This window comes from Lupinus angustifolius, unplaced genomic scaffold, assembly GCF_001865875.1.
Source record: "Lupinus angustifolius cultivar Tanjil unplaced genomic scaffold, LupAngTanjil_v1.0 Scaffold_74_35, whole genome shotgun sequence".
In the NCBI taxonomy this organism is placed as follows: domain Eukaryota; kingdom Viridiplantae; phylum Streptophyta; class Magnoliopsida; order Fabales; family Fabaceae; genus Lupinus; species Lupinus angustifolius.
Genome location: NW_017723571.1, coordinates 18,270 through 85,777, shown reverse-complemented (window position 1 = coordinate 85,777; position 67,508 = coordinate 18,270). Strand labels below are relative to the sequence as shown.

Genomic DNA, 67,508 nt, shown 5'->3' with positions numbered 1-67,508 from the left:
TGTCTTTGTTTAGTGTCTGTGGGCGATGATTAATATTTTCGCCCTTTCTTTTTGGATTTTGTATATGTTAGTGGCGATGTAGTTTCCGCCTTTGTTGATTTAGTTTGTAAGAACTAAAGATGACTTAACCGTGTATATGCATTGTGTTATTCAGGAAATTGTGAATCAGGTTAAGTTATCATTTGATAACGATAAGTTGATTTTCCGCATTTGAGTTACTTAAAGTGATGTCCCGGAAAAGGAAGGTTTTAAAAAGGAAACAATTTTATACAATCTCACCATCTCTTTATTCAAAAAAAAATTACTCATTTTTCCGCAATGTTGTTGAGAAGTATTTTTCCGGGCATTACACACGTTAAAGCACGCTTCATTAAGGTGAGAGAGAACACGTCGTGACATATTGGTGTCCGAATATGACACCCGGATCGGTACAATCATTATAGTATTTGAATTGTAACAGTGTAATAATATGTTTTCATAAAATTTGAATTGTAAAAAAAGACTTGTAACCATAAAATTGAAACAAAGAAAATTTATAAATTTTAATATATACGTTTGTGATTTTATATTTTCCTTTATTAGTTCTGAAAGTATCAACTATATTTTTAGCTAATAAATGATTTGATATTTTGCAACTAAAATAGAATAGCAATCTTAGAAAAATGACTAACTCAAATATTAGTACAATTTCAATCAAAGTTATTTTCTATTCCTTAATTTTAGATCATGTTCATTATAAATATAAATTTATTATCATTTATTGTTTAATTATATAATAGGTAGGGTATTCTGTCCAAGTCCCTGTCGCTTGGGCAAGAAACTCTCGCCCAGGCAAGGACTGGGTGAGGGGAAGTGTTGGTTCTGGAACTCCCTCGCTCGGGCGCCAAATCCTCGCTCGGGCGAGCAAGGATCTCGCTTAGGCGAAAAAAGCCCAGGAATTTGATGAAATTCTGGAAATACCTCGCTTGGGCGAGCAAAAATTTCGCTTCGGCGAAAAGAAAAAAAAATTAATAAAAAAAATTCTGAGTTATAAATTTATTGTTGATTTCTAAATTAATATGATAATGATGTGTTGCTCAATACATTATAAGGTCTCATACCCTTCATTTTCATACAAACAATATAAAGTATAACGATGTGTTTCAGATGCCCAGTTTTAAAATGGTATTGTTGATCGAATTTTCGCTTGAAGCGAAAGGTCCTCGCTTGGGCGAGAAATAGGAATTGTGTTTGACTATTTGGAAATCAACCACCAAAAATAGAATAATAATCTTAGGAAAATGACTACTTCAAATACTAATACAATTTCAATCAAAGCTATTTCTGATTCCTTAATTTTAGACACAACTCATTATAGATATAAATATATAATATCATTGACCCTTATTAAAAAACAACATTTTTTGCTTAAAATAAAGTCATATTTTTTATTTGATTTAATTATGATAATGAAATTGATTCTTCTACATTCATTATATTAAAAACAATCATATGATATATAAAGTTGTATGTATTGTAACACATATTTGATTTATATTTGTTTTAATTATTTTTTATTCCTTAATTTAAGTAATGCTTATTATGTATATATTTTTTAGAATTTAGATTTGATTATAATATTGACATGTTGCTATTGCAATATTAAATAGTAACAATAGGGAACATATCTTAAAAAACAATATTAACAATGGACAACATAAGTTTTTATTGTATATATAAGTCAACTAAATCATTATTGATTTAAATTATTACTGTTTCAATTTAAAGATTTTTTTTATTGTTTAAATTTTTACATAAGACTCTTCGCTGATTATATGTTCAATTAATTGTTGCATATGTAATAACAATTTTTATTTACTTTTCTATTTGGGTACACAACTAGGAATTTTTTTTTTTATTTTCCATTTAATGCTACTTTCCATTGCATTCATTATTTTCATTTTCACCATTGAGAATTTACACAATCTTTTAAGAAGTTTTTAAAGTAATACATATATTATTTATTAATACTAAGGAAGTCATTTAATATTTCCTCATACTCTTCAATGATTAGCCTTGCAGTATACATGTGGTCATGTAAAGAATATCTCTCAATGTTTCAATTGTACGAGCATTTTAGTTACTCATATCTATAGTTTGCTTCTTGCCTTTTAAAAGTTTTGTTGTCTAAAGAGCTTTTATAATTTTTTCATTATTTTTCACTATTTTGCTTCTGATTTGTTATGTTCGCTTTTAATTATCTAATATTATCATCAAATTCTTATGTTTTCTAAATGTTTAGGCCCTTTAATTCTGTTTTTAATCAAATTCTTATGTTTTCTCTCTCTACAATATATGTTAACATCATGCTTTCAAATATCTTCATCACTCTCATATGAAGTATAGGGTAACATGTATGTTCTTAACTATACGACAAAAAATTATTGTCCCATACAAATAATGTACGGGTAACTTATTAGTTTTAAAAGTATAAAAAAATGAACTTTTGTTCTGTTACAAAATACTCATTTATTATTCTTAAACTTTGTATGATACACAATTTAGTATTTTCATCTATTACTCATTTATTAATTTAGTATTGCCACTTGTTATATTCACCATGTTTATGAATTTTGGATTACAAACTTAAGGTGTATACTGTTATGGCTTGCAATGGAGAATTTGAAAATTACACACATGATTGAAGGTAAATTGAAATTATGATTAGTTAACGAGAAGCTTAAATAGATAAATTAAAATGTCAATCAAGTTATAGACCGGTAATTAAATATATGGGTCGGATTGTAGGATTAGGATACTTGTTTTATCTATATCTCTCTTTTCATGTGGTCATATATTGTTGAGAAGAGAGCTAGATAAAACATTTTTATTAACAAAACCATACAAAATCTAAGAAACTCTATTAACATATATAATAATGTTAAATTTATATTGTTACTAGGAAGTCCAATGTCCCAATAATAATGGGACTCCTAGTTAGAGTTTGACGGTCACAATCCACTCCAACAAATTTAAACTTTAGTTGTAAAGTATTACTTATGGAATTTCATATTATGTATATATTGAATAGAGTATGGTCTAAATGTGCCTAATACTCTTTATTATGTCAATTGCCATATTAATCACTCTTGGAAGAGGAAGAACAACATGACTAGTGTTGAATGAATTATAACTCTTGAAAGCAGAGTCATAAATGAGAAAGTATGAAGAGAATATAAACATTGGATCCATACTGGCAAGTTTAACTGGAATGTCACCGAATCAAACCACATAATGGTATGGCCAGCTATATGAACTTTGCAACCATATCAGCCAAATATTAAAATGGGTATGATAAAAGTATCAGTTAACATGGTCAACTGGAGAGGGACATCATTTTTTCAAAGAAAAAAGGGAGTGAAGTATTATATCATCAAACCAGAATCAATGAACGTAATATATCCTAACAACAAGTAATATATCAGTCCAACCCTCATATCACTAGAATAATTATATTCTCTAACCACTAAAATCTGACATATATCTTATTTTTTAATTTTTAGAAATATTTTTGTAGAAAATTGTTAAATATGACATATGACATATGTCATATCAATCGTTAAAGGAGATAATTTATCTTATAATGTATGTGATACTTTATTATCTTCAAATAAAATAAATGGAAGCACTTTATTACATGCTAAGTTATATCCACTAAAAAATGCTTTAATACAATTAGTCAATACTTGTCTGGCACACAATTGTGGCATACGACTATAACAAAGAAAAGGAAATGGGAAATGCCAAATTTTGCAACATTTGATTTTACCATAAAGTTAAATTGAAATAAATACTAGGAAACTTACACTTGAGAACCTTTACATTCAAGGCCATTTGGTGAACTCAAACACTTTCAATACGATTTCAATTCCAGTGGGAATCTGCCAGACAAATAGTGCTACATTTAATGCATTCAATGCAATGTGAAGATTTCTTGCTGTCTCATTCCCTCTCTGCATTGGAGGCACAAGGGCTGCTGCTAGTGCCCATAAGACTGTAATAGCTGAATACCAAAAAAAATACACATTAATAATCATTTTCTATACACCAATTATATAATCTACTATGCTACATTTTTATACGAAGTTGTTGTTCACCCTGTTCAAACTTCTCATAGCAACAAACATTGACAAACTCTTCAAAATGAACATTCTTTTTTATGTTCACCCTCTTTATTTTTTGTTCCATCAAATGCAAAACTAATCTTTACCTGATCCTGCAAACAAATGTGGACCAGGAAACAATTTTCCTGTCCTAAGCCATGTGTTCAATCCTCCACCAATTGCTTCAAGCACCCCAAATCCAAGAAGTATGGATCCAGCATTGAAGTGCCTATCCCTATAAGAACCTTTGACAAGCTCTTTTCTCTCCTGGAAATGAGTATCCAATAGATTAGTTATTCATCAGAATCAAGAAATTGTTTGAATTCTATATTCTGTCAGTGTATCATCTACCATTCATATTTAATCATCATTGACTCTTCAAAAAAGTAATTCAAATGAATGGTGGATATTGAATAATGTAGTGATTGTGTATAACTCTTTTCAAAATACAACAAAATTTATTCACATTCTTTTACCTAAATAACTAAAGCTTTTTGAGAAAGCTGATCAATGATGGATTGGATAAGTTGTTCATGATCTAATAATATAAAGCAATGTCCATTTCATAATTTGGCAAAATCTTCCATTACATCATACTCTCACAGTTTTCCTAGATGGTTTAAAGGGCTGCTTTCCATTTCTTTGCAAATGCATATAATTTAGCACAACTTACAAGGGAACCATATGCTTATGCAAATACACTTGTCTTTACTTATTAAAATATAGGACTATACATAGAGTTAGAGATATATATTGTCTCCAAATACCATATATGTCAATTTCATTCCTCATATTTTCACTCCTACCAAGCATGCCATAATGCACAAAGATTACTAACCTCACTAAGTTGCTTTATTTTGAGTTGAACTGGTGATGGTGGTGCTTCCACTGGTGTCCCATCTGGTGTGACCGCGGTAGGCTTGACTTGTTTCTTGAGCTCATTAATCTCATTCTGTGTAGTCCTTACCCGCCGCCATTGCCATCCCAAATACCCTGTCCATAAGGTATAGAAGAACAAACCACCCAACACAATGGGATGTATAAGAGCAAATGTTCTTCCTTCCAGTATCCCAAACTCTCCACCAACAGCAAGTGCATCCTATGCCAATAACAATTTTATGACAAAGAAACAATACTCATCTTATCACCATTGGTATTAGAATTTTTCGGCTTAATTGTAAAGTTTGCATCACTAACTAAATATCTACATGTGAACCAACTCATACACTACATGATACCATATTAGAATAGTTTATCTTAACTCTAACTCAAAATTAACTAGAAGAATTTCTCAAAGTCATGGTTTTAAATTGAGGTTGAGGTCGCAATTATACTACATTTATCATAAGTGAAGACAATTGTGTGGAAATAAGATTGGTGTGGTGGCAAATATAGCAGCATGTGTGTGAGACTACCAAAATACAATCATAGACCCCAAATGAAATAACTATGACATCAATATAAGTAGTACATTGTTCACAAATGTTAAGACTTAAAAAAGAATGGGAGGTAGATATGCTTGCCTTGGTATCTAATAAGAATGGTAATGTGATTGCTGTGAGGGAAATACAAGTGGGTTTGAGAGCATTTATATTTTGATCCAAGAACTTTTGTGGGTTGAGAGAGTCATGTTTTGAGATATTCAGCTTTGCAGAGATGAAAGTGTGTGGAACAAGTGTAGACGTTGAAGGGCGTGGGGTGTTAGGAAGAATAGGAAGCTTTAGGAAACTGAGTGTGGCAGCCATACTCTGCATAAAAGTTGAGTATAGTGAAGGGAGAAGAAAATGAGTGGTGAAATAGTGCTTGAGGTTGAAAATCCTTGCAACATTAAGGAGGGAAAAGATAAGGTAGTTGTGGTTGAGATGTTATAGACTTATAAACTCCTTAAACTGAACTTTTTTTAATTAAAAGCCAAAATGAAATATATTTTTTTACCTCTCTTCACCCTATGAGTAAATAAGTAATCCAAAAATATGTTGTTGTTTCTCCCAACAAGTATTACTATTAGGAATGAAACTTTTGATCTTTAGGTCATTCTAGAATCTAATAGAGCCTATAGATAAGCCAAAATGATATTTGTCAACTAATACACTCTCTTTCCCATTTGATGGCTTACACAAAAGAATTAGACAGAGAGAGATTAAGAGGGTGAAGGAAATATCATAATAACCGATAAAAAGCCACTGGTACATAATGAAGCCACAACAATCAACCCACTCTTACAACATAGGTAGAGAAATTTCATAGTACCTAATAAATTAGAATCAGGTTCAATTTCTCATATGGGTCCAAATAATTTAAACATGAATTAATTGTGTCCCTTAAGTTAAAATTATACTGAAATTTGTCTCTCACGTACGGTTAAGTCAATTTGGTTGCTGGTATTGGTATATAGTGGGTATCCATCAACCCGAGCGAGATTTCTGATGTTTCATTTTCAGTATCAGTTTGGTATTTATTTGGCAACTATTATGTTCAGCAACCAATTAGACTAATTGAACCAAGTTATACATAATAACTAGATCAACATATACATAATGAAAAAGCATGCAATGCTTCATCTCATCTTCATTACATATTTTTGGTGGACAGCTACTAAAATTAGATGTTGGAATCAATCTCATAAATCTTGATATTGTGCTTAGACTTGCTCATGCAATGATTGGTTGATGGCAAAAGACTGGGATAAGTGGAGGAGTAGACTTATTGCAAGGACAGGTTTTAAAGCAAAAGTATTAGATATAAGTCATATTTTAAATTGATTTTGCGGTTAGGTTACCATAATCATAATTGCGAAAAATGCAGCTGATGTGGCCGCAGTGGTGCTTACAACCTACAAATACGCTTTAATGGAATGTAATCTGGAAGGACAAATCTTCTTTGTTCCCGTATGATCCTTACTTGAAAAATCAGGCTTATGATCCTTACCTAAGAAATCAGGCAAGATTCTAGGCTGATATATTGATAAGTAGGCATTTAATTTTGCCTTGGATGATATACAATTTTTTTATATAAAATTATGTAATTTGTTTAGAGTTTAATTACAATTCAAGGTCAAAGTAAAGTTTTTATACTTTCAACTAATCAACTAATCATATATTATTTAAAACCCAAAAAAAAAACTAATCATACATTAGCTCATATTGGATAATTGGCCCAAGAAAAAGAGTATGATCTCATTGTGGAGATGAGAAAAGGAGCTTGGTATTAAGTAGGTAGGAGACAGAGTTGTGACCCTATTGTCTTTGATTCTTCATTTGCTTTATCTTTTGAATAATGATGTAATAATGTAATAAGAGATCACTTTAAATGTGCCAAACTTCATGCATTTGATTGGAATTTGTTGCTTTTGGAACACTTCAATTAGATATATTGCTGATTTATTTAAGTTTGCTTAGTATTTTTTGCATTACAAGTGCCAATGTATCTTGCCTTCGGTCACCTTCTAAAAATCTTCCTAAAATCTCATATGTGATAAGGTTGTTACTAGTTTTGGTACTTAACGAATTCGTTACAGAACAATTGTAAATAATAAACTCAAAAAGTAAAATAAATAAATAAATAAAATGTACCCAAAAAAGTTCAAAAAAGAAATCATTGTTTTATTAGAAAAAGCTAATACAAGCTCAACAACAAATACCGTCTTATTTCACATAAAATAAAAAAAATTCCCACAAACTCCTCAATGTTATGCAGTGCAGTTCATCATTTGTGTCTTAGTCCACACCAATCTTTTTCCTGTGCATCTTAATTAAGTCATAGACATCATTTTCATCAGAAAGGAACTTGGCCACGCTTTCAACATTCTTCAAGCATCTCTCTGCCCATTCAATGATTTTTGGGCAGTCCAGGTTGAACTTGCCTATTTTCTCATACATATAAAACCACTTATAAAAAGGGATCAAAGCAATATCAACAAACCCAAACTTTTCACCTCCAAAATATGGCTTATCCCCAAGCAAATCAGCCAAATGCTTCAAATTCTCTATTAACTCCTTCTTTTCTGCCTCATGCTCACCGTCCTTCCCTAGCCACATCGTCCTTGCAACTGTATGCACCTGCAATATAACCGCATCAGACCACATTAGATCAGACTAGATTCAAATTTTTCTTATAAATTATAAAATAATTCACACTACTATCTTGCATCACAAAATATACTAATTGGGAAGGTTGTGAGTAAAATAAATCACAAGTATGACAAAGTTATGTATGTGGACAATGTGAACATATATATACCTTGTCATCAACAAACTTCGCCCAGAATCTGGCTTGAGCTCTTTCATAAGGATCAGTGGGTAAGAGTGGATTGTTCTTCCAAACCTCATCAATGTACTCAACAATAATAAGGGACTCACAAATGGGTTTTCCATTGTGAATAAGAACTGGGATTTTCTTGTAAATGGGGTTCATTTCCAGAAGCAATGCACTCTTATTGTTCACCAGATCCTGTTCCTTGTATTCATACTCGATCCCTTTTTCTGCCAATGCAATCCTCACTCTTATGCCGAATGTACTCAGAATGTAATCCAACAACACCACCTCATTATCTGCCATTGTTAATGACCTGAAAGTGAAAGAGTAAATTTCTCAAGCAAAAACTATAGAGATTATGCAGAATGAGAATGAGATGGAATACCTTTATATTTATAGGTAATACATATCGTTCAAATATTCTCATGGAATAAAAAATATACTAAGCAAATATTAGAAAATAATATATAATAATCATGGACCCTTAAATAAAAAATACACATAAATAATAAAAGATGCATTATTTATATAAAAACAGTTAAGTTGATCATTCATATTTATTAACTCAACGTTTAATATTAAAAATTATCATATTTTAATGTGCATCAATTTGAATGACTATCCATTGAGCATTGGTTAAAAAAGTTTGCTGTTAATAAATGATTTTTTATCATCTATATGTGTTTTTAAGGTTATGAGAAACAAATTAGGAACATCATTAATATATTTGTTTTTACTAAATTTAGTATTTTTTTAATTTGTTACTTATCTTTTATAATTTAATAATTATAATTATTTATTTTTATCTCACTAGATATATCTCTATGACTAAGACTAAACATTTATACTTTCGTCATATTAACTACACTAGGTAGGGTGAGTAGGATTCGACAATATTTAATCATGATTGGACTCAAGTAAGGTCGGGGTTCATCGAGTTAAGGTTCAAAAATTAGACATCGACAATATTTATAGTCAGACAACGGACAAACATGATATGTCCCAACCTATCTCATAGTCACTCATTCGTCATATTTGTATGTGTTTATTAAGCTGTTTATAAAGTAATGACATCTGTTTGACTCAAAATATCATTGATTTTTTAAATTATCATATATATAAATGATTTAAAATATATATTTATCATTTAATATGTTAAATTACATATCCATAATTAAAGTAATATTTTATCTAAAAGATGTATGCATAATTGAGTTTAGAGTCGGATTCAGATTTAAAAGTTGTCTTCGGTTGATATTTGATGTTGGACTGACCTTTAAGTCTAAGACCGATTTAGGTGAAAAAATAATCCTATATAGGATAAGTTAAAAGACAAGTTTTACTCAATATATATTCACTCATACTAAATCATATTCATTGAGTCGATCTTTTTTATTTTTCTCTAACAAACTAGTAGATTTATAAAATAAAAATAGTCATTAATTTTTTAAGAAGAGATAAATAGAATTAAAAAAGTTCTAAAAAAATAATATTCATGAATAAGATTATCATAAAATATAACTAATTACCCAAAACATTTAATATTATCACACAAAAATAAGGAAATGACACACTTTCTGGTCTATATTATAATTTATAAAGTATAGATGGCAAAACATGTAATGGCCATGGGTACGCTTGTATAGCCCGCATTTATTTACGAAAGGACATATAAGTGTTATCCGTTTCGCACTGCATGTTTTGCCTGCCAAGCCCGCAGATATTTTCATTGGGCAATGTGCGCTACCCATAAATATAACTTAAGAAAAAAGTAAGAAAAGTTTAAATAAGTTACAATGTAATGTGATTTTTAATCCCTAAAAAATTATAATTTAATGTGATTTGTTCAATTTTAAATAAAATATTAAAGTTTTTGTTAATTTTTTATCTTCAACTACTTTATTTAATTTAATTTATTATATAATTTTTTTATTTTTGTAATTATTCAACATGACTTCAGCAAGCCTATGAGCCCATTTTAAAATGGGCATGTTATTGAATTTTGCCTATTAAATTTTGTCTATTCTAAATTATTACATACATTTGCATACACATGCAAAACAGGTTCATTTTGCTATCTCTTTTTATAAGGAAGCAATAAATATTTGTTTCTCTCGATTATAATAACATTAATCATTTTTTATAATTTTCCAATAGTATTGAAACAATTTCTTATTCAACAAATGTTGAATACTAACTTAAATTGTTTGCTTTTTATTAAATCAAATAAAATAATTATATTTTAACTGATTGCTTTAATATATGTAATTATTTAAATTTCTTTATAAAATATATTCAGTATATTTAAATAAATAACTAATTTCTTCATAATTTTTTTAAAATTTGATATAAAATGGGATAAATATCATACTCTCAAATAGTAATTGTTTATTTTAAACCGGGAGAGTATAAGATACCGTTGGCTAATTATATAGATACAATTGTTTTTGCACCAAAGTTTAAATGCAATTAATTTGAATTTAATAAAATTTAGCAATATTTATTATAATATTACATTCATTCATATTTATCTTGTAAAAAAATTATTACTTAAAAAAAATGCAATTCTCAATAATTATTAAATTTTCTAATACTTAGATGAACCATACAATGATAAATAGAGGTAAACATGAGAAATATTAATTAATGTACAATTGAACTCCTAAATGTAATAAATAAATAAGAAGCAAAAAAATTTCAAACAAATAGGAACACACTTAATATATATGAATAAATATGAGAACAAGTACCCAAATAATATTGGTTAAGGTTTCAAAAACTTTATCATGAAATAAACAAGTTTCATTTATTTAGTGGTATAAAAACTTATTGTATCCCTATTAGGTAAAAAAAGAGTCACAATTAAAACATTCACTGTAATGAAAAACTAAGTTTAAAATCAAATATGAACGATCTTCTTTCAATTTTATCATTAGAGAATAACCGTTCTTATGCTTATTTCGCAACAATGAACAAAATAGACATTGTTCTTATAGTTGAGATATCATTAAAAATGAAGAAAAAAATGTTATGAGAGAATAAATCAATATTAAATAAAATAAAGCAAAAGTGGAGAAGAATATAAATATGAGGTAGGTTTGTAGGGTTCATTTAGAACAGAAATAGAGTTGCACAATTGAAGATGATTTTGACTTAAGTTGCTTAAAATCCTTAAATTGTTGCAATGTGTAAATATATATAAAATAATTAGTGTGACCTATTTAAGAACGAAAAATGAATTACACTATTGTGAATGCTCTTATTGAGAGAAGTAAGTATACACCCTAAATGTGATTACTTCATTCATAGGATGAAAATACATTCTCCATTATAGCAAAAAAAAACAAAGTTTGATAAACAAATTATTGAACCCCTCATATTCTTTTTAATGTAAACTTCTTAGATTTTTTTCTATTTATTTTTAGTTTCCAAATATCAAAGAAAGTTTAGTATTATTATTTCAATTATACACTTACAAAATTATTCAATTCATTGTCAACAAAGAGAAATCAATTACTCCCTTCATCATTGAAAATGTAACAAATGTTATAAAGTTATGATAATGAGCAAAATGCTTGAAAGTTATTAATTATTGTATGTGATTGAGGAATCAGTAAAAGAGATATTAAATTATTGACTTGATAATTGATCCACGTGTTAGACAAAGCATTAAAAACATGTTGCTTATTTCTTTTGAATTTCTAAAGTTTTACTATTTTCATGATACAGCATGAGTATTTTATAAATTATTAATTTGATTTTTTTAATTCATATTTAAATTAATTATAAGATTTGAATCATAAAAAATATAAGTTTCTTAATTTTTTCCCAAAATAAAACTTCAATACATATATTTCTTAACACTATTTTGTTATTCTTTTGATTATTATCTATTTACACTATTTATATTTATGAATTGTACTTGAGATTAGAGATAACAGAAATATCCGACTCATGAGTACCCGTCAAAATATCCATAATAGATACCCACAAAAATAGTTTATAGGTAAAAACATGGATCATGATATTTGTCACATGAATACTCACACATATATTTTAATTAAATATTTTAACATTATATCTTGTCCATTTTATTAATATTTCAAATTAAATTTTAATGATTGAATTATAACCATAAAATTATCATTTACATATCATAATTAATAATTATTATTCAAATAATAATTATTTTTATATATTTATTATTATAAAATATATAAACATATAATTAATATTAAAAATTCAGAGATAAGTAGTACGGATATGAGTAAGAGTACACCTTTGGCACAATGTGATGACAATTTCACCATTAAATACAAAAGTAAAAGTCAATGCAAAAGTAGAAGTCAATAAAAAAAGTAAAAGTCAATGCAAATGCTTGGCCCTATTTAGTACTTTGAGAGAATTCTTTTCTATTTTTATTAATCATTACAAATTATTTTTCTAACTGAATGTAGTTGAGAGGTTATTTGTTAATGTTTTAAACTCAAGGGAAACATTAAAATAAACAATTTAACAAATTTGTTAATCATTTTTCTTAGTATAAACTTTTTATTTTCTCTCCCACTTAACTCAGTGATACTCCTTTTGTTTTATAAAGATACTATGGATAAGATATTGGTTTAATGGTGTAGGACACCACTAGATTCGAAGACGACCAAAATTTAAAAGTTTAATTTCTATGGCGATATTTGTTGGGAGGAGTAATAACACACCTCAAAAGAGAGCAATTCCTTAAACAAAAAGGTGAGGATACTCTTGATAGTACCAAAAAATGTATTATACTATAAAACACAAAAAATAAAAAGAAATAAGAGCATAATATTTATGTCTCTTTCATCATTACACAGTCACTCACCCACCATAATATACAATTTCTCGTTTTTTATTCATTATCCTAACTTTAATTTAGAATAATATTTGTTATAATTTTTTACTATGACCACTAAGGAAATAGTTGTTTTCTCCTGTACAATTATTGTAAGACTTTAGTAGAGAAAGTAATAATTAAAATTGTCTTAAACTTTGGAAACCAAAAACAAATAAAAAACTTTTCTAAGAAATGAACCCTTAAAAATAAACGAAAGGGTTGCGTAATATAATGTATTTATCAAACAAAATAAATGAGACTTGTATTATCCACGATAATGTATTTATCAAACAAAATAAATGAGACTTGTACTGTCCACGATAAAGTTTCTACTATATGAAACCTTAATCAGTACAATTAAGTTACTGCTATCATAATCATCCATTCATTGTACAAGCAACATCGCTAAATTACATCAGGTTCAAATTAATTGCATTTAATTTTTGGTGAAAAAATATTACATTTATATAAAGATCTAAAGGAAATATTACATTTATATAAAGATCCAAAGGAATTTAATACTCCCCAATTTAGATGTAATTCTAAAAAACTTATGACGACATTAATTATTTATATGATATACACCATTTTCTTTATTTTGTGTGTGAAAATATTGAAAATTTGGGTAATTAAGGATATTTTACGATATTATTATTTTTCTCAAAATTATTACTCTTAGTTCATGAATATGAAGTATTTTTCGTGGAAAATTTATATGTTAATATTTATCTCTGTTTTTTTATAAAACTAAGACCATATTAATGACTATTTTTTTATTATTCTGACATAGTAAATAAGAGAAAAATGAATAATTATAGTTATTATATTATAATCAAATAAAATATTGAACTAACAAATATTTTTAAATTTAAATAAATAAATAAGTATATTAATTATATTTCTCAAAATATACACAATAAAAAGTATTTATTAACTATAATTGTGTTAATGAATGTTTCAAGCAGTGAAATGAAAACCTTACTTATAGACTACTGAACCAGTTCCTATATAATATAATACATGTATTATACGTTCATCCAATTATATTGGCCATACTCACTCATTATTTAAATCGTATTGGTTATACCAGTTAGTTTTCATTTAAATTATAATAATTTTTTTATAAAAATAATTCAACCTTTACCAAAATATTATTATAGAAGATAAGACACAATCAATATCTTTAATTATACTTCTAAAACATGATCAATCACCAAGTCACACATTTTGTTTTAACAAATTGTGTAAACAAAAATATTTCATCACATTCTTTAATTTTGAACATTAATGTTGTATAATATATATATATATATATATATATATATATATATTTAAATTTACTGATATACATTTTAATTAGTGAAGCACCGATTAAATTACTGTATCACTATATCAGTACTCGGACTAATTTGATAATCGGTATAATATTAATAACACGAGAATGATAAATGAGTATGTACATAAAAAAATTTGAAAATAATTTTTGTTTAGAACTAGTAAGTTACCTGTGCATTCGCATGATACAATATTTTTTGTACATAGTTAAGAACAAATATGTTACCCATGTATTTTCATGATTAAAAAACACATGTTATCAGTGTATTCACATAGTTAAAAACATATATGTTACTCATACATTCATATGATCCAAAATTATTTAAACACGTAAGGAAAATAAATAACAATGATATTGTGAAACTTCTTATTGAAATGTTACAATGAAAACACCAACAAAACAATGAACTCCATATCCACTCTTTCCAAACAAAATTTAAAACAATAATAGATATGATTATTATGGAACCTTATAACTCAATAAAAACTCAATACGACTTCAGTGAGAGAATGAAAATTGAGATGCTAAAATATATGAAAACTCAAGCAACTTTTAGGATAGTTGAATAAGTGATTTTTGATTGCATCAAATAACTTAATAAGTGCATTTTTATAGATTATGGTGTAAATACCTAATTTTAGTTATATGTGTTTAGTAAAATTATACTTATTCTTTAAAAATTGTTCTATATGAGGTATGATTTTAAACCACTTTTAATCCATATGTTTGATATATATTTGTAATAAACTATTAAATTAATATGAAATGATTCAATACATCTCTATTAATGTAACCATATATGGTGGTAAACAACTTTGGTGGATTTTTTGCTAAAATGATTGATTATCAATTGTCCAAATATTGATAAACATGGTACATCACATTATCAATTGTCCAAGATCTTCTGACCGCAAAATAATAATAAATCATACTTCCAATTAAATAAGTAGACATAATCAGGAATTACATAAGGATTATATGTTGTTAAAGTTCAAGATTAAATTACAATATGCTAAAGTTCAATAGTAAAAATCCAAAAAAAAATGGTACTCAAGTTAAGTCAAAATTTTGTCTCCATATTAGTATTCATAAAGTCAAATTCAGAACCAAAAACCATCTAATAGTAGCACAACAGACATAGAGGTAGAAAATAATTGGAGAAATATAAGTTTAAAATACAAAATGATTACTAATCTTTTTGAACACTGGATAGTCCCCTAATTATTATTATCTTATTTTTGCAACTATTCTGCTCTTCTTGCAAAAGGTATACGAGAAGCTTTGTGAGTTATAATAAACTTGTTACACAACAATAACTCAAAAATAACAAACTCAACCAATTAATGATAAATATGAATATTGTGTGTTTAGTCCAAATTTTTGATAAAAAATATGTATTCAAATCAAATTTGATATTAATTAAGACACTATTAAGGATAATATGGATGATCTAGACAAATGATTTATAATATTTATAGTGCTTGAATGCTCTGAAAATCTCCTTATATTTATTCAGCTCTTCAAAAAATAAATCAATATGAAATGAACTAATAATTGTACAATAATAATCAATATGAGGTCAAAAGAGCAAATAACAAACATCAATGAAATTAATGAGAACAAGTTTACAAAATAATGGAATCAATTAGAACATATCTACAAAATAAATAAATCAATGAAAAAATAAAAATAAAAAAACAAAAATCAATGAAAAAAAAGAAGAAATCTACAAAATAAACAAAAAAAATCAATAAAAATACAATTTAAAGAACAAATCTACAAAATAATAATAGATGTACCAAATAAATAAATCAATAAAAAATAAACAAAATTAACAAGACCTGTAAACTAATTATATTTAAAAGCATGAATCTGGCTTAGAATCCATATTCCTTACATAAATTTTAAAAAAAATTACAAATTCATTTACGTGTAATCAGATCTAATAAACTTATAAAATAGTCTTCAAAAAAATAGCTACTACTTCCAAAGAATTTTAAAGGGTGCAAATTGTAAAACATGGAATCCTAAACAAGGAGGAAAATATACATTCATTGAGGTAGTGATACCATTCTGGCCATCACAGACTAGGAAACAACCATAGAAATAGAAGCACAAAAATAATAAAAAATATACACTCTAGATCTTTATGAAATATGCAATACAAGCAATGAAAAAAATAAAAGCTAAAAAGATACAAAGAATGAAACAATGCTGAATGGATAGTGATTCAAATTGATGCTCATTAAAAAATGGAAATAAGGGCCGGTGACTATTAATTATGTGAAGAATTTAATATAAAAAACATGTACACCACACTACTGTATATATTATTTTCTAATATTTGCTTAGTATATTATTTTTTATTCCATGAGAGTATTTGAATGATATCTATTACCTATAAATAAAGGTATTCCATCTCATTCTGCATAATATATCACAACATAATCTCTATAGTTTTTGCTTTAAGAAATTTACTCTTTCACTTTCAGGTCATTAACAATGGCAGATAATGAGGTGATGTTGTTGGATTTCATTCTGAGTACATTCGGCATAAGAGTGAGGATTGCATTGGCAGAAAAAGGGACCGAGTATGAATACAAGGAACAGGATCTAGTGAACAACAAGAGTGCATTGCTTCTGGAAATGAACCCCATTTACAAGAAAATCCCAGTTCTTATTCACAATGGAAAACCCATTTGTGAGTCCCTCATTATTGTTGAGTATATTGATGAGGTTTGGAAGGACAAAGCTCCACTCTTATCCACTGATCCTTATCAAAGAGCTCAAGCAAGATTCTGGGCGAAGTTTGTTGATGAAAAGGTATATATGTGTTTAGATTTTTGTGTCCACACTTCACATACATAATTTTGTTATACTGGTGTTTTATTTTACTTACAACCTTTCCAGTTTCACATTAATGTTTTTATTAGCATGTAGCAGACCCTATGATAAATGCTTTCTTGTTGTTTTTGTTGTTAATGTTTTTATGGGTAAAAAGAAATTGAGTACTAGATACCTTAATGTTAAAAAGCTAATTTTTTTTATCGCAGAAAAGAATCTATTTACATTAATGTTTACACTTTACAGCAATAAATACCTTAAATTAATGTGCAGGTGCATGGAGTTGCATTCAGGATATGGACCGGGAAGAAAGGTGAGCATGAGGCAGAAAAGAAAGAGTTAGTAGAGAATTTGAAGCATTTGGAGAATTTTCTTGGGGACAGGTCATATTTTGGGGGTGAAAATTTTGGGTTTGTTGATATTGCTATGATCCCTTTTTATAAGTGGCTTTCTACTTATGAAAAAATAGGGAACTTCAAGTTTGACTGCCCAAAAATCATTGAATGGGGAGAGAGATGCATGCAGAATGTTGAAAGCGTATCCAAATTCGTTTCTGATGAAAAAGATGTCTATGAGTTAGTTAAGGCTTACAGGACAAAATTTGACTTGGACTTAGACATAAAATCCAACTTAATGATGAAATAAGATGCAGTAGTATTGTGTGAAAAAACTTCTCGTGTTTTGTGAAATAAGATGTTTCATCATCTACCATTCATATTCAACCATCATTAATAAATATTATACTCTTTACGGTAAATCTATGTAATTGTAAATCATGGTGAAAAATTGGCTGAAATCCTAAACCATGTAATAATTTTTTCATCCAGGCCTTAGTTATGGTGTGGTCCCTTTATTTATTAAGGGGATCAAGAAATCTTAAAGCCAGAAAAATTTCTTTTAAATTTTAAAGCACAAACATAAATTTTATGTTCTCATAGACACAAGCAAACATGCACCACTCATATGAAGAAACAACAATCCAATTGAACAACCAAACAGTCCAAAGCTCAACTTTGTAACACAAGTTTGTTATTCTTGTCACAAATAGGTAAGCAACTCCTCTTTAATACTAGACTCTCCGGTACTGAAATATGATAATGATATATTTTTATATGTTTTTTATTTATTTAATTAAGAAATTCTAGACCCTTAAATTTTTATGCATACCATATATTATCATCTAGTTTCAGTACTAGACTCTCCTAAAGAAGTCCAGCCCCAAATTAAGTGTCATTTTAGTCCAATTCATGGCTCTTCCTATAGTCAACAACAAACTTATAAACCTCTTTCTCATCAGCAACAGATTTAGAAACACTCTCCCTCTGTTTGCACCTCTTAGCCCACACAATTAACTTAGGACACTCTTCATCCACTTTGAAGTTGCCTAATTCCTCATAAGTATAAAACCAACTATAGAAAGGAATCAGAGCAATGTCAACAAAACCAAATGTGTTACCCCCAAAATAAGGCTTGTCTCCAAGAACCTCCTCCAATTTCTTTAACCCCTCTATTAACTCCTTCTTTGCCACTTCAATCTCTTCTCTCTTCCCTGCCCATATTCTTCCCCCAACATCACCAACCTGCTTTTTCATGACATGAAAATGAATTGATATTAATATGTTACCTTTGGACAAAGAATACTATAAGAGAAACCCAACATATCTTAGTCATGTACTAAGCAAAACTATAAAAGTAACCTTCTTCATAGATGATATGATCAAAGATGATCCTACCAAGAACAAGATATTCTAAACTAAATTTATTTCTAACAAGATAAAAACTCTCTAAAGTTGAGATTTTTCTAATTGATTCCCCTTGATGAATGAACAATACACTAATAAAGGGAATAAACAAATCCTAAGATGATTACTATATAAGAACATTCTAGAAATATTCAAATAAAAAATGTTTAATAACTAACTATCCAATAATGGGTCTCATATGAAACATCATAGCAAACATTATTCATCTTGATATATCCTAAGATTGATCCAAAACCTTGACATGATGACTCAAAGAATCCTCCTACTTATATACTATTTGTTTGACTCATTCATAACCATTAAATTTACAGCATAAAAAATACACAATGGTCCAAATTAGACTTAAGAAGTAGCTATGAAGGAGAAATAGGATGTTAAAGTCATTGAATATGGGACCTACCTTTTTGTTGACAAAATCAGCCCAAAATCTGGTTTGAGATCTCTCATAAGGGTCAGAGGGTAGCAAAGGAACCTTATCCTTCCAAACTTCATTAATATACTCAACAATAATGAGGGACTCACATATAGGTTTCCCTTTATGAATCAGAACTGGGATCTTCTTGTGAATAGGGTTCATTTGCAGAAGCAGATTGCTCTTGTTCGTGAGATCTTCTTCCTTGTACTCATACTTGATCTCTTTTTCAGCAAGTGCTATCCTAACTCTCATACCAAACATACTAAGCCATTCATCCAACAGAATCAACTCTTCTCCCATTCTTGTCTCAAAGAGTGAACTTTAACTAATGAACAAGACTTTCTCAGAATAATATGAAGAAAAAGATATCTGAATATATTTCTCAACTTTTTTATACAGATAAGCTTACTCATCCATGTGCAAACAAGACAAACCGACTTATCAATGTTAGTATAGAAAAATAATATTTTAATAAAAATATGTCGGCAATTATATGTAGGTTATGTATTATAATTTGGGTAGTTACCAATTATAGGAGCGAAGGTTATGTATATTATTAGGAAGCAGGTATAAAGGAGTTGTTCATTCAGTATTTTCACACATGTGTTAGTGTTTGGGTAGAAAAGAAATTCTATGAGTAGTGTTTTGGGACAAGAGTTATTCTCTTGTATTTATGTGTTTTCTACTATTGATCAATCAAAATTTGTATTTACAATTCTAAATTTTTATCACAAAACTCGAACTTTGATAGAGGATAACAAATATTTATATGTGACTGAGACCAGAGGTAGCAAACTTTTCCCTATATACACTTAAATACTTCCAAGTTTGTACATGTATTTGTAAGACGTGACAAGAAATTTTACATCCATAAGTATGGTATTTGTTCAAGAATAAGAAGTTTTTATTTAATGTAAAACATCATTTATTTTCAGGGAGGGAACAAATAGTAGTTCTACCTTTGTCGTGTTTTTGATAGGACACAAATTACTTACTAGTTAGTAGTTACTACTACCTTTATCGTGTTTTTTATGTGTATGGGTACAAAGTCCCACACCGCTCTGTTCAACAATAAGTAATAGGTTTATATAATAGTAGCAAAGACATGGGTTTGTCCCTTCGGGGACATCCGATAAAATTGGAACGATACAGAGAAGATTAGCATGGCCCCTGCGCAAGGATGACACGCACAAATCGAGAAATGGTCCAAATTTTTTTTTGACATTTTTTCCTTTCTTTCTTGAATCTGTACCCTCAACAACGCTCCTTTAACTGCTGTAATCGTTCAAATCTTCTCTTCCCTTTCACAATTTAATTACTTCTTCGTGTGTTCCATCAAGATGGAGCGATTGGGTTTCAACCTTTTCTTTTTAGGTTTTGATCATTATTGTTGATTATTCGTGGTCCAGTTCACAAGCTTGTTCAGTTTCTCCTTTTGTTGTTTTCTGGGTTGCTTTGTTTTTGCATCCTTTTCAGAATTGCAGCACTGCTATGAATGTTAACTTGAGTTTGATACCCTTGAATGAATGTGAAACTGCTTGTAATATTTGTAATAGGCTTTTGCCATTTATTTTATGAGCATATGTGACCTGATTTTTCTTTTAGTTTTCAGGCTCCTTTTTGTGATTTGGCATGTGCATTTGTGTGTTTTGTGCTGAATTTGTAGTTGCATTAGTTAACTCTGTCTTACCTAGTGTTGTATTATGTTGCAAGTGTTCCGTTTGTTTGGTTCTTTTAGTAGGGTTCTAAGTTCCCTTTTTAGATCAATCTTGCTTTCTCTATAAGTGTTGCTCTTGTTGTTCAGTTGTGCTAAATGTTTATTTGTGGTTCAATTCATGTCAATCAGTTAGTGAGTTACACCCAAGTGGATGAAAAGAAACTAGTAAATATTTCTTACAATAGGGGAAGGGATGGAAGGGTTCCAATTCCTCTCCAAAGGGATATGAAATTCAGTAGTATCTAACACTTCATGTTGGGAGACACAGTGATTTTTGTATTTTTATGTTATTCAAAATAATTATTTAGGATTAAGTTTTTAATATGTTGTTAATATTTTATTAGTTGTCTCTACATAGATATGTTTCTACACTTTTTTTGTTCTCGCTCATAAATCGCCATGCAATCAAATTTTTATTGTTGATGCTGCAGTGTTATATAATAAGATGTCAGAACAACCTGATATCTTGTTCCTGGAAGAATGGCTAAAGAGTAGAGATGTGGTGATCCTAACAAACTCAGCCCTATAAACTCTTATTCCTTGTCTGCCAAACCCATCATTCAGGCATGGCCTGAGCTCTAGGACTCCCTTCAACATCCTTGTTCCATCAACATCATCTGCAATATCTTTAAACTCTCATTAATTCTCAAACATCTCTTCATGTTGCGAACTTCCGAGCAAGACTTGTCCTTCGCATTCATATTTACTGGTTTTTGGTTTAACTAAATGGGCTTGCTTTGACTTACTGGTCTAGACCCTTCATATAGAAGTGCAGTTGCTTGGTTCACTTGCTGAGTCTATAGGGCAGAGCTTTTGCTGTAATTTATAGTTATAAATCTGCCCAATCAACTTGGTCTTCTCCCTGATTATAGGCACAAACTATGCTCTCTGAGTAGTCAAGAATCCGAACACAGCAACCCAGTACCAATAACGACCAAGAACTTTGGTGGTCAATGCGGCTACTCCATACTCGTCCCAAGGCATCAGATCAACTAGCACAATCAACTGATTGAGGTACTTCAGAGCTTTATATGGGTTTGCACTAAAGTAGATGATATATGTAGTTGAGCAACTTTCTTGCCCCAGTGCAGACAAGACTGTTATCATTACTTTTCAATTTTAGGAAATCATATTTGGGACAAATTATCACCTTCGTGCTTTAATTAGATTATCATAAGAAAGATTAGAAGCAAGTAGCTATGTAGTGCCTGCAGAACTGAGATTTACTGCTCCATCTATGATTCTGTATATAATTTACAGGTGTGGAGAAAAGACTTGTAGTTAATTCCAGGTTGCTTTGTTTTTGTATCCATTGCAGAAGTGCAGCACTGCTTTGCTATTTTATGTAGTTTTTACAGCTAAGTTTACTTGTTCTCCAACGTTAACTTGAGTTTGACAACTTTCAATGAGTGCTTGAAATACATGTTTTGAGATTGCAAAATATGGCATTGTTCATGATGTATTTAACATTTGGAAACAAAGCCTAGAACCTGTGATTTCTGAATTTCGAGTATTTTATCCCCAGAAAATCAACATTTTCTTGTTGGGTTTCATTTCTCTCGCTAATGCTTGATTCTGGTCTAACACTGACGTTGGCTCCAAGTAAGGCAGTGATAAATCTCAAGGGACATTTTCTTGCATGTCATACATTTGTTCATGAAAGTATCCCATTATTATAATTTTTCCAGTAAATCATACAACATAGTGGAGAAATTAACATAGATATAAACCATAGGATTTGAGTGGGTTGAATGAAATGACAAAATGATTCATGTGCATAAAAAAGGTACCACTCATGCTTAAAAGAAATTAATGAAATGCTTCATATAAAATTTGCAATATTATATAATGTTGAATGTTGGGCGTTATAATGTCAACATGAGGATAAAAATCGATGTAACAAAATCATACACAGACAAGAGATGATTAGAAATTAATGTATTTGAGAGAAAGTTAGAGTAACTCATTGTAGAAAAAGGCGATAGAATTGCGCGTTAAGTGATTTGGGTATACGTAGAGGAGACCGAGGTTAGTCCAATTCCTATAGAAAAAGAGAGACCAAGAAAAACCATATGTGAAAAAGACTTGGAGATAAAAATTTTATTGATAAACATGATTTATAATATAATGTTTTATCGTCCTTCAATATGTGTAATCATCTTTACCTATAGATAAAGTCTTAGTTGTTTTTGTATTATAATTTTTCCCACCCCAAATGGGGTGTATTTTTTTACATTACTCACATGTTATGAAATTCTCCACATTATAAATATAATGGGTTAATTGATTTTTTTAACTGTGTGTTATATATTTATGGAACGACAAGCGCACCGTATCGTCCAAGTAATAAAATCCGATAAAGTACTGGGATATCGTCCTCAGGGAGCAGAGTGGATTTACGTTAATTCCTACAAGAATTAGTTGAGCAATATTTACAATGATGTTTTTATAAGATTTGTGTTTAGTTGTGAAAAACATAAATTGAACGAAAAATAAATAAAATAAATTGGGATCGATCGTTCTTTCCCAATGACATCCATGGATTCAATTCCAAGTGAATTACTGATTCAGATGTATATGTCATTCAAATCATTCACATCAATCCATTGAGTGTGAAATCCGTAGATAATTGCTCAAATGCCAATTCCTTGAACATTTAACCAATTAACTAGCATTACGTTCCATGTAAAAGTAATTTATGCATCATTCTTCATTCCTAGAGTAATGATGTATGAAGGAAGATACAGATTCGGTATCAAGTTTAATTTCTCAATTAAACTTGAACCCAAGAACAAGAAATTAGTAGCAAATTAAATTCATGCATTAATAATGGGATGAACTTCCAAAAATCAAATATCAATTACAATAGAATCGAATCCAGGAGTACAAAAGTTAGAAGATTACATTTCGAATCCCTCAGTAAGAACTAATCACTCCTTCTCGCTATTACAACACTTGAATCATGAAATTATATAAGGAAATACATGAAGTAGAATCGTTTCCACGATTTCTATCATAATCTCCTCTTTTTCCTCTATTTTTGTGTTCCAATGCCTTTCAGAAGTGTTTCGATGCCCCTTTTTTTCTTTCCAGAACTGCCTATATCAGGCACTAACTGCTACTCTCTCACTCAAGTTAGAGATTCTCACTTGAGTGAGAGAAGATGACCTTTCCACGCCTGAATACCTCGTCTGGGCGAGAGAATATGACTTTCCACACCTGAACACCTCGCTTGGGCGAGGTGCCCTGGCTTGGGCGATGTGTCCTCGCTTGGGCGAGAGAGAAACAGAGAGTATCAGCTTTTTGGTCTTGAAATAGCGCCTGAGCGCCAGTCCCTCGCTTGGGCGAGGGGTACCAGTGTTTTCTGATGATTTTCCTCTAGATTATGGCTTGAGCGACCATTACCTCACTTGTGCGAGGCTTGTGCTGTTCAGAAACTTATTCTTCTCTTTTTTCTTCCTTTATTCATCATTTCTTAACATGCAAACAACAACACATAATTAAATTCCTAAAGAATACAATATTGCTAGATTATCGGAAATTATATACAATTACATCATAAATCCACACAAAGTGCCCCAAAATCATATACATTTTATTAACATTTTGTTACTTAACACCGTGATTAATATATAATTTGGATGATCCTCAAAACTTTTAAATATTAGCATTTGTAGTTATTATGGACTTAAATTTAAAACATTGATCCTAGCTAATCAAATGTGACATCCAATGCTCAACTATTCTTCCCAAACAAAGATTTTTTGTATTTTTTTTCAGTAGATTGTTCATTTGTATTTCTTTTAAAATCAATGATAATTAACATAAGAATAATAGATGATATACTCATAACATAAAAAATACTTCATGGCCATAGACATATTAATTCTTCTTTTTTTCAATCTACATACAAGGTGTGGTGCATTATGTGTGTTTTTTAGTGAACAAATTTGGTCGGATTAGATGTCTGAGTAGTACTTCTTTGGAATCTGGGTTGAAGTTCTTCAGGAATCTGGATGGAGTTGGCTTGGACCCATCGGTGGAGGTACTTGAACAGTTTTCCGACGATCAAGACAATAAGACTGTAGAGGTAATGCTCGGGAGCAATTAATGAAATAGAGATAACAAGTATGAATAATAATGATAATCAATGTATGTTACTTTCTGATGGGTGAGACCCATATTTATAGTGGATGACGTGGCTCTGAGAGTACTGTTAGCATGACTGACCATCCTGACCTGTCGGAGACTGCTTTTCCCATGCTATGCGACTTTGGCAGGGTCATACTCTGTACATAGTTGACTTGTAGCTTGTGGCAGACCTGACAACCATATTACACCATGTTCTTGTCGTGTGGCTGAAGGGTAGGTGAGATTTGTAGGCGGCATGACAGGTGAGATGTCAAGGTAGTGGCCCTAGAAGTTGCCCACCATGTCCAAGCAAATATAAGGTCTGTGGTTAAGCTCATTGTCCGGTCATGCCTGATTCTTGGTCGGCCAGGGAACAACATAGCTTCACTAACGTGGAATGCATGGTCGGCCGAATGAATCATCATGACCGACTATAAGATGCTCTTTGATTGGTCGTATATGTGATCATCCCGACTAATTAGGATGTCCAGATAACAAGGATGAAAGAATGTAATTGGCCATAATTCTAATAGTTGATTTAACAACGACTACTACACTGAGACAAATAGATCAACTTCCAAATTAATTTTTTTCTTTAAGAAAAGGTATAATAAGTAAAGAATATTTTTTACACAATATAACTTCGTTGAACATGTAAGATTTGATTTGACCAAAAATAATTGAGGTATTCAAATTAATAATGAGGTAACAAATTACTTACTTCCATCCTGATTGTCTGAAATCTGAACTCCTATTGGTGGCAACACTTCATCCAAATTAATTCCTCATTCCCTTGCATCTCTTACATTCCTCACGACCATTCATAGCACGTCAAAACCACGCTCCACTTCAAAATCCACGTAGCAACATTTCCCATAGGATTGTCCACTTTCTTCACTCAAAATGACAGTTAAAAGGAACGCGCGTCAGTTAAACTCAACCTCAAATGAGAAAAATATATCTAACTACGTATCGAACACGTCATATTTATATTTTTTTTGTTATTTTTTACGACTAAAATTTTAATATGTTGTAAATTTTTTATTGATTTTCTTTATATAGATATGTTTTTGCATAAGTGTTTGTCCTTGAAGTAACACCATTTTTATTTACGTCAACGAATAAATACATAAAGTTTTCATTTTTTTCCTTTTTTCTCATAAATTTGTTAATGGGATTTTAGAATTGAAGATGGTGGAGAAAGACATAACTGAGAAAGAGAAAGAAAATGAAAGGAAAAGTATAAATGATATTAAGAAATGGGTTATAGTGGGAGCTATGATCACTGTGTTAATGGCTTCAGCTATGACATATGATAGAAGAGCTTCTTCTTCCATTACTCTCTTCTTTAAGGACCAAAACTCCTCCTGCCATTGCCCCAAGGTAGTTTATGAATATTAGTATACATACCTTTAGCTATGTTTTCTTTGTAACATTTCCATTGTTTTCTTTGCAGGTGTCACAAAAATACACAGGAATTATAGAAGATTGTTGTTGTGATTTTGAGACTGTAGATAGTATCAATGGTGAAGTGCTGCATCCTTTGTTAAAAGAGCTTGTTACAACGCCTTTTTTCCGATATTTTAAGGTTGCTTCTCATCCCTTTGATCTGTTTTAGACTTCCAGAAACCAGTTTGTAGGCAATGTCATACTAATTTGACTTAAAACTATAGAGCAGAATGGGAAATGAAAAGAATTATGACTTAGTTTATATGAAATGAGAATAAGAGTGTCCATAGGTATGCAATGTTTTGTATTTAGATGTTTGGTTCTTTATCTTTTCATTAAGGTTTGGATTTTGGATTGGGCAGTGAAGATGATGAATTCTAAAAAATGCCAATGTTGAAAAAAATATAAGGAAGATAAAATAAAAAGTTTAATTCTTTTATTATTTCTAGCATTGATAAGTTACTAAGTATCTCAATGTTATTGCTAACAAGAGGGGTCATGTTAATTGATTATGCTGTAATGGCCTATGCAGGACTTGATTATGTTTTTATATCTGAATTTCAGTTTTGTTCCCAAAACACTGCCTCACTTTTTAAATACTTTAGATTTCTTTTTTGCATTGCCTTTTTATTGCTTTCAATTATGCAGTTTGCATAACATGTCCTACAGGTCAAGTTGGGGTGTCACTGTCCATTTTGGCCGGAGGATGGTATGTGCCGCCTACGGGATTGCAGTGTATGTGAATGTCCAGAAAATGAATTTCCAGAACCTTTCAAGAAGAATTTTCACCCTGCTCTTCTATCTACCGATTTTATGTGTCAAGAAGGAAAGTCACAGGCTAGTGTCGACCGAACTGTAGATAATGGAGCATTTAGAGGCTGGGTTGAAACAGATAACCCATGGACAAATGATGATGAAACCGATAATGGTATCTATTTCAATGCATGTGCTTATTTGCTTCATATTTAAATTAAATCCCTCAAGTGTGTTTAAGTGATTGTGTTTTTTGGAATGCAGCTTTGTTTAAGTGCTTATGTGCTTATTTGCTTTATGTTTTGTAAATCTCTTATATGATCGAATTGTCGAATCCATTGCTCTCTATCTTTCTGTGTGGGTAGACTATGAATTCCATGGAGCCTGACTTGGAATGTTGTATTGCAGATGATATGACATATGTAAACCTTCAAATAAACCCTGAACGTTATACTGGCTATTCCGGACCATCAGCTAGAAGGATATGGGATGCCGTGTATACCGAAAATTGTCCAAAATGTGAGCTTGAACTTATATAAGGCATGTTATAGATGAGTTATAGAAGCATACAAGTTTAACATGATTTATGTTTGAGAAATTTTGCTTACATTTGGATAAATATGTGATTGCATGCATGGATATTTTCCTTCAAGATAATTTACATCATTCCATTGGATTTGCTGAGATCACTTCACATTTTCCTTTCCTATATTTGTCTGCCTCTACACACAAGGTGGCAGGTTTTAAATATCTTGTTATGAAATACTTTTTATTGATAATTATAACATTTAATTTTGTTCATAGGGTGCTGTATTGGTACTAGATATTAATATAAAAGACATTACATTGAAGTAATTTTTGAAGTGGTGAAAGTAAAAAATCATACCTCACTCTACATCCTGGCCATTGAATTGTTGCATCATCACATGATAAAATCATCTGAAAAGTTGTAGGACTTCGAAAAAACAAAGTTGCAACGTATTTACTCGAAAAGGATACAGGCTAATATAAAAGAAACTTTTGATAGTGAAAACATAGGACTATGTTTAATACAAATTTGAGTGGAATCCAAAAACCAGCGACAATCAGAGTAAACATGAGATTATACATCATTAGTTTTTGGTATGCTGAATCTGGAAATCCGTCTAACACTACCTAGCAATAGTTGGATACATGGGGAAAAATAGATTTTTTGGGTTCATGATTGTCCTCTTGTAGAAAATAAAGAACTACATATGTTCTGAATCATCTAGCACTTGGAACAAGTAGAAAACTGAGAAGTGTAGTGAGAGTTCATTTCTTGTAAATTGTGATATTTCAGTTTGGATCTTTCTTTCCTGCTTTATCATTGTATCATCTTTATCTTTTGCTTTTATACCAAATTTATTTTTCACTTTCTTTCCTCTTCCATCCAGATCCAGCAGGTGAAATATTCCAGGAGAAGAAAGTATTATACAAATTAATATCTGGTCTCCACTCTTCAATCTCGATCCACATAGGTGCTGAGTATCTCCTTCATGAAGTTACCAATCAGGTTCTTCTTTCACTTCCACAGAATTTCCCTACAGTTTAATTTTGATTTCTGCATTGAGAATTCTACACTGACAGTATTAAGTAAAAAGGATAAGGTTGCTTTTCACATCATGTATAAGAATCAAACAAGTACTTTATATAATTAATCAAAATATCGTGATAACGGTTAACATGTCGAGCTAGTATCTCATGGTTGTGAAGAATGTTCAGTATTGCTCTCTTTAGAAATAAGTTGAACATGTTGTCTATTTGGTTCTTTACATTTCAGTGGGGTGAAAATCCAGAATTGATGAATGATCGTGTATTAAGATATCCAGATCGCGTCCAAAACCTGTACTTCACATTTCTATTTGTTCTTCGATCAGTGATGAAAGTGAGTACTTTCAAGTTTTAAATAATATATAACCTCTCCCTTCAATCACTCGTAAGTTCCAGCATTCTTAAAACCGTATGAATTTCTTCAAAAACTGTAATTTAGGCCGCGAATTATTTGGAGCATGCTGAATACAACACTGACAATAACAAGGAGGACATGAAATCACATTCTCTGGTGAAGCAGCTAGTACACAATTCTAAACTTCAGGCTGCATGTCCTCTTCCATTTGATGAAGCTAAGTTGTGGCAGGGTCAAAGTGGTCCTGAACTAAAGCAAACCATTCAGATGCAATTTAAAAATATTAGGTTTCCTTCAAAAACTTATCTTTATTAAAATCAATATATTACCCAACTGCAAAGGAATATGCAATCTTTAAGTCCAGAAGCAATATGAGTACCTATTTTTGGAAAAATCTTTTCCAATGTGAGTTTCATTATGTCTACATATTGCAGTTCTTTGATGGATTGTGTAGGCTGTGAGAAGTGTCGTCTGTGGGGAAAGCTTCAGATTCTTGGTCTTGGCACTGCATTAAAGATCCTATTTTCTGTCGATGATAAAAGCAACCGAAGTGAACCCGTGAGTTCCTGTATTTCATTTGGTTCTTATGTTACATTTCCTGTTTTACTTTTAGATATGAACTTCTTCAAACATGTTGGTGAATTTTTTATCTTCGCTGTTTTTGTCTCAACAAGTTTTTTCGGGTTTTATAGTTTCAGCTGCATCGAAATGAAGTCATTGCGTTGTTAAATCTTCTCAACCGACTCTCTGAATCTGTCAAGTTGGTCCATGAAAAGGCAGATATGATTGAGAATATTGTACACACTGTTGAACCTGCTTCTACTAAAATCAGTACATTGCAATCAATAAATCAGGCACATTTCCTCTCTCTCTGTTAACTTACTCCATTTTGAATATGCTCATTTGTTGTGTAGCTATAGTGAATGACTGCCAAGAACTTTGTCAAATGGTACTTGCAGATTATGAGACTAGGAAATTCTTGGACGTGACCCTGCAGCTCCAAATGTTCAGGCGAAGACGGGAAGGCTATATAATATAAGGTTTTAATACATACAGGCCAATGAACATATTGTTCAAATGCTTTGATAACAAATTCTTTGAAAGCTTTAGAAAAAATAAAAGCATATATTTGCTTAAACAAATAGGTTTTACCAACAAAATAATACTAGTATAACAAAAGAATATCCACAGGCAGAGATACCACTTTGCTTTTCCAACCTGCAAAATAATATAAGATGTTCAATAAAGTGATACCACTTTTTATCTTATTTTTAATCGATCGCTACAATTTGCCTTGATATTAAACCCTTTTGTGTGTGTATCATTATACAAACAGACAAAGATTTGTGAAAAGGCATAGCAGAAAAAAGTTGGGAAATTAAGAGAGCAACATATGAGAGGCCTTATATGAAATTAATAGTTACATGAGAGATTTATAGGAAATGTTCTCACATCAAATGTAGTCTCTACTTTGTACCATAATATATAAAGCATGATCAGCTGGTTGCACCACTAGACCTGCAATAATCTTTTTTCATGATATGTTATCCTGCAATGTTCTTTGGATGGAACTTCAAACTCTTCAAATTTCAAACTCATGCTGTGTCTAAAGTCTAAACCAAGATTATGTATTTTCCTTTTCTGTTGTTTTGATTGAACTTTGAAAAGGAACGAAAACCAAAAGAGAAACTAAACACAACATGACATGGTTGAATTTGATAAACATGCTTAGGAGTTTCAGTTTCTATCATGCTTATGAAATTCTTGAATGTGACACGGGCGACAAAAGAAAGGTTACTTCAATCTGGGAAAGAGGCGGAAACTCGAGAGGGTCGCCTTTGGAAGCCTTTGCCGGTAACCAAAGCGTCACGACATAATAAAAAGGAAGGAGTGACGCTGACTGAATCCAATCCATAAACCCGGAAACGAAAGAAAGTTCCTTCCCTTTCCTCAAGTAGGTAAAGTAGGCATAATAACCTACTTTTGCTTTGCCTTAGACTCTATTAAGCAAAGAAGGAGTTTTTTGACACTGCAGCACCAAATGTTCAGGCCAATATGGAAAGCACACAGGTCAATGAAGATCTTGTTCAAACGTTTTGGAAACAAAATCTTAAGATTATAGCCCATAAATTTAAAAATATAATTAATACAGTTGTTTGTATTAAATTTGTGTATTATTTTACTGATTTCTACATATCATTCTTGTATATTCTCGTTGTAATAATTATAATCATTCATTAATATTTCTTTGATTTTCCAAAGAGGGATAAATATGAACAATTTTTTCTAAAAAATACTTTATTAGGAACGGTAGTATATTAATATACAGTTTGATCCCAGAAATAATAGACGATTTCGTTCATTAACTCAATAAAAATAATGAAGTAAAAAACGAATATGATTAGAACTGCGAAATTTCTTTTATGTATGTAGCTAGGATAGGACAGAATTCGTTTGATTCCTCAATGTGAGGTTTTTAAATGTGTTCCAAAGAATTATAGATTCTTAATTCATTACGCTGTTACAAAGCTACCAACCTACATTATTCAGTATAAAAGTATCACGTGAGCTGAAAGAAGTCTTGAAACAAAAAGCCAGTGTTGTAAGTTGACTACAAAAGAACGAGTTTCCCCATAGTTGTTCCGCTAATCATTTTTGCTTTTCCAAACTGAAAGAAAAATAGTAAAAGATTAATCGACAAACACCAGCAAACCCCACACATGCAATAAGTAGGCAGAGAATTAAGAAAAGGCATAGCAGCAAAAGACAAAGATATTAACTGAGCAGCGTAAGACGATACCTTTTCCGCTAATCCTTGAAGTATGCATGCTTCAGAGCAGTTTCAGCAGAAATCCTTCTCTTTGGGTCCAGACAAAGCAGCATCTACAAAGCAAAATAAACTATGAACAATTTGCAAGGCTGTTATAATTTGCAGGGCAAATTAGCCCAAGTGCTTTAATTCTAGTGATATCAAGTCCTATAGGGATCGCTTGGTCATCGAGACCTCCTTTGTAACAAAGCCAAATGATGGAACAAATGAAACTTACCTTTAGAAGTTCAAGGCCTTCTGGTTCAAGACCAGAAAAAACAGTTGACAGGTCCTGCACAAGTGCATCATAGCATTAGCAAGTAAGATTTAATAGCTTTCCAAGATTTATAATTAAGAAAGGAGAATACAATACCATTGGATTATATATGGCATATGATCCAAAGAGAGGAAATTGAGTGATTCCTGGCCAGTTTTCCTCGGAGGGGGTCCCTAACATTCTTTATATAGAAAATCCTTGTTGGTTCATTTGCAGCCAAGAAGGCAAATAAATGATTTGTCTCAGAAGTCAGAACATACCTGAAAATTGCATCTAATTCATCACATGTATCACCCAATATAGGCCTTCCGATTACCATCTCACCAAATATACAGCCCACGGACCATAAATCAATTCCAGATGAATAATGCTGACAGTGAAGGAAGACTTCAGGTGCCCTATAATAACGATTTGGAGGCTGTAAAGAGTTAAAGTGCACTTGTGAGTTGTGAGGTCCGAATCCAAATAGAATGTATTATTTCTTACCTAAGATGTAGATATCTAAAGTCCAAACGATATTTTTAGTAAAACTTATCAAACTCCTAGGTACACTGATATTGGAAAAGTTATACAGATAGGAAAATTTTATTTTGACATGAAGAGGATGTATGCCATATGATATCATATGGGATACTATTTTTGTATGAGCAAAAATGTACTCATATGTGTTTTATACATTGTATTGTCACTGCATCATTCTATTCCTATTTAATCATTATTGACTCTTCAAAAAAAGTAATATAAATGAATTGTGAATGATATACTGACTATATATAAATCTTTACTGTAACAGTGAATAGATATTACACTCTCTTTTTTTAGTTGTGTTTTATGGGATAATGACCTATCATATTGTTGTTCAAATTGTTGTACAAATGACTAGCTCAAACAGATAATAGAACTCTAATTAAGAAAAGACTAATAATGGCAGAAGTTGGTATGGACTTGTGACTTAAATGGCAACAATACCACAGACAAAGTTCCCCAAATTCTAAAAAGTAAAAGGATGTGTCATTGATAGGATAAAACTTGGAAAAATGATATAAAACATCCTGTGCTTACTTATTTCTCTTATAAATCCAAAAGTTATAGATACTAATATTTCAGAAAGTCAGCATTAAATCATTATCTATCCAAGTTGGCTTGTCCACAATGATATTTTAATTAAAACTAACAAATTCGTTTTGTATAATTAAAATCAACACTCATGGAATATTTACCCTCTTTTTTCATTCCCTACGTCTACCGTAACTCAACATATGAGATATCTTAATGTCTATAATATCTATACGATATCCAATTTCAGGTGATTAATATTTTTCCTTAAAACTAAATACTGAAACCAAATGACAAGTAAAGTGCATAACTAAATATCTGAGACTAACACATAAATATATAATTATTAGTGAACATGGCATAAGAGAAAGGTTCAGCATCATACATATCTAGTTAATAACATGTCTCCTCCAAATTCTCTAGCCAAACCGAAATCAGCGATCTTGATTATCATTCTAGAATTATCGATCCAAATATTCTTTGGTTTCAGATCTCTGTGCAGAATCTTGTGCGCGTGACAGTATGCCACACCAACGAGTATTTGCCGCAAAAAACTCTGCAACAACAAGAACCAAAAAGCGTGTCAATATTGAAAATCCTTTATTTATTACAACGTTCAAAAAACTTCATGTATACCTTTCTAATCGATGGATCCTGAACGCCTCTGTTATCCCTAATATAGTGGCTAAGATCTTGATCAAGAGGCTCAAAAACTAGGTTAACATATGTTTCCTTGGTCAACACCTTCAGCAAACTGACACAACATTAAATTGAAAATTTGAAGTGAACGAGTTTAAGATGTATCCATTGCTAAGTGTTTCAATTACGGTTGCAGATTGTAACATTAAAACACTCATATACATAAGTAATTGAATGATGAAGGATGACGTAGTAACAATGTATGAAACTCGTTACACTATAGGTATATACATAAAACACTCATATAGATAAGTAATTGAAAGATTACTTATGTATATATAGTTATATACATAAAACAGTCATAGTTGAAGTGAATAGTTCAAGGTTTATGCATTGTACCTAACAATGTTGACATGTTGGAGTGCTCGAAGAAGCGAGACTTCTCTGACAACGGAAGATGGAACGCCAATTTTTTCGTCATCAAATTTGATCTGCTTGATGGCGACGATGTCACCGGTTGCGCTATGGCGGCACCTGTAAACACGGCCGTAAATGCCTTCTTCAATGGTCTGGAGAATCTTGTAGCTGAATCCTTCATAGTTGAATCGATTGTTTTGACCACAGAGCGTGCATTGTAACAGGCGCATGAACCTGGTTGAAGAAAACTTGGATCAGTGAAAGAAATCGAAGAAAATTATTCGAAATTGAGAAATCAGAGGAAGTGTGAGATGAACTTACAGATTATCAGTGTAATCTATGTCGTCGATTTCTTCCGCCATTCTGAAATGGAAGCGGAACCAGAGAGAGAAAGTTAGAGAGAGAGAGAGTGAAGGTTGATGAGAACGAAAGAGGAATTCGGAAAGTGTGGACTGTGAACAAAGAATGGTGCTTCTTCAAAGTGTTGTTAGATTGGTATTTCCCGCCAAAAGTAACAGAATGAATAACAAACTTTACTATTACGCAGTTATATTAAAATACACAGTTATATAAGTGTTACTTTTCAATTTAATATCCTATTTTTATTTTTCCCCACCATAGTATATATCAATTGATAGTCAAATATCCTTTTTATGGAGACATAAAAATCACACAAAAAATTGTAATGCCATTATACTTGAACCAATCAACAACTTTCATGTCATTCGAATAAGAGTGTTGATGTTATAATAGTTATTAGTTTAATGAGATAAAAATATTTTAGTTATACCTAATATCCATACATCTATGTAAATCCTTTATTTAAAGTTTATTAAGTTGATTCTGTCATTGAATGGTTGATATTTTATCTATGCATCAATTAAGTACCTTATCCACTAAGGTTAAGAGGTTGATTGTTGTTATTATTACTCAAACACTATTTATTATCTTTTGTCAATCTTTCACTCATGAACTTCTGCATTTCCTAATTTAATTACTGTCTTCTACTTCAACTATGTAACTGGCCTTGATTTTCTAGTACACATGTGCATATTCATTCATTTTAAGTTATAAGACCATAATTTATATATATGTGTATAAATTTACCTAGCTATATATGGATACTAATGTAAATCAGAACTTGTATTATAAGATTCATGTGTGGTGAACACTCCTCATATAGGACCCCATGGGCATTGTACCTCATGTGAATGTGACTTGTTATTCTTATACACGTAAACCAATTTGAAATGGATATCCCATTTATATATTTGAGTGAGACCTCATTAAGTATTATATCTTGGATAATTAAATAACATAACTCATCGAGATGCAATTTTTTCTTTATTTAGAAGTTATATAGCATTTGACCTTGCCTCACCGATGCCCATGTTCTTCTGGGTCTTATATATATATCACTCTATTGATTGTTAACATTATATATGGCATTCACGTTGTTTCATAAATAAATAGAATTTAACATAATAAACAAAAGATAGATACGTGAAATTAGAAAAGGTTCGTTTAGAATTTAACAAAATATACAAAAGAAAACCACCTGTAATACTCTGTTAATCAAATGTCTAAGTTCAAAACGCAAAGCTTACTAATTTTAATGTCTATATTGGGTTTCTTAAAAGAGATATGTAAGATCCTATTGGACCATTTGTAAAACAACTTTTTTTCATTTTTATTTTCTTATTGTGTTTTTTTTCTGGAATGAAGAAAAAAATACATATAAATCATAGTACCATGTCCAATAATAACTGAAGGTCAAATACAACATTCTTCTGCTAATATGAATACATAATCAGCATTTTTTGTTGAACAAAATGAAATGTGATGCCTACTGAGCTATTGAGATAGCAGAACATTAACCAGCACATCATGAAAAGATTGAATGCTGCTTACTCGTTGGAAGGTGCATCCTCTGACTGAACACTTCCCCCTTCTATAAAATGAAAACACATTAACATTTAGCTCAATCTGAAGAATATGAGAAAAGGAAGACGAAATTCGGTTCTGAAAAAACATACCTTCGTTCGGAAGGAACATGCTGCTGTGTTGGCTGAAACATCAAAAGGAAATGATTCTACACTTGTACTTCTTAAACTTACTATCCATTTTTCGACTCAGTTATTTTAAGACGTTAGTTTGTTCCAAAAGTTCAATGCTTTGCAATAGATGGCAAACAGAAATGCTGCAAAACACTCTTTCTTATTGTGCCACATGTCAAACTATCTCCTATTTTTGAATCCAATTATAAAGATAGCATGAAAGAGTGTATTACTAGCATTCCTCCTTGTTAAAATAATCAGGCGACTCCAAATTGGTGGTGACTCCAAAATATGTGTTTTGCCCAATATTGGAAAGGTAGACCTTTGAATTAGAATTATGAATATGAGAGTCGGTTATGGGTCGAGGAAGGTATTAATCTCTCATTCGTCCGTTATTAAACAATACCCTCGATAATCGCATGGTTAAACATAGTCATATGCTTGCTAAATCAAATAATTAATTATTGAACAAAAAAGATGGTTTTTATTTTTTGTGTGACCAAAGTTCAGATGGAAAATTCATTACTATAATCACCATATGCTTTTCTACTTGAGGGGAAGGGAAGATACCGTACGAGATAGAAGTGAAAAGAGATGGAAAATATATGTATTATGATATAAAGGAATATAGCAAAAAGAAAGAATGCCCTCATGGTGCTTTCTATCTTTCATTTGGTTTGTAGTGGTTAGCAATAAAGAAATATATAAATATATATTAAGAAATAAAAATATGTTGGATACTGGTAAATCCCCATTACATGCATGGGTATCTATAAATAGTGTTGGTTTGATAATCATGTTTTACATATAAAAATATTTTATTTATTTATTATCATTTCATCTTATAGTAAAAGCATGTTTATTGAATATTAAATTGATAGATTTAAAATAATTTTGAGAGAAATTTGATATAAAAAACAATCAACTTTGGTTGCATTGTAGCATGAATTCTTTATTCATAATGAGTTTGGATGTCCCCTAAAATACAATTGTAATGTTGACTCTTTATTCATGATGCAAAAGCAGATGATAGGATTGTGTCTTAATAAACCTAAATGCAACTTGCAGTATGGATTATTTATTCATCCAATACATAAAATTTGGATGGTTTATTTGAGCCTTGATGATGCTAAATACAATTTGCAATATGAATTCTTTATTGATGTTAAAATGAATTATTTATTGATGTTAAAATGAATTGTATTCATTGTGCTTTGATGACTCTAAATACAAATTGCATTGTGTTAATTCTTCATATTCTGGATGTATATTTGAGCGTTGATGGTGCTTTATGTAAGTGTAAAATTAGGATGGTATGTTTGAGCTAATATTACTTTAGATGCAACTGTAATGTGTTATTTATTCATAATGTTAAAATGGATGGTTTGCATCATGCCTTGGTTACCCTATTTGCAAATTCAATGTTAATTTTGAATTTATACCGTAAGCTCGAGATGGTATGGTTGATCCCCTTGATAATCCTAAATGCAATGATAATACGGATTCATAATCTAAATGTTGGATTGTATTTTTTAGCCTAGTCCTAGATGCAAGGGCAGTAAGAAATCTTTATTCAAAATCACAAATATCTAAAGCATTGATGATCCTTAAGGCAAGTGCAATATGAATTCTAAAATCAGCATGGGTAATATGATCTCTTCATTCAAAGTGACAATTTAGAGATTGGTTAGTTTATGACCTAAAAAATGCAACTTTAAGATGAATTTGGCAAGATGATCATCAATGGATTCACTATAATCTTCAATGTCTTAAAGATACTGACAAAATAGCTTAGAAAATGTTTTAAATTGTTGATTGGAATGCGGGAAGATCATTGATCAAGCCAAGTGAAATGAATAAAAAATCGTAATGCCCTTGAATGTTGAAGGAAGTTTTAGTAATTTCTTCTAGACACATCTTAACTTGGTGACATTGTGTCATTGGTTTTAAGGGGCAAGAGTTTCTACCTTCTCTGGAGAATCTGTCCTTGTTTGCTTTTACTTGGGATAACCTGGTCATGTTTTTTGACTTGGTTTGGAATATGATCTTGTTTTCCAGCTTCAAGTTTTCTGCTGAGACTTTTCAATTGTTTTCTTATGATTGTGAATTATGAATTTGATAATCTGCCTGAATTCTGATTGTTTTAATAAGGAAAATTACATTAAAATGAGCATAAGGGGTGCACATCCAATACAAGAGAATCAAAGAGAGATCTTTTTACTAGCTAAGTTGATGAAGTTTTTGGGTCAATACACTAATTAACAAACATAATAAAAGAAAAGTTTACATATGATAAAAACCAAACCCACATCCTGAATTCTAAATTCTTGCTCCTAGACAGAGATAAATTGGTAGTGGGAGCTGTGGTTGGGAGTTTAATACACAATGTATCGGCATTATACTTTTATTGTTAATGGTGTTTTTCTTATTACGGATTTGGCTATTTGGACAGGGTACTGAAATATGGCAGTATCAGAGTTTCTGTTTTTGTATTAGGAACTGTGTGAAATTAGGCATAGATATGGTAAATTGGGCATTGTCCGGGGAGCACCCACATAGCTCGTTTTTTTTTTGCGAGGCAGGGCATACAAATTTTGCCCATTTGCCCGCAAAGTTTGTGGGTATTTCCGTTGGACATGCGGGCGGTCCATAATCATAATTTAAAGAAAAAGTAAGAAACTTTTAAATAAGTTATGATGTAATATGATTTTTAATCTTACAAAAATTACAATCTAATGTGATTTGTTAAACTTCATATAAAATATAAAAAAGTTTGTTAATTTTTTATCTTTACCTACTTTATTTAATTTTATTTAATTTATTATATGATTTTTTTTTTAATTATTCAACAATGCTCATAGGCCGCCGCAAACTCGTTAGCCCGTTTTAAAACGGGAGGCATTGAGTTTTGTCCGTTAAACCAATATGGGCATGCTTGTGCCCGCTTAAATTTTTTTGGACATTTGCAGGCGCGGGCTAAATGGGTCGGGCGGCCCGTTTTGCCATCTCAAAGTCACGTTTGACTTACATTACCAGTTTAATAGAGGACTAACAGTTTGGTTTGGCCCCTAGCTTTTGATGATCTGTGTCTTGGTTTGGAGAGTTCTTCCAAGCTTATATTGTTTGTTGAAATTTTAACCCGATCTGTCTTTTTCATCACATAATTGGAGTCTGTGTTCCTCACAGTTTGAGAGATGACATTGTTATACTGCCACAAAAGGGTCTCTCGTCTTTCTTCAACCTTTGGAATAAGAGCAAGCATATTAACCTATAAGGTCAAAACTGGAGTTTGGCCATTGAAATATTTGGATGATAACCAATGTAGGACTGTAATAGTCACAAGTGAGACACCACATCTTGAATCAAAACTTAAGGCATTAGTTTCATGTCTTTCCTTCTTATAAACTTTTTTCCACTCCTCCCCGCATATCTAATGTGAGATTCATACTTGAATAAACCCAACAATTTGATTCTCGATTTTTATGGCTTTGAGTGCATTGATGTCTAGGAATTAATATTTGAAGTTATTTTGGCAGTGCAGTAGTGTCTCCTAATTATCTCATGGAGTATTCAAAGCCCAATTTGTAACTTGGTGACCTGCACTTGGATTGTGATCTCTTGGAATTTTTTATTTGTTTATCGGTTTATTCGGGTTTGCTTGTTTTCCATAATTTTCCTTGGTATGTTAGAGGGGAGGTAATCAATGACTACTGGAGCAGTGGTTAATTTTTTTGGCCTCAAGCACGATGTCTATGAATTAAATTGTGAAGTTATTCTTTTTGTTAAGGATAGAGCACAATGCGGAAGCACAACATTGAATCAATTGAGAACAAAAGAGAAGCAAGTAAAGGATAAAGAAAATAACACACAAGATTTAACGTGGAAAAACCCCTCAGTGTGAGAGGAAAAAAACCACGGGCGATCAAGAGCAAAATTCCACTATGTAAAAAAGAAGAGTACAAGAAATCCTCTTATAATGATGAGGACAAATGACAATATTTTTTCTCACAAATACTCTCTCAAATGGAACAAGAATTCTCACCAAGAATGCACTCACAATATATGTGTAAATGAAAGAGATGTTGTGTGTTGTGAAGATGATTTTGAAGCTCTCTATATGTGTCCTTTTATAGGCAAGCAAAGTCTTGGTATCTTGGATTCCAAGCATTGGATGCTTGGAAACAAAGCCATAAAAGTGACATAAAATGCCCTTAAAGAGAGCCATAAAATTGTCATAAAATTCTTTTAAGGCATAGTAATGAGAGGCATCTAACAATCTCCACCTTGGCTCGAATTTGATAAGTTGCTCATCGCCAAATAATGCCCCGAAGGGCACTCAAGTGCTGTAGAGACCAACCAAGTCCAAGCAAAGTTGGAACTTGGTATTCGGAAGTGGCTTGGTAAGTATATCTGCTGGATTCTCTGATGTGTGAATCTTTTCCACCATAATTTCACCAATAGCAACAATATCTCGGATAAAGTGACGTTTTATATCAATGTGTTTGGTCTTGTCATGATAACGATTATTCCTGGTCAAATGAATAGCACTTTGACTATCACAAAACACTGTAAGAACACCCTGTATTAGACCAAGTTCATTTACCAAACCTCGGAGCCAAATAGCCTCCTTCACACCCTCCGTTGCTGAAATATATTCTGCTTCAGTCGTAGACAATGCAGCAATGGACTGAAGAGTAGCTTTCCAGCTAATAGCACTATTACAGAGAGTAAAGATGTAACCAGAAAGAGACCTCCTTCTGTCAATATCACCACCATAATCCGAATCAACATAACCTACAACGTCATCAGTTGTAGCCTTGTTTCTGTCAAATACCAAGCCAATACCAGAAGTACCTTTTAGATACCGAAAAATCCATTTTACAGCACTCCAATGATCCTTTCCAGGATTATGCATATATCGACTTACCATGCTAACAGCATATGCTAAATCAGGTCTAGTGCACACCATAGCATACATAAGACTACCAACTGCACTAGCATAAGGAATATGTGACATACGCTCCATCTCTTCCTCTGTATGTGGGCAAAGATCTAAAGATAACTTGAAATGTGCAGCAAGTGGAGTAGAAACAGGTTTACAATTATTCATATTAAACCTTTCAAGCACTCTTTCAATATATTTCTCTTGGGATAAAAACAATTTACCAGCTTGACGATCCCTGTGAATCTCCATACCAAGAATTTTCTTGGCTGCACCTAATTCTTTCATCTCAAACTCATTATTGAGTTGAATTTTCAATTTCCGGATCAAAGACTTGTCACGTGAAGCAATTAGCATATCATCAACATACAGTAACAAGTATATGAATGATTCATTTGGAAATTTCTGGAAATAAATACAGTCATCAAATTGACTCCTGCAATAACCTTGCCCAATCATAAAAGAATCAAACCTCATGTACCATTGTCTGGGAGCTTGCTTAAGGCCATATAATGATTTCTTCAATCGACAGACAAGATGCTCCTTATCAGGAACAATAAATCCTTCAGGTTGTTCCATGTAAATTTCTTCTTCCAGCTCTCCATGTAGAAAAGCTGTCTTTACATCAAGTTGCTCCAACTCCAAATCAAATAAAGCAACAAAAGCAAGCAAAACACGTATAGAAGTATGACGAACAACAGGTGAGAATATCTCATTAAAGTCAATACCTTCCTTTTGATTAAAACCTTTAACAACTAGTCGTGCTTTGCATCTTGGATCTTCAACCCCGGGAATACCGTCTTTCTTCTTATAGATCCATTTACATCGTAATGGTCGTTTGCCTTCGGGAAGCTCTGTCAAAGCCCAAGTACCATTCTTATGAAGACTTTCAATCTCTTCATTCATAGCCACTAGCCACTGTGACGAATCAACACAAGAAACAGCTTCTGTATAGCTGGCAGGTTCAACATCATCATTTACCTCTTGTGCAACTGACAATGCATAAGCAATTAAATTATCACCATCAGTGTATCTAGCTGGCCTTTTAATTAGTCTTCTGGTTCTGTCTCGAGCAATACAATAATCATCTTCTTGCTGATGAATAGGAGAAGTTGTACTGTCATCACAATCAACATAATGATCATCAATGCTAGATTGATTTGTAGAGGAAGATGGAACATCAACATTAGGAACTGTAGGTTTCACTATCAACTCCACCTTCTCGCTAGTACCCTGTAGATTACCTGTACTAGTAGAAGAAGACACAATAGATTGTTTTCCAGAAGATAAAAATGCATCCTCATTAAAAGTCACATCTCTGCTAAGAATTAATTTCCGTGACTTTGCATCAGAATACCATAAGCGATATCCTTTAGACTCAGATGCATAACCAAGAAATATGCACTCAACAGCTCTTGGAGCTAATTTACCATCATTAACATGTGCATAAGCAGGACATCCAAAGATTCTTAAGTTAGAATAATCAACAGGATTACCTGACCAAATTTCTTCTGGGATTTTGAAATCAAGTGCTGAATGTGGAGAACGATTAACCAGGTAACAAGCAGTAGATGCTGCTTCAGCCCAAAATTCACGCCGATGCCATAACCCAGCATTTGAGAGCATACAACGAACTCTCTCAAGTAGAGTCCTGTTCATCCGTTCTGCAACACCATTTTGTTGAGGATTTCTTGGAATAGTTTTGTGTCTAGCAATACCATTTTTTGTGCAGAACTCATTAAAATCACCATTGCAGAACTCTAATCCATTGTCTGTTCTAAGCTTCTTCACTTTCTTCCCTGTCTGGGTTTCAACAAGAGTTTTCCACTTCTTGAAAGTGGAGAAAGTCTCATTTTTATGCTGCAGAAAATAAACCCAAACTTTGCGAGAAAAATCATCAATGATGGTCATCATATAGCGACATCCTCCATGAGAAGGAAATTTAGAAGGCCCCCAAAGGTCAGAATGAATATAATCAAGAATACCTTTGGTACGGTGAGTTGCAGTGGAGAAACTAACCTTTTTCTGTTTCCCAAAAACACAATGTTTACAAAAATCCAATTTACCAATGCCATGTTTACCAAGATGACCTTGTTTGCTTAGAAGGTGCATACCTTTTTCACTCATATGGCCCAGGCGCATGTGCCATAATTTGGTAATGTCATTATCATGCATTGAAGAAGATACAGCTGTTGAACCTGTCACAACAGAACCTTGCAAGACATATAAACTACCAATCCGGTTAGCTTTCAATAATACCATAGCACCTTTCAATACCTTTAGAACTCCACCTTCACCTGAATACCTACACCCGAGAGACTTTAGGGTAAGGGTGCCAAGAGAAATTAAGTTCCGCTTCAAATCTGGAATATAGCGGACATTAGCCAAGGTTCTGACAACACCGTCATGAGCCTTGATCTGAATAGTACCTATTCCTGCAACTTTGCATTGGGTATCATTGCCCATCAAAACAACACCACTGTCAACATGTTCAAAAGTGGTGAATAAGTCCTTATAAGGACACATATGAAAAGTACATCCAGAATCAAGAATCCATTCTGTTTTACTCCTATTATTATAAGAGACAACAGATAAAAGAATATCACCGTCAGAATTGGCTTCAATATTAGCAGCTTCAGAGGATTGTTGAAATTTTCCCTTATCTTGTTTTTCTTGTTTTTTCTTTAAGATAAAACAATCAGGAATGTCATGCCCCGGTTTCTTGCAATAGCGACAAGTTTTGTTGGATTTGCGACCTCTGGATTTGGATCTGAACTTTTTATAATTGGTACTCCCTTTCTCTTGAGTTCTACCTCGAACACTTAAGCCCTCACCCTTGTCCACAGAATTAACTTCAAGATCAAATTTTTCTTTGGACAATAAATTAGATTTAACATCTTCAAAGGATAAGGTATCATTATTTCCATACAACATGATTTCTTTGAAGTGCTTATAGGTAGAAGGTAAAGAGACAACCAACAAAACAGCTTTGTCTTTATCTTCAATATTAATATCAATACTTTGCATATCCATAATAATAGAATTAAACTCATCAAGATGAGTTTGAATAGGAGTACCTTCAACCTTCAACCATACGAATGGTGTATAACCATTCTTTGAGACGAAGCTTGTCTACGAGGCTCTTGGTCATGTATAAAGTTTCTAACTTCAGCCACAAAGCCGCAGCGGTTTCTTCATTGGCAACCTCACGAAGAACCTCCTTCGACAAACAAAGTTGAATTGTTGAAAGCGCCTTTTCATCCAACTCGTCCCATTGATCATCGGTTATGGAAACTGGTTTCTTTGACTTCCCATCTAAAGCTTTCTTTAATCCGCTCTGGATAAGAACGGCCCTCATTTGGACTCGCCAAATAGAAAAGCTAATTTTGCCATCATTTGATTACAAGTATCAATGGTGTTGTTGGTATGAAATTCCTTCCCATTTTCTTCGTGTATCAAGAAACTGATTGTACGTTTTAATTTCAACGGTGTAAATGGTGGATTTATAAGATATATGATCTGATGCAGATAAAGATTACATGCAATCTTGCAAAATTGTGGGTTATCTATTTATGCATTTGGTGGGGCATATGATCTATATCATCTGATCAGAATGTCAGAGGCTTCACTTTTATTCAAGTTGTATAAAAATTTATTATTAATGTAGCTTAGAAGTACCAATCTTATTTGCGAAATATATTTAGTGCTATGCAAGTTTTGCTATGTAGCATTTTGGGATATCACTGTAAACACATGAATTAGTGGAGAGCAAAATTGGTGAAAATGGATTTACTGGGAAATGGTGTCTTGTTAAAAATATTCATCTTTCTGATAAAAGGTTGGATGGTAAAATTCCTAAGGCATTATTAAATCATTAAAGTGGCCCCCTTCCCCCTTCTATCAATTTTCTACCTATATCTTTCACTATTTCCTAATAATGCATAATAAGCATGTTGGTGGACTTGGTTCCCTATCCCATTCAATTGCTCTCCTAAGTTTCTTATGTTTTCATCCATTGCTATGTAAATACTAAGTAAATGTACCAAATGATTGTTCTCTTCTTTAACTCCCAATGATGGTAAATGCCAGAAAGCTATGATTTTCTCTTATATTTTGGGGTGTTTTCCTCTTCTAAAAAAATTCATTTGTTTGTTTCCATTCTCATCCATATGTGGGCTTATATATAGTATTTCAGATGATAAGCCATTCCCTCTCTCCTCATGCAAAATAATGTGTGAGGAAAGAATGTTTTAAATTGTGGTCGCGGTTACAGTTATTACGATTGCCGTCATCGCGATGCGAATTGCAGTTATTGCGGTGTGAATTATTTATATTTTTCACATCGATGCGGTCTAATGTGGCCCGATGCGGTTGCGTTGCGGCCTAATATGGTCAAAATGCGGTCCGATGCGGTTGCGATGCGCCCTATTGCGGTCGCATTACTGTGATCCAGTATCACACCACAATTGCGATGTGATGCGGTTGTGGCGACCACCGCAACCGCAATATTGAGGCTGCATCACGTGATACGGTCCACAATTTGATACACTGACCCATTACCTGTGTCGGAAAACTCTCGTAGACCAGCTATCTTATGGCACTTGAGTTGATTCTTGCTTTAAGCTTGTCTGTGAGAAGTATGGATTGAGTTAGAAAAGACTTTTTTAATTTTTCTTTTTGTTTTCAATTTCTCGTTAACTGTTCTCCCTGTGCAGATTAAAAAATTGAAGGGAAGGCCTTTTGTCAATATTTGATTCTGACTATTTTGTATTTCATTCTCCTTATAACAAAGTAATGGTAGGCTTTATGCTTCAGTCATGCTGGAATTATTTCTCTGTATTTGGAATGTAAACAAAGAAGCATAAAGAAATATGCCATAATGCTGCCTACAATGTCTCTCTACATAACTGACTTATTGATGTATTTCAGCATGTGTAGAAAAGCTTTAGTCAGCTTTATTTCAATGATTTCCTTAGAAAGCCCAGGTTTTTGTGTCTTCTGCTTTAGCCATATCCTATATTGGAGGCATTTTCAATTCAAGGGGCTAATATATAGATAAGTGGTTTTGAATTCTAATGGGTGATATTTCATCATTGTGGGCAACATGACTTTGTGATTTCTCATTTTTCCTAACTTTGACAACCTTCTGGACATAATCAATAATCATATATATTGGATCTTGTTTGCCCAGTAATTAACTTGATTCCTAGTAATCGGTGAGCGTTACTCTCTCTCTCTCTCTTCAATGTACTCTCTACAAATTTATCCTTTTACGTAACAATACAGATTAAGTGGGAGTATATTAGATAAATTACGCTTAACAATTTATATATATATATATTACATATAACAATATGGATGCAAACGAGTATATGTTAATTAATATACAAATTTAGTGTATTTTTGATAGAGACAAAGAATGTCTGGCCAGTAGACAAAAAATGATAAGATACCAAATTTTATGATTACAGCCACGGTTCATATTTACAAGATAGCACATTTGCAAAACCTCCTACTCACGTGGCACCACAACAACAGAAAAGGAAAATAATAACTACCACAAACTATGCAACTGTTGCAAGTTTTACAGTAGGTAACAAGCACCGGAAAAATAAATGAAATAATATCAAATCAAAAGACAAACCATAGTCTAATGATATTTATGTGTTTGGATCATATTGTATAGTGAATGTTGTATTTACTGCACTTGAAGCAGCAAATGACATGGTATTACCCTGACTCTCTGAGGCAGAGGATGATGCACTATATGAAGATGAAGTCTTCATATCATTATTACTTTTTTGTTCTGCAACTTTAAGGTCCTTAATATCTGATATCAACCCTGGTTTTGTTATCTTAATTTCACTAATGTCAATTTCTTTGTTGAGCATCTTAACCACTGAAGACATAGATGGCCTTAGCTTTGGGTTATCTTGAGTGCAAAGAAGGGCAATCTTCAGAATTCTACAAGCTTCTTCGGCATCGAAGAATCCGTTTAGTGATATGTCTACCAGCCTTATCAGTTCCTCTTGCTCATAAAGCTCCCAGGCCTGTAAGGATAGAATATAACATCAGAGTTGTTCCAAAAATCTCATATGATTACAGTTATGTAATTTGGGAATTGCAATTCAAGATTATGAATAAGCCACAAAAATGACTAGAAGATGATTTTGACAACTGATGTTTTCTAAATCTTCAGATATAACAGAGACTTTGGGTAAGCAACTAAACTTAGGTTCTATTTCATGGCTCTCAAGCCTTTTCCTTCCCTCTATTATCCTTCTGAAACTAACTTGCAAAGAAAACGTAAGTTTAGTTGGAAATCCGATACAACTAGGAACATAGGACAATACCTTTTCCAGGATATATTGATCTCCTGTTGGTAAACGTGCATTTGTGTTGCATCTCCCACTGACTATCTCCACAAGGAGGACACCGAAACTGTAAATATCCGCTTTTCGTGTCAACTGCCCCCTTATTGCATATTCTGGTGCCAAATAACCTCTGAAATAAAAGTTAAAAAGACTTAAGTTCTATGCAAAAGTTGGATATTTTAACTTCAAAACTGGAAATGAAATTTGAGGGAATAAGATGTACTATTGAAAGGCTATCCTGAACAAAAACAATATATTACAATGCTCACATTGTTCCTGCTACTCGGGTGCTAACATGAGTCAAGTGTGATGGAATAAGCCTTGCAAGACCAAAATCTGAAATCTTGGGTTTAAGGTCTTTGTCAAGCAGAATATTGCTTGCTTTTATATCTCTATGAACAATATGTGGTCTTACTTCCTCGTGAAGAAAGGCGAGCCCACGGGCAACCCCGATGCATATCGTTGTTCGTGTTCTCCAACTGAACTGGATATCACTGTAACCTCCACCTGCAAGTAAACATAATGATTCAAAAGGAACTGGGGTAAGGTTTAAAGTCTAAATACAAGCCTTTGTTTTCATATTTCCACAGAAAATTTTATCAAAACATGATTCAAAATAGATTTTAAGAGATACAACACAGATAGTTTTCCATATAAAAATTATAATGAATTCATTACCTAGAAGGGTTTGTGCAATGCTATTGTTTTCGAGGTAATTGTAGACTAATATTCTTTGATCTCCTTCCACACAACAACCATACAACTTAACCAAATATTCATGCTCTATTTCTGAGATCACATTAATCTCTGTCAAGAATTCCCTCACCCCTTGTCTTGATTCAGCTGACAGAACTTTTATAGCAGCAACCTTTCCATCTTTCAGCAATCCCTGATCATCCACCGTAACGTTGTTAGCATTTCATTGATAAGGAATGGAATGAGAAAACAATGATCAACCAATTTATCTTATGATGGAAGCAATACTTGAAGTGGTTTAGTTACCTTATAAACAGAACCAAAACCGCCCTCCCCGATTTTATTGGATGAACTGAAATTATCACAGGCATTTCTTAGTTCTTTGTAGGTGAAGATCCTTACATTTTTAAGACCTGGAAGTTCTGTTAACAAGTATAACATATATTTATTAATTCCAGAATACAAAAACATTCCTTAGAGTTGTTCAGAATTAGCAAACTTGAACAAATCCACCTTAGCATTATTATCTTCTGTTATTTATTTGATATATAGAATGTAGTTAAGTTACCTTGATAAATGTCTGGATCTCGTTTAGCTACAGAAGACACCTTCTTACCAAATAATAAAGGAAAACAAGTCATGACTGAATGCAGTATTGGAAGTTGGAACAGAGCTTTTAATATCAAATGGAATCAATGTCTTTAAAGGAAACCTGGCTGAACCATAAAAAATGGTCAATTTCTTGAAGAATAATAAAGTAGAGGAACCAATACATAAGACATGATGATGTTAATGCAAAAATTTCATGCCTTACAAGAGAAGAACAAACTAAATTCATGGCATTCTATACAACAACAATATTGTTGAAAGAGTGTCCTGTCATAAAAACAATTGAGGCATGGTATATGTATCCCAATTCCCAACCTCTAAATTCTAGTTTCACAAACTATTGCTTGAAAGAACAAAGTTTTACATGAAAACTACTCCTTTGAACTATACTCTAGTTTGCTTTTGTTTATACTTCACTTTCTCTAAGACAGCATGGTTTTGTATCTCAGACTATGTTTAGGGGTTAATACTTCTTAATATATTCAGACTGGTTCAATTGGTATAGTTTTTCACAGCTCAAAGTATATTGAAAATAAAGCTGTCAACTGAAATCACAAGCCTAATTACAACATTTAGTAAAGCACTAGAACATAGAAAGCAGAAAAAACAATATAAAAAAAGCCTATAGCTACATAAGAACACTAATCAATATATTTCTAAGGAAACCAAAAAAACAAAACAGAACACAAACATCAATGAAAGGTAACCAAAAGAAAACAGAAGACAAAAATATAATTGAAGGTTTAACAAAAAAGAGGAAGATATGAGTGAAGCAAACCTTTGAAACAAGAAAGGTGGGAAGAAGAAAAAAAATAGAAAAAGTGATGGAGAAGTAGTTGAGAAAGATTGGTTTGGTGAAAAAGGAGTTTGTGTATATTAGTGTGATATGATTGAAGGTGTCAACTTATTTCATTCCATGCATTAATAGATACAGCTAGGCGTGTGAAGAAACGTGTTTCTCTCTCACCATTGACTAAACTAAATGCAGACTTGTACATGGTTGTTAGCAAAATATGTTTTTTTTATAAACAAAAAGTGTCACAGATTACAGATCTTACACAAGATTATGAAAGAAACTGAAAACAGTTCTTCGAACAATCTTAAGATAAGATTTTCAAACTCTTTCAAATTGTGTCATGATCACAATTATAATTAAGATTTTCAATTAGCTATATTTCCCACATAGGGTATAAATATGATTTTGGAAGCATGTAATACTGCACCTAAAACAGTAATTTAAAAATCTTAATTATAGTTATAGTAAAGCATACAAAAAGTATCATTGCTTGGTTAATTAACAAAAGGGAAAATTAAGGTGTCTTCTACCTTAAACCACTATATCAACTCGTTGTGGATTTAAGGCTTGTATTATGAATTATAGGTTAAAATTGTCTTATTTAATTTTACTTTAATATGCCGAAAAAACCTATATGTTTGACTTTCCAGAAGTTAGAGTATTTCAGATAAATAGCCTTGTCTGATGTCATTTATATCAACACTCCAAAATCATTATTGATACTTCTTATTTTAGTATTTCATTTTATAAAATTAATAATACAAATAAAAACTTGGGAGTGACGATAATCACACGCCCGATGCAGGCCATTTCTTTCTCTACTGAGAGTAGTGTATTATTTAAGTAAAAGAACATGACATGCCATACTTGATAGCTTTTTTTATGTAATTATATAGGTTGTTGGATAAAAATATTAAACAAAATTTAATGGTTGGATTTTATTTTATTCTACCAAATTGTTAAGACTTAAGAGTACTTTTTTAACAGAAATTCGGAAGAGTGCCTAAGAATATATATTTTGCATGGGAATACGATTCTTCATATCTTTCCACGTCATAATTTGTGTATTTTTTAACGAATACTGGAAGTTATTAAATACTAATATCTCTAATGTCATAACGGATAAACTAATGAACACGATAACTCCAAAAGGGGGAGTGCCATAAAAGTCGACCGAAAACAATTGAGGCATGTGCCTTAATTATGACCATTTATTATATATAATATAGAGAAAATAGTTTGGGAAGAGATAATATAAAAGTTTTTTATGCTATCAAACATATTATTATTAATATATTAATCATTATTAACTCTTAATATTAATCAGAAATATAACAACTCAATATCTCTTACTTACTCACATGTAATATATTTATGTTAGTATTGTACATAATTTACATAAACAGAGTACTCTACGGGAAATATTTATATAACAAGTGTTTAGAAAATATTTTATTTATTTCTTTTCTTAGTCAAATGAACCTTTTGGGTCTAATTTCTGCAGCATGTAATTTGTGTTATACCAGTGATTCATAATTCCTAGGGCAGCCTTTCTTTGATTTCCTACCAATTCTAATAATATTTTATTTTAACTTTCAATTGCAAAACTCAAGATGTACACATTTTGATTAAACTATTAATTTAGACGAAAACCCACTGAAAACAAAGATCTCCAATAGTGCACTGGTTCTTAGTTAAGCCGTACGTATTTGCATTTCTCAATTTCTAGTCTTCATTCAACTTTTGTTGGTATTGAATGTGAATATGAATATGAATATTAACTATGACAAATTAGAATAGTCACAAAACATGGTCTTGACAATTTATTTCATTCCCAGTTTAGGTCTTCCTGCAGAAGTAAATGAATTGATGGAAAAAAGGCTCAGGAGAACTAGAAGGGTAAGAATGTTTTTATTGTGAATATCTAAAGTGAAACCAAAACCAGGGTCAACAAAGTGCATCTCAAAAAATAAATAAAACTACAGAAAAGTCACCAAAGTGTAGCTCCTATATAAAAGGACCATGGAGATTATTGGACGTGCTTTCTGAGAGCACAACCAAAACCACAATTCTACATTCACATGAGTGTAAGTCTCAATGGTATAGTGCTTGCATGATAAATTGGTGGTCTTGGATTCAAATCCCGAAACAAGTCTTACTAGTTAATGCTACATACTTTTTTCAGGTGGGAGCCTCATGTATTAGTGACTCTTTTTTCCAATAAAGATATAGTGTCTCTTATCCTATTTCATATATTATTTCTTGCCAATTGAAATATGTCATGTTGATTAAACATTTTTATTATTATTATTGTTTTTTCTTTATTACTATTGGTATGGGATAAGTATGTTGATTGTTTTCAATCTTAACGCTTTAGAATATGGTGGATCAAAAACGTGTTCTACATCAACAAGGACATCATTGCCCCCAATTTCTGCACACCATAAACAAAATTGTACATCATTCCCATAAACATGTTTACATTAAGTACCTGCTAATGAACAGGAATTAGTGATTTGGAAAAGTCAATATAGATGAAGTATTTGCACATCTGCAATAGCATGTAGTGAAAGGGTTGTTTAATCACTGCTCTCTGGTCCAAATATCTGGAAATACATATAGCAGATACTGTCAGACATTAGCAATGCATCAGCTCAATATTGAAGTTTAGCAGTGGTTTCAATTCAATATTAAAGTTTAAAGTCTGCAACTATGGTACATAACAACCCAGGGATTAAAAAATGGAGTGGATAGTGGGTTAGAGTCTCACCAACAAAAAAAAAGGAAGTTAAGCCCAGGGCACCAGAGACAATGACAGTCATGAGAAGAATAGCTTCTTCCCTAACTTGATGTCGGGGTTATCCACAAGAATGGTGCGTGAAAAATATTAGAAAAATAAAACATGAATTGAAAATATATTAACTTCATATTTTCTGACTAATAAAAATAAAAGTATATGGAGTAGTACACATCGATGTGCTCCCAAGAAATATATAGTGAGAAGTAAGAGTTAAAACATGGTTATATAATAGGGAAAGAAATCACCTGCCCTTATCTGTTGCCTCTTAGGTTAGGTTATATTTTTTGTTGGGTTGGCTGACCATAGGTAACAACGTTAGTCCTCCACATAAAAAGATTATCTGATAGATAAATTATTGATTTTGCATTTATACTTAAGGATAAAATATCATCACATTATATCTAAAGAATAATTGTTGATTATGTAGCTTACCACAATTCTAAATGGCAAAAAAAATACTTATTGGTTGAGACATGACCACAATGTCACTCTCTTTAAGTTGTTTCGTTGTACTGTCCAAAATATGCAAGGAGAATATCAATCACTCCATATCAAACCAACTCAGTTCTCTATTTTTGAATTCCTACTGCAGTGTAAGAACCAACATCGAATATACTCACGACAATATAGTTGTCAGTGTCAATTTTCGAAATTTCCACAATTTGACTGTTTATGTCAATTCTAGCACCACGAAAAGAAAGAGAGAGAAGTGGGTCGGAAATATGTCAGCAAATAAAAAGGAGGGAAAAAGAAGAAATCGATGAATGCACTTAACTTGGACAAGAAAATATGAAAGGAGGATACTTCTATTTATAAGATGAGTTTTTTTTTCCAAGTTCCTCATCTATCTCATATGTGGGACTTACAAATTTTTTGATTTCACACCCAAAAGTATTTACTAATAGCTACAAAACAAAAAAGGCAAGTTCCAACCATAACAATCTCACATCATAAAAAAAATTATGCACTTCTTTTAATGGAGAGTATTCCACTAACACTAATTCTTGGTTACCTTAAATGTTCTCTTAGGTTACGGTTATTGTTAGTGATTCATGGCCAAATAAAGGGAACAATTACTTTGCCATGTACAAATTTTCATTACATCACGCCTCTTATACATCTGGCAAGTCAAACCTTGTGTGCTTCCATTCATAAGATTAGATGCCTACTTTGATAAATAAAATTATGAATGATTATTTTGTAGGAACTACCCAAATTATTTGGATGAATAAACTCGAGTGGTCAACAGAGGCTTATAAGTCTTGAGAATGAAGCTCACAATCAACGTGATGCTGAAGGTTGTGGGTAGACTAGTTAGCTTCATGCGTCTAGAGCGCTAGCTATATCACTTCAATGTAAGCATAATATTATTCTCCATTCATTCATACTAGCTCGGACCAAAAACATGCCATTATGCCAAAGTATGAAAGAAAAGGGTTTTAAAGTAAGAGGAAACACAACATTGTTAATATTTGATGTTTATAAATGAGAGATGTATTGTTTGTCTATATTTTTTTTTTAAGAGTCAATAATAATTTAACATATAAATAATAGATAATATGTTGATGATATGAAAAATTCTTACACTTTAGTGCATAGTTTTCTTTCTTTCTTCAATCATTCTGATTAGGACAAGTGAGTTGGTTTCGTTCTTCTATCTACACAATTCTCTGCCTTTTTTGGTGATCATATTTGGCTAAAGGTAGTTAGTTGTAGAGGAGCTAGTTGAGAATGTGACAAGAGTCACTATCTAACATGGGGATGTTATAAAAAATCTAGCCAAGATTGTGACAATTATCCTTATCAACTTTTTCCCACAGCTTGTTGAATTGTAAAGTAGATGAAGATAAATTATATATATTTTTCTTCTAAAAAATACGTATAAAATTATATAGACAATACGCCAAAGAGGCTTTAGTGCGTGTATTTAGTTACGTATGTGTTGTCGGAATATTGTCTACTAAAAAGTTGATTAAGAGGTACGCACTATGCATACATTGCATTATTACTGTTTCCTTTGTCCGATTCACTGCTATATCATTGTTCTTGTTTCTTCTTGTCTCTCCAAGTCCCTTATTCATCATGTGTGCTATCCTTCAATGTTGTCTTGATAATCTTGAAACCCTTTTCCTGTTCTTGAAATATTTGTTCTACCTAAACCAAGATTATGTATCCATCTTTTCTGTTGTTTTTATTGAAATGTGAAAATGAGGGAAAATAATAAGAAAAATGGTATATCCTCCCCTAACATAAGAAATTAAAGTAATCCCTATGACAAAAAAGACAAATATATTTTGTTTACTAATGATTTATTTACCAGTATCATGTATTACTTTCTTATATTGATATATTGTAAGATGATTCATATGATGATATATTATTACTAAAAAATAATAATGAAATTGAAAGGAGCCAAAACCAAAAGAGAAATTAACGCAAATAGTTGATTTAGTTAAGCGTATTGATAGGGGTTAAATTTCTATTTTCTACCCACTTTAATCTTTTTTCTCTCATTAGATTAATCATTCACGATTGAGAGCACATATATCTCTTGAACCAAGTAGCATCCAGGCCCGATAGTGAATCCTGGCCCCAAATTGATTAGGACCCAAGGTAAAAGCTTAGGAAGTGTAAGGCAACTATCCAAGAATAGGCAACACAAAGAAGGATGAGACCACTAAGGTCATGAGAAAGAAGGATTTTGTGGTGGTGTCTATCAATACAAGGACACTGGTGGTGACATTCATCTTATCCTATCATTTTGTACAAAAAATGAGATTAATGGTTAGGATTATATTACCTACTAAGTTTTACATCACAACAAATTTCATTATATCAGTTACGTTGAAAAAGTAGAAAGCTCACTCAAACCAAAAATGGAATTATTGATATTATGTTAACAAATAGTACAATATAAAATGTGTTTCATGTTTTTTCTTTGGTATGGTAGAGGTCGGGTTGGAATTCGGGCAAATGCAGATATGGAAATGCCTGGATGGATATATAAGGATGCAAGAATATTAATAGATGTTGTTGATATGACAAATCGTTCTGCCTTATCAGGAAGTATGAACTTCTTTATCCATGTTAGTAGGCCCCTGACATGCATGTACTCTTGCAGACATGATGCTTTATCCATGGTGTCGCTTGCCCCAACTATCATAGCCACATGTTAGGTTAGTCCTTGCCATATGACAGAAAATAATTCAACTTTGTAGTAGGAGTCTACGTTGTTCAGGCAGCGTGACACTCCTGTAGTACGTGTATGAGTTGTTCAGGCAACATAATAGTCCTATAGCATAGACTTGTAGCCTCGTAACTTGCTGACTAGACCATGTCTTATCATCATTATCATTTGTCTAGCTAGGCCCACTATCTAGGCATGAGCGACAACTACGTGAGCCATATCTTATTTGTTGTAGTTGGTCGAGACATGCACATATTGGTTGACTCTAACGTGCCCTATATATGGAACAATATTGTTATTTGCATGTTGCTAGAAACTTATTTTAAATTAAGCTTTTAAAACATTTAAGAACTCATGAAAGAATAAAATCACACCTTTAAATTCTCGAGAGTGTAACTTGTTTTCAAACAATAAAGGATTATATATTTTTTAAAAATTATGTCTCAATGTCCCAAGTTAATCGCATTATATCATATAATATAAATAAATTATTTTATACTCTTATGATATTTTCTTTATGATTTTGTGTCAATTTTTCATTGGTTCTATAGGCAATTGGGACAGCAAAAGTGAAAATGATCTACATTCTCTCATTTTGTTCCCAAATTATGGTGGAAATTTGTTTATGACTCATGCATATTTTTCTTCTTCTTTCTGTTTAATGTTAAAACTAGATGGTGAAAAATGACATTTTTCATAATATTTCTTTCTTCTTGTTTTGCATGCATCAAAACATAGTGTAAGAGACAAACCTATTTTTTGGAAATTATAATTATTTGATTTTTAGTTTTAAAATTAAACATAATATTATTCTCCATTCATTCATACTAGCTCGGACCAAAAACATGCCATTATGCCAAAGTATGAAAGAAAAGGGTTTTAAAGTAAGAGGAAACACAACATTGTTAATATTTGATGTTTATAAATGAGAGATGTATTGTTTGTCTATATTTTTTTTTTAAGAGTCAATAATAATTTAACATATAAATAATAGATAATATGTTGATGATATGAAAAATTCTTACACTTTAGTGCATAGTTTTCTTTCTTTCTTCAATCATTCTGATTAGGACAAGTGAGTTGGTTTCGTTCTTCTATCTACACAATTCTCTGCCTTTTTTGGTGATCATATTTGGCTAAAGGTAGTTAGTTGTAGAGGAGCTAGTTGAGAATGTGACAAGAGTCACTATCTAACATGGGGATGTTATAAAAAATCTAGCCAAGATTGTGACAATTATCCTTATCAACTTTTTCCCACAGCTTGTTGAATTGTAAAGTAGATGAAGATAAATTATATATATTTTTCTTCTAAAAAATACGTATAAAATTATATAGACAATACGCCAAAGAGGCTTTAGTGCGTGTATTTAGTTACGTATGTGTTGTCGGAATATTGTCTACTAAAAAGTTGATTAAGAGGTACGCACTATGCATACATTGCATTATTACTGTTTCCTTTGTCCGATTCACTGCTATATCATTGTTCTTGTTTCTTCTTGTCTCTCCAAGTCCCTTATTCATCATGTGTGCTATCCTTCAATGTTGTCTTGATAATCTTGAAACCCTTTTCCTGTTCTTGAAATATTTGTTCTACCTAAACCAAGATTATGTATCCATCTTTTCTGTTGTTTTTATTGAAATGTGAAAATGAGGGAAAATAATAAGAAAAATGGTATATCCTCCCCTAACATAAGAAATTAAAGTAATCCCTATGACAAAAAAGACAAATATATTTTGTTTACTAATGATTTATTTACCAGTATCATGTATTACTTTCTTATATTGATATATTGTAAGATGATTCATATGATGATATATTATTACTAAAAAATAATAATGAAATTGAAAGGAGCCAAAACCAAAAGAGAAATTAACGCAAATAGTTGATTTAGTTAAGCGTATTGATAGGGGTTAAATTTCTATTTTCTACCCACTTTAATCTTTTTTCTCTCATTAGATTAATCATTCACGATTGAGAGCACATATATCTCTTGAACCAAGTAGCATCCAGGCCCGATAGTGAATCCTGGCCCCAAATTGATTAGGACCCAAGGTAAAAGCTTAGGAAGTGTAAGGCAACTATCCAAGAATAGGCAACACAAAGAAGGATGAGACCACTAAGGTCATGAGAAAGAAGGATTTTGTGGTGGTGTCTATCAATACAAGGACACTGGTGGTGACATTCATCTTATCCTATCATTTTGTACAAAAAATGAGATTAATGGTTAGGATTATATTACCTACTAAGTTTTACATCACAACAAATTTCATTATATCAGTTACGTTGAAAAAGTAGAAAGCTCACTCAAACCAAAAATGGAATTATTGATATTATGTTAACAAATAGTACAATATAAAATGTGTTTCATGTTTTTTCTTTGGTATGGTAGAGGTCGGGTTGGAATTCGGGCAAATGCAGATATGGAAATGCCTGGATGGATATATAAGGATGCAAGAATATTAATAGATGTTGTTGATATGACAAATCGTTCTGCCTTATCAGGAAGTATGAACTTCTTTATCCATGTTAGTAGGCCCCTGACATGCATGTACTCTTGCAGACATGATGCTTTATCCATGGTGTCGCTTGCCCCAACTATCATAGCCACATGTTAGGTTAGTCCTTGCCATATGACAGAAAATAATTCAACTTTGTAGTAGGAGTCTACGTTGTTCAGGCAGCGTGACACTCCTGTAGTACGTGTATGAGTTGTTCAGGCAACATAATAGTCCTATAGCATAGACTTGTAGCCTCGTAACTTGCTGACTAGACCATGTCTTATCATCATTATCATTTGTCTAGCTAGGCCCACTATCTAGGCATGAGCGACAACTACGTGAGCCATATCTTATTTGTTGTAGTTGGTCGAGACATGCACATATTGGTTGACTCTAACGTGCCCTATATATGGAACAATATTGTTATTTGCATGTTGCTAGAAACTTATTTTAAATTAAGCTTTTAAAACATTTAAGAACTCATGAAAGAATAAAATCACACCTTTAAATTCTCGAGAGTGTAACTTGTTTTCAAACAATAAAGGATTATATATTTTTTAAAAATTATGTCTCAATGTCCCAAGTTAATCGCATTATATCATATAATATAAATAAATTATTTTATACTCTTATGATATTTTCTTTATGATTTTGTGTCAATTTTTCATTGGTTCTATAGGCAATTGGGACAGCAAAAGTGAAAATGATCTACATTCTCTCATTTTGTTCCCAAATTATGGTGGAAATTTGTTTATGACTCATGCATATTTTTCTTCTTCTTTCTGTTTAATGTTAAAACTAGATGGTGAAAAATGACATTTTTCATAATATTTCTTTCTTCTTGTTTTGCATGCATCAAAACATAGTGTAAGAGACAAACCTATTTTTTGGAAATTATAATTATTTGATTTTTAGTTTTAAAATTAAACATGCAGCGCAAAGTGACACTATATAATATATATATATATATATATATAAAAATAAGCAGAGAGCATAACAATAACTGTAGGAGCGTTAAGAGCAATAGCATATCAGAAACACAAGCTACAACCTATATCACCCTACAAAATCTCCCTCACTCTCTCTTACTCTTTCTCCTTCTCCCGTACCACAGTACTACCAATACCATTGACACCTTTCACTGTGCATGATCCCACTCCAATGGCTTCAGCTTGCATCAACAACAACATCCCTATCTCTCAACCTACCTTCCCTTCATTCTCCTGGCTCACTCCTAAACCCTCCGATAATGACTCCTCCACTAACCACTCACCGGAAATAATACCAGATCTCCATTCCTCCGCCGCAGACTTCGAGTTCTGTCTTGAAGATCCGGTCACTATGCTCCCCGCTGACGAGCTCTTCTCCGACGGAAAGCTCGTCCCTCTCCACCTCCACCTCTCTTCTCTAAAGCCTTTCAATCCCTCCACCACTACTAACTCCCCTTCGCCGGAGGAAAGTTCAACTCCGGCGACTGCAACAACGACGCCGGTGGAGCCATTCTTGTTCTCTCCCAAAGCTCCAAGATGCTCTAGCCGCTGGAGAGAGCTCTTAGGACTCAAGAAGAAGCAGCTTAACAATAACACTAACTCCGAGCAACAGAAAACGACGTCGTTGTCGTCTTCAACCAAATCAATAAAGCAATTCCTCCACCACCGTAGCTCCAAAACGACATCGTCTGAAAACACTTCACTCACTCTCCCACTGTTAAAAGATTCAGACTTTGAATCCATTTCAATCTCATCTCGTCTCTCACTATCATCTTCATCTTCTTCAGGTCACGACCACGAAGATCTCCCTAGACTCTCACTCGATTCAGAAAAACCCACAACAATCTCGAACCCAAACCCAAACCCGGTTCATATTTCACTCCACCGAAACCCCAACGCGCATCCAAGGATGAGGTTCGTGAAGAACAGAGAAGGTTCAATGTACAACAAAACCAACAAAACTAACCCAACTCGAAAAGTTGAATCCAGTGTGGTGGAGAGTAGGGTAGTTACGGTGGATAGTCCTAGAATGAACTCTTCAGGGAAGATAGTGTTTCAGAGCTTAGAACGAAGCTCGAGTAGTCCAAGTAGCTTCAATGGTGGACCCCGCTATAAGCATAGAGAAATGGAACGTTCTTACTCCGCTAACGTTAGGGTCACTCCGGTTCTTAACGTTCCGGTTTGTTCCTTGATGGGATCTTCAAAATCCGGTTCGGTTTTTGGGCTCGGACCGTTTTTCTCATCTTCCTCGCCGCAGAAGAAAGAAGGTGTCGGTGCCGGTGGTGGAAGTGGAAACAACAGGCACCGTTACATTCGGAACTAACAAAAAAAAGAAAGTGGTAACGGTGACACTTAGGTTGTATTGTCCACTTCAAAATTTATGTTCATGTTTTTTATATCAAAGCAAAATGTTGCAGGAAATTGTTGGTTCATTGGGGTTTGAGGGTTAATTTTTGCTCTTATGTAACTGGAAAAAAACATGCTTTAGATAATGTAAATACATGAGTGTAATTTCTTGCTTCAGGTGATGATCATTATTATCTAGTTATTTTTTTGTTGTTGATGTTTCTATATTGCTTAAGCTTTTCAGTGTAATTGTTATTTGTTATTTTCTGACCCAGAAAGGCAGAAACATATGGAATCTAGTAACTTTTTCTCCTTTACTGCTTTTATTTTTATTTATTTATTTAAATAATGGTTAAATATTATCTATATAGCGAAGTAACAGTAGAGTCACGTTGAGCTTATCTTCTCTGTCTGCTACTGCTTCTAAATTTTTAGAGATTATTTTTTAATTGATTCTTATTTATGTGAACTGGGTAGTTTTGGGAAGTGCTGCCAAAAGACTCAAACAGAGGCGCCAGCTCTGCAGAATCGATTATTTATTTGCACGTCAGTCTGATCCCAAAACTTTATGTCTGCTAGAGTACTATTTTAATGTTTTATCTCTCTTTTGGATTTAAACTCTCATGATTTATTTTGGCTAAATGACAAAATAATGTTCTCATTTTAATAAATTCGTACATATATTTTAATATTTTTCATGTGGCGTTTAATGGGAGCATTACTCTCTTTGTTTCTCTGGTCAGTGGTCCATACAAAACACACCTGTGTTTGTTAATGTGTGATCCTTTGTTAAGATTCAATTGGGTGGGACAAGCTTTTTTTCTTCTAATAAAAAATGTACACTTTGGTTGGGAACATGCCATGAGTTTCCCATAACGGAATTACCATCTTTCAATGACTAATTTAACATGATTTCAGTCACTATTAAGTTTCCTCTTACAATGTGTCCCTAAGTTTTAGTGGATTGGCACAAATTTGGTTATCTTTGACCACACATTTAGTGGGAAAAATCTCTTTGCTTCATCCGATTGAAGTGAAAAGATATATCTGACAAAGATTATCACAGTGTGACTCAACAACCCCTAATTGGAAATGGTAGGTCCATTTTCTGTATCAAGCAATTTGATATTTGCTATCCAAGTGTATAATTAAAGGAAATGCTCAAAAGTTCAATGCCTTTTTACCCTTTTTCTTTCTTGTATACTGAATATTATTACGGCTGTTATATGGAAATGCTTCAAGACTTTTATGTGCCATTCCATTTTGCAAACAAAATTTTAAGTTTACCATACAAAAGTTTAGCAAATTGCTTCAACAACCAATAAATTAACCAATACAATAAACAGTGTAACATATATTCACTATAAGTATACAGATTTATAGGCAACTGTTAATATTAAAAAGTGTAATATATATATATCAAATAAAATTTATCCTTTTATATGTTAAGATTTTCAAAATATTAATCAAGAAAGAAGCAAACTCAAGCGGAGTTAAACATTTAGCTAACATAGTTACATTCACAAACTTAGGAGAAGAGTTATTTTTTAATCATTTTCAACCTATGCTAAAGTCACGTGCGTAGCATTTTGCATACCGGGATCTTATCTACCATAAAAGCCCAGCTCCATGTGAGAGAAAAAAGAGGAATCATGTTCGTTTGCAACTTTGCATCACTGTAAAAAAGTGAGGAGAGGAGTTGTGAGAATCAAATAGGAAACATGACAGCAATTTCTTGAATCAAAGAGAAAGATTGGTATTGAAAATAAAATATAGTAATTGTACCTAAATATGATAAATTAACATTTAGTTAATTTATGATTTATAGAGGCCAAAAATTTAAATAAGCCAGACAGGCTCTGCAGCAAAAAACACCTCTGCAGCCATGTCATGGGTTCCTACTCATTTTCACTTAAAAGCTGTTTTGAAGCTCGGACTTTGATGTATATATAAGATGATATGATATGATGGGTCATGTGTTTGACCAGTCTTAATTGGCACCAACTTTGTCCCCATTATAGTTTGGGCTTTGTGCCAGCTTCAAATTAAATCCACCTCACTTGTTTAATGTTTAGATATTTGTGCTAGGATTTGGCGTGTCCCTTAACAATACAGTAGCAGGTTAGTCTACCCCAAATGTCCAAAACTGATTCCTAAAATCCAAATAAATAATCCTGGATTATGGTCATGTGATAGGCATTAATTACTCTCGTTTTAATTTCCTATAATCAGTCCTCTAAGTTTAGTTGTTTTAGTTAGTCAGTTCAAAATAACTTTCTCATTACTTTCTATTCACTTTACATTAGTTTATGTCTATCTTAGAGTTAAATCAACTGAAAAGCAACCTCGTCTTAATTAAGCAGGCCCAGTGAAATATTCAATAGGTATTTAATGCATGCTTTTGCTCATCTGATTTTATGTGTCTCTTTTGTGTGTGGTTATTATGTGTCTCTTTTTACAAACGAAACAAAACAAAAACACTTGGTTGAAGTAATAAAGAGAGAGACAGCAAAAGGGTGGGGGTATTTTTGGGCATTAAAGAAAGAACGTGCTTATGGACCCTCTGCATAGATTCCCCTTCCTCAAATCCCTTTAACCCTATCCATATGCATCTTCCCCCTCTTAGATTGAATTTAGATCTTCTCCTAGGAGCTGAGTATTGAATCAGAATGTAACATGTGTCAAAATTTTATTTTTTAACAAATATAATTTTAAGTTATTTTTAATTAAAAAAGTTAAAATAAAAAAAATAGTTTTCTCCTCATTTTTAGAGGAGCCCAACTTTCTTAAGTATTGTGAATGGGTCATTGCGCAAAATAGAGAGAATTTTATTGACAAAATAGAGCCATCAAACAAAACTACATTCTACAAACTCAAATTCGAGATAATTTTATTGACAAATGCCACCGCTATTAGGGTATTACTATACATAATTAAGTTTAAGGTTGATTAATTCTGATGAAGACTAATAAAAACTTTCCAAATAAAATGCTAGGGAGAGTAGCTGGTTTGGGAAAATATTTCCATCCTCATCTTCTTCTAGATTGCAATGCCCCTTTACAAAGATCCAAGGCCAATTGCATTTATGGATGCTTTAAGAGTAGAATAAATATTGGTACTTTTATAAAGTACAGTAGTACATTATTGTGGGGCTTGTGAACTTGTGGAGGTCACATCACAGTATCTATATGAGCTGGGTTGAGAGGATAATATAATTTGTTATTGTTAGGTTGAAGTATGCAGTAATTTATGATGAATCATGGCCTCTTTGGAATGTAGTACTACCCCCCTATAGATAATATCTTAGCTTTCATCATTTTACTTTATCGACTTTAGAATGACATGTTCCACATGAGAGTCATTTTCAACTGAATCTTAACCGTTATTATATGGTTCTCTTATTCACCACATATCACTTTTTCATTTCGTTAGAGTGAAAATCTTGTAAGGTGTAATAACCCTATAAAAATTAGAGAAAAAATATATGTTTTGATACACTTTATTGTATCATTTATCGTTCATATTTTATGATCATTGACTCTTCACAACAAGTAATACAAATAAACTATAGATAATATATTGATTATATATAAACTTTTATATTGACAATACACATATATTTCACTCTAAAAATTAATGTATATCCTATCTAAATGATTTGTGTATAATGCAACTATGATTTCAACCTTATGTAACTATTTTTTTCTCCAAGTATGTTTTTAGTTACCTATTATGTGTAGGGTTGATTTTAATTCTTCAGTTTTTTCCTTAGATTTTAATTTTTACTTTAGTTTAGTTTTTGTAGATGATAGTCAACATTGTAATTGATCATATTATTACTAGAAATTAAAATCAGAATTTTGAATATATAAGTACTAAAATAAAAAATAAATAAATTATATGGATCCAAATTATTTAGAGAGAAAAATATATTTAAGCATTTTTTTTATAGAAAATATGAGAATCATGTGTAATGAATTTTAACTTTATATCTATATTAAACCTCACATCACATATATCATATTTTTCCTATAACCAGAGATGATCCTTATTTTTTTTCACATTGGAACTTAGTTTGTTGAAAGTCAATTGTGGAAATTTTTGGGTGTAAAATCTAAAAAACTTTTAAGTCCCACATAGAAAGTTTTGAAAAAACAACTCCCAAGTCACACATTTTCACTACACCAGAATTGATATTTAACAACGTCCATTCAACAACGCTTATGTATTGAACGCTGTTAAATGTAAGGAGGAAGAGAATTAACCGCACTTATTGAAGAAAACGTTGTTAAATGTATTATTTTTTGTTATCTTTAACAACGCTTATTGAAGTAAGTGTTGTTAAAGGTCATACTTCATATATTTGACAACACTTCTTCAATAAACACTGTTAAATGTGTCATATTTAACCTCACTTATTGAAGAAAACGCTATTAAATGTGTTATCTTTAATAGCGCTTATTGAAGCAAGTGTTGTTAAATGTCATATTTCATATATTTAACATCACTTCTTCAATAAGCGTTGTTAAACGCTTGTTTTAGTGAGCGATAATCTTTTCAAATTCAAAAACAAAACCTTACACAATAATACATATCACTCAGTTTACTATTTCTCTTACTTTTCTTCTTCTTCATAAGTTACATTTTTTCTTTTGTTTTTAGTCTCTCTCTTCAAGCAAGTTATCGATTTTTTGTTTTTCTCTTCAAGCATAAGGTAAATTATTATCTTATTTTAGCTCATTTATTTCTCTCTTTACTAATAGTCTGATCTTTATTTATTGTGAAGTTATACGACTATGGTGAAGTTATCGATTTTTTGTTTTTTCTCTTCAACCATAAGGTAAATCGTTATCTTATTTTAGCTTATTTATTTCTCTCTTCACTAATAGTGTCATCTTTATTTGTTGTGAAGTTATACAACTATTGTGTTCTAGGTTTTTGGCTATGGTAAACATTGGAGAAGAAAGAATGAACAATTTGCATAAGATCTCACTACTAGTATGTTATTTTATAATATTGGAATATGTTAAAGTTTAATGTAGTTTAAGTCGTCGATGATTTAACAAATATATTGTAAATATGGTTAAGTTGGGCATATTTGTCATGTGTTTGATAGAATGGATGTGAGAGGTATTGTCTTATTTAGAAAGTCGATATTTAACAGTGTTTGCTTTAGTGAGCGCTATTAAATATCTACTTTCTACAGCACTATAAAAGACGATGTTGAATATAACCTTATGTACTATTGCGGTCACATAGAAAGCGCCACAAAAGCCCTGTTAAATGACAATTTTAAGTGTTCTTGTTTTGCTACTCTGACGTAGTGATTGAGAGATGAGGAACTTAAAAAAATCTCATGTTATAAATAGAGGTCTTATCCCCTCATTATAACTCGCCCAAGTTGAATGCACTTTCATTCAACCTTTTCTTTCTCCCTTATATTTTTCGCTGATGCATTTTTGGAAAACTTCTCTCATTTCTTTCCGTGACACTAAGAATTGATACAAGCAGCCAAATTGTGGAAATTTCAAGAACTCACACTGGTAGTCAGTGTTGAGGGAAAAGAATTATCACAAGTAGTCATATTATGGACATTTCAAGAACTGACACTGATAGTTAAATTGTGGGAATAGAATTGGTACGAGGAGCCATATTATGAGAATTTCGAGAATTAACACTAGTAGCCATATTGTGGTGGGTGTATTCGAGATCAGTTCTTACAGTGTAGTAAGAATTCGATAAAAGAGATCTGAGTTGTTTTATCCTAGGGACGACGTGGTTGATAATCTGCTTACACATTTTAGGCAGTGCCACGAAACATCTTAAAGAGGGCGACTTGATCGTGACTTAACCAGTAAGTATTATTTCATGCCATTTAGAATTGTTGTAAGTTAGTGTAACAACATTTTTAGGACCTTTCTACTGCAATGTCATTCTTAAATAATATTATTGAACCAGACAACTTTGACATGAAAAAACTATTTCGGTTTGATGGGACAAATTTCAAATGGTGGCAACATAAAATGTATTTTCCTCACTATGAGAAAAGTTGCACACGTTCTGAAAACCAATGTCCTAGTATTGCCGGAAAAAAGCTGAAGAAAAAAAGAAAGGGATAAACTAGTTATTGATATAGCTCTCTGAAATGAAAATTATTACCTTTATAAGAATTGCATTCTGAAATGGGTTGTTAGATGATCTCTTTGATTATTATAACCCATACAAGTCTGCCAAATTAATTTGATATGCATTTAAAAAGAAATATGGTACTAAGGAAGCTGAGACTAGAAAGTATGATGTTAGTCGTTACCTCAAGTATTATATGACTGATGATAAATCAGTAGAGTCTCAGTCTAATGAGATACAAAAATTTGCTCATGAAATCATTTGTAATAGCCCTAGAGAGTTAAACT

At 32.0% G+C, this 67,508-nt stretch overlaps 8 protein-coding genes and 1 long non-coding RNA gene across 11 annotated transcripts; 3 read left to right on the top strand and 6 right to left on the bottom strand.

The window, feature by feature from the left end:
* Positions 1–3,668: 3,668 nt before the first annotated feature.
* On the bottom strand, positions 3,669–5,948 carry LOC109339394. The gene is made up of 4 exons (XM_019576824.1): positions 5,666–5,948; positions 4,981–5,241; positions 4,250–4,409; positions 3,669–4,042 (listed from the first exon to the last, which is right to left on the bottom strand). The coding sequence occupies exons 1-4, from the start codon at positions 5,894–5,896 to the stop codon at positions 3,864–3,866; spliced, it is 831 nt and encodes a 276-aa protein (XP_019432369.1). The 5' UTR covers positions 5,897–5,948; the 3' UTR covers positions 3,669–3,863.
* Positions 5,949–7,820: 1,872 nt separating this feature from the next.
* Positions 7,821–8,748, bottom strand: LOC109339395 (probable glutathione S-transferase). Its single transcript, XM_019576825.1, has 2 exons — positions 8,382–8,748; positions 7,821–8,200 (listed from the first exon to the last, which is right to left on the bottom strand). Exons 1-2 carry the CDS (start codon positions 8,697–8,699, stop codon positions 7,859–7,861), a joined length of 660 nt encoding a protein of 219 aa, XP_019432370.1. The 5' UTR covers positions 8,700–8,748; the 3' UTR covers positions 7,821–7,858.
* An 8,288-nt stretch (positions 8,749–17,036) lies between these two features.
* Positions 17,037–18,149, top strand: LOC109339393 (probable glutathione S-transferase parC). Its single transcript, XM_019576823.1, has 2 exons — positions 17,037–17,425; positions 17,720–18,149. The coding sequence occupies exons 1-2, from the start codon at positions 17,105–17,107 to the stop codon at positions 18,089–18,091; spliced, it is 693 nt and encodes a 230-aa protein (XP_019432368.1). The 5' UTR covers positions 17,037–17,104; the 3' UTR covers positions 18,092–18,149.
* Positions 18,150–18,383: 234 nt separating this feature from the next.
* LOC109339387 (probable glutathione S-transferase parC) lies at positions 18,384–20,038 on the bottom strand. Its single transcript, XM_019576818.1, has 3 exons — positions 19,610–20,038; positions 18,671–19,026; positions 18,384–18,492 (listed from the first exon to the last, which is right to left on the bottom strand). The coding sequence occupies exons 1-2, from the start codon at positions 19,922–19,924 to the stop codon at positions 18,682–18,684; spliced, it is 660 nt and encodes a 219-aa protein (XP_019432363.1). The 5' UTR covers positions 19,925–20,038; the 3' UTR covers positions 18,384–18,492; positions 18,671–18,681.
* Positions 20,039–21,401: 1,363 nt separating this feature from the next.
* On the bottom strand, positions 21,402–22,451 carry LOC109339392. The gene is made up of 2 exons (XR_002106655.1): positions 22,360–22,451; positions 21,402–22,282 (listed from the first exon to the last, which is right to left on the bottom strand). It is a non-coding gene; the product is annotated as an uncharacterized LOC109339392 (long non-coding RNA).
* Positions 22,452–26,573: 4,122 nt separating this feature from the next.
* Positions 26,574–30,883, top strand: LOC109339389 (endoplasmic reticulum oxidoreductin-1-like). Its single transcript, XM_019576820.1, has 10 exons — positions 26,574–26,855; positions 26,929–27,060; positions 27,591–27,849; positions 28,083–28,193; positions 29,090–29,208; positions 29,476–29,580; positions 29,686–29,888; positions 30,036–30,159; positions 30,294–30,455; positions 30,561–30,883. The coding sequence occupies exons 1-10, from the start codon at positions 26,664–26,666 to the stop codon at positions 30,588–30,590; spliced, it is 1,437 nt and encodes a 478-aa protein (XP_019432365.1). The 5' UTR covers positions 26,574–26,663; the 3' UTR covers positions 30,591–30,883.
* Positions 30,884–32,034: 1,151 nt separating this feature from the next.
* LOC109339390 (cell division control protein 2 homolog) lies at positions 32,035–35,341 on the bottom strand. The gene is made up of 9 exons (XM_019576821.1): positions 35,121–35,341; positions 34,782–35,033; positions 34,380–34,497; positions 34,129–34,299; positions 32,948–33,105; positions 32,784–32,868; positions 32,649–32,702; positions 32,418–32,484; positions 32,035–32,358 (listed from the first exon to the last, which is right to left on the bottom strand). The coding sequence occupies exons 1-9, from the start codon at positions 35,159–35,161 to the stop codon at positions 32,213–32,215; spliced, it is 1,092 nt and encodes a 363-aa protein (XP_019432366.1). The 5' UTR covers positions 35,162–35,341; the 3' UTR covers positions 32,035–32,212.
* Positions 35,342–47,332: 11,991 nt separating this feature from the next.
* LOC109339397 (putative serine/threonine-protein kinase) lies at positions 47,333–50,381 on the bottom strand. Of its 3 annotated transcripts, none has more exons than XM_019576827.1 (7): positions 50,256–50,381; positions 49,437–49,584; positions 49,175–49,290; positions 48,851–49,061; positions 48,442–48,679; positions 48,152–48,302; positions 47,333–47,848 (listed from the first exon to the last, which is right to left on the bottom strand). In XM_019576827.1, exons 2-7 carry the CDS (start codon positions 49,507–49,509, stop codon positions 47,459–47,461), a joined length of 1,179 nt encoding a protein of 392 aa, XP_019432372.1. In that variant the 5' UTR covers positions 49,510–49,584; positions 50,256–50,381; the 3' UTR covers positions 47,333–47,458. The 3 variants fall into 3 exon arrangements, with proteins under 3 accessions (XP_019432372.1, XP_019432373.1, XP_019432374.1); XM_019576828.1 differs by having other exon boundaries at positions 49,437–49,580; XM_019576829.1 differs by lacking the exon at positions 50,256–50,381 and having other exon boundaries at positions 48,442–48,676; positions 49,437–49,724.
* Positions 50,382–59,775: 9,394 nt separating this feature from the next.
* LOC109339388 lies at positions 59,776–61,272 on the top strand. Its single transcript, XM_019576819.1, has one exon. The coding sequence runs from the start codon at positions 59,921–59,923 to the stop codon at positions 61,070–61,072; it is 1,152 nt and encodes a 383-aa protein (XP_019432364.1). The 5' UTR covers positions 59,776–59,920; the 3' UTR covers positions 61,073–61,272.
* The last annotated feature ends 6,236 nt before the right edge of the window (positions 61,273–67,508 follow it).

Coding starts and splice junctions, on each gene's coding strand:
- LOC109339393 (XM_019576823.1), top strand. CDS start 17,105: ATGGCAGATAATGAGGTGATGTTGTTGGATTTCATTCTGAGTACATTC. Junction 17,426..17,719: donor CGAAGTTTGTTGATGAAAAG/GTATATATGTGT, acceptor ATTAATGTGCAG/GTGCATGGAGTTGCATTCAG.
- LOC109339397 (XM_019576827.1), bottom strand. CDS start 49,509: ATGACTTGTTTTCCTTTATTATTTGGTAAGAAGGTGTCTTCTGTAGCT. Junction 49,291..49,436: donor AGATCCAGACATTTATCAAG/GTAACTTAACTA, acceptor ACTTGTTAACAG/AACTTCCAGGTCTTAAAAAT. Junction 49,062..49,174: donor GTTTTGGTTCTGTTTATAAG/GTAACTAAACCA, acceptor GTGGATGATCAG/GGATTGCTGAAAGATGGAAA.
- LOC109339389 (XM_019576820.1), top strand. CDS start 26,664: ATGGTGGAGAAAGACATAACTGAGAAAGAGAAAGAAAATGAAAGGAAA. Junction 26,856..26,928: donor CCTCCTGCCATTGCCCCAAG/GTAGTTTATGAA, acceptor TTTTCTTTGCAG/GTGTCACAAAAATACACAGG. Junction 30,160..30,293: donor AAAGCAACCGAAGTGAACCC/GTGAGTTCCTGT, acceptor CGGGTTTTATAG/TTTCAGCTGCATCGAAATGA.
- LOC109339394 (XM_019576824.1), bottom strand. CDS start 5,896: ATGCAGAGTATGGCTGCCACACTCAGTTTCCTAAAGCTTCCTATTCTT. Junction 5,242..5,665: donor CATTCTTATTAGATACCAAG/GCAAGCATATCT, acceptor TTATTGGCATAG/GATGCACTTGCTGTTGGTGG. Junction 4,043..4,249: donor ACATTTGTTTGCAGGATCAG/GTAAAGATTAGT, acceptor TTTGGTATTCAG/CTATTACAGTCTTATGGGCA.
- LOC109339395 (XM_019576825.1), bottom strand. CDS start 8,699: ATGGCAGATAATGAGGTGGTGTTGTTGGATTACATTCTGAGTACATTC. Junction 8,201..8,381: donor CGAAGTTTGTTGATGACAAG/GTATATATATGT, acceptor GTTATATTGCAG/GTGCATACAGTTGCAAGGAC.
- LOC109339387 (XM_019576818.1), bottom strand. CDS start 19,924: ATGGGAGAAGAGTTGATTCTGTTGGATGAATGGCTTAGTATGTTTGGT. Junction 19,027..19,609: donor CTGATTTTGTCAACAAAAAG/GTAGGTCCCATA, acceptor ATGAAAAAGCAG/GTTGGTGATGTTGGGGGAAG.
- LOC109339390 (XM_019576821.1), bottom strand. CDS start 35,161: ATGGCGGAAGAAATCGACGACATAGATTACACTGATAATCT. Junction 34,498..34,781: donor CAACATGTCAACATTGTTAG/GTACAATGCATA, acceptor ATGTTGTGTCAG/TTTGCTGAAGGTGTTGACCA. Junction 32,359..32,417: donor TCTGAAGCATGCATACTTCA/AGGATTAGCGGA, acceptor TGTCTTTTGCTG/CTATGCCTTTTCTTAATTCT.
- LOC109339388 (XM_019576819.1), top strand. CDS start 59,921: ATGGCTTCAGCTTGCATCAACAACAACATCCCTATCTCTCAACCTACC.